The sequence below is a fragment of the Salvelinus sp. IW2-2015 genome, linkage group LG33 (genome assembly GCF_002910315.2).
Source record: "Salvelinus sp. IW2-2015 linkage group LG33, ASM291031v2, whole genome shotgun sequence".
In the NCBI taxonomy this organism is placed as follows: domain Eukaryota; kingdom Metazoa; phylum Chordata; class Actinopteri; order Salmoniformes; family Salmonidae; genus Salvelinus; species Salvelinus sp. IW2-2015.
The window spans coordinates 22044725-22105021 of NC_036872.1; the positions used below are offsets into that span (position 1 = coordinate 22044725).

The 60297-nt window shown below is 43.6% G+C and overlaps 3 protein-coding genes, 1 long non-coding RNA gene and 1 pseudogene across 17 annotated transcripts in view; 3 read left to right on the forward strand and 2 right to left on the reverse strand.

Moving 5' to 3' along the window:
* The window catches only part of morc2 (MORC family CW-type zinc finger 2), a 28326-nt gene extending 22829 nt beyond the window's left edge, over nucleotides 1–5497 (forward strand). For 2 of the 3 annotated variants that reach the window (XM_070437120.1, XM_070437121.1), the window contains 6 exons: nucleotides 2905–2962; nucleotides 3166–3304; nucleotides 3532–3705; nucleotides 3822–3915; nucleotides 4084–4272; nucleotides 4365–5497. In XM_070437120.1, coding sequence (XP_070293221.1) covers nucleotides 2905–2962; nucleotides 3166–3304; nucleotides 3532–3705; nucleotides 3822–3915; nucleotides 4084–4272; nucleotides 4365–4433 — 723 coding nt within the window. In that variant the 3' untranslated portion in view covers nucleotides 4434–5497. The remainder of the gene's footprint in view (nucleotides 1–2904; nucleotides 2963–3165; nucleotides 3305–3531; nucleotides 3706–3821; nucleotides 3916–4083; nucleotides 4273–4364) is intronic. The other variant, XM_070437122.1, reaches the window with a different exon arrangement.
* On the reverse strand, nucleotides 4850–6157 carry LOC139023622 (uncharacterized). 10 transcript variants are annotated; one of them, XR_011474780.1, is made up of 5 exons: nucleotides 6065–6157; nucleotides 5889–5957; nucleotides 5814–5849; nucleotides 5715–5764; nucleotides 5344–5402 (listed from the first exon to the last, which is right to left on the reverse strand). It is a non-coding gene; the product is annotated as an uncharacterized lncRNA (long non-coding RNA). The 10 variants fall into 10 exon arrangements; XR_011474781.1 differs by lacking the exon at nucleotides 5715–5764 and adding an exon at nucleotides 5542–5571 and having other exon boundaries at nucleotides 5345–5424; nucleotides 5798–5849; XR_011474777.1 differs by lacking the exon at nucleotides 5344–5402 and adding an exon at nucleotides 5438–5489.
* A 9947-nt stretch (nucleotides 6158–16104) lies between these two features.
* Nucleotides 16105–29093, forward strand: LOC111957529 (acyl-CoA dehydrogenase family member 11). 3 transcript variants are annotated; one of them, XM_023978378.2, is made up of 15 exons: nucleotides 16105–16185; nucleotides 16805–17096; nucleotides 17201–17424; nucleotides 19191–19290; nucleotides 19468–19585; nucleotides 19699–19841; nucleotides 20038–20187; nucleotides 20267–20361; nucleotides 20508–20607; nucleotides 20742–20882; nucleotides 21099–21191; nucleotides 22463–22570; nucleotides 28085–28253; nucleotides 28502–28568; nucleotides 28830–29093. In XM_023978378.2, the coding sequence occupies exons 2-15, from the start codon at nucleotides 16833–16835 to the stop codon at nucleotides 28942–28944; spliced, it is 1887 nt and encodes a 628-aa protein (XP_023834146.1). In that variant the 5' UTR covers nucleotides 16105–16185; nucleotides 16805–16832; the 3' UTR covers nucleotides 28945–29093. The 3 variants fall into 3 exon arrangements, with proteins under 3 accessions (XP_023834146.1, XP_070293163.1, XP_023834147.1); XM_070437062.1 differs by having other exon boundaries at nucleotides 16164–16216; XM_023978379.2 differs by lacking the exon at nucleotides 16105–16185 and adding an exon at nucleotides 16492–16580.
* A 216-nt stretch (nucleotides 29094–29309) lies between these two features.
* LOC111957530 (mitochondrial sodium/calcium exchanger protein-like) lies at nucleotides 29310–45132 on the forward strand (annotated as a pseudogene).
* A 3381-nt stretch (nucleotides 45133–48513) lies between these two features.
* Nucleotides 48514–60297, reverse strand: part of LOC111958163 (two pore channel protein 1) — a 35518-nt gene continuing 23734 nt past the window's right edge. Inside the window, exons 14-27 of the mRNA XM_070436899.1 lie at nucleotides 58782–58845; nucleotides 58627–58671; nucleotides 58466–58522; nucleotides 55184–55237; nucleotides 54965–55037; nucleotides 54748–54855; nucleotides 54553–54624; nucleotides 54364–54453; nucleotides 53051–53166; nucleotides 52113–52159; nucleotides 51910–51978; nucleotides 50031–50127; nucleotides 49913–49941; nucleotides 48514–48905 (exon numbers count right to left, since the gene is read on the reverse strand). Coding sequence (XP_070293000.1) covers nucleotides 48801–48905; nucleotides 49913–49941; nucleotides 50031–50127; nucleotides 51910–51978; nucleotides 52113–52159; nucleotides 53051–53166; nucleotides 54364–54453; nucleotides 54553–54624; nucleotides 54748–54855; nucleotides 54965–55037; nucleotides 55184–55237; nucleotides 58466–58522; nucleotides 58627–58671; nucleotides 58782–58845 — 1026 coding nt within the window. The 3' untranslated portion in view covers nucleotides 48514–48800. The remainder of the gene's footprint in view (nucleotides 48906–49912; nucleotides 49942–50030; nucleotides 50128–51909; nucleotides 51979–52112; nucleotides 52160–53050; nucleotides 53167–54363; nucleotides 54454–54552; nucleotides 54625–54747; nucleotides 54856–54964; nucleotides 55038–55183; nucleotides 55238–58465; nucleotides 58523–58626; nucleotides 58672–58781; nucleotides 58846–60297) is intronic.

Here is a 60297-nt window from a genome sequence, read left to right on the forward strand (position 1 = left end):
TATCTGGGGACTGTAAATGGGGCGGGCACTGTATGCTCTTTTCAAAGAATGTGGATTCTTCCCAGTCGGATTTTCAAAAAAAATAAAAACAAATAAATAATAGATATAAAAAATAATAATAACAAAAAAAAAAAATAAAAAAAAATAAAATAATTATAATAATAAAAAAATAATTAAAAAAATAAAAATAAAAAAAAAAAAAAAATAAAAAAAAATAAAAAAAAAACAAAAAAAATAAAAAAAATAAAAATAAAATAAATAAAAAAAAAAAAAAAAGAAAAAAACAAAAAAAAAGGATAAAAAAAAAAGTAAATAAAAAAAAAAATTTCGAACAGATAACAGAGTTCGGTGATTCAAATTTTCTAACATTTATAGTTTTTATTGATAAAAAAACACTATTTCTAGAGCCTCTTGTTCCTTGCTTATTAGGGGGGGCGGTGTGGCTGGAGGGAGGGAGAGAAAAGAAAAAGATAAAAGATAATAAATCTGTATCATTTTATTCGTTCGTTTTTTTTTTCTTTTCCTCTTTTTTTTTTTTTTTATTTTTTATTTTTTTTTTTTTTTTTTTCTCTTTTTTTTCTCTTTTCTGTTATTTTTAGATTTTTATTTATCTCTCGTATTTTTTTTTTTCTTTTTTCAGATAAAAAATTTATTACTATGCCTTGAATAAATTTTTCTGTTTTTTTCTCACTGAAAAATTTTTGGTGGTTTCTATTTTTTTGTCATTTCTTATTTATTATTTATTCATGTTTTTCCTATGTTGCCTCTGCTACACCTTCTTTCTTAGTTTTTAAAGCTAAGTTACTGCAAAAAAAAAACATTAAACAAAAAAATATAAAAAATTCACTAACAGGTGAGTTGGCAAACCTCTTATGGCTCAAAATATCAGCTTAGTAAGTTTATAAGCAAGTGGATAAGAGGTGGACCATTTCAAACGGCCTCGTACTCAATGCTTGCCGTACAATATGCAGATTATTCTTATTACCTTTGGATAAGGAAAACCGAAAACCTTCTATGCTTCTAAAACCAGGTGTTTAATTATTTCTCTAAGCTGAAACATCAACTCTTTTACAGCCATTTCTGTAATAAATAGTGACTTATCCAAGAAGCTATGTCGAACTTCTTCAAGATGACTCTTCTAATAAAAGGCCTTGGCACTTATGCGACTGTCAACAAACAGCGTCACACAATCTTCCCCGTGTCATGCGACCGCAGGAGAGAAAAAATGACTGAACTCTCATGAATCAGGGACTGGAAACAATAACCTCTTTGTAAGAAGTGATTAAGTGCGCACTTTTATTAATTTTTTTTCTGCGCGAAGTAGGAAACTGGACTGCCGCATCCCGGGGAAAAAACACTCGTTATCAGAGTGAATTCATTGACCTCTTCCAGCTTCGAATCTTCTTTATAACATTCACAATTTCGGCATCTAAAAAGGTATTGTCTTATGTAATTGTTTTTTTTTTGGTATAACTTAATTTTTTTTAGTATTCATTTAAATCTATTGGAAATTTTATCTGGAAACTTTTAGACGTGTAATGAAATTAATTTTGCTTAATCACTGCCCGGACGCATAATAACCATTCTTCACAAATGTACCATGAGTATTTGTCCAAGACGAGGTAGAGTGAGCTACTTATAATACAGGGCAATGGGCTCAGTGTGCCATGCTAATTCAAACAGGTGAATCTCGTTCTAGGCCAAATGAACACGGTTCATTTTCCTTCTTGAACAAAGGCACCCTTGTTGGTGAGAATTTCTGATGGGAAAATCCAACAAAGATATAGGACCAATTGGATGTGTGCTCTTCTTTGTTCATATTATAATCGTTATTCATTTGTATCTGAACTGTTTCCTATGTATCGCTTTTTATGTATTAGTTGTACACTAAATGAATGGGTCCTATCTGTCTTCTAACTCTACCGTCTTATAAATTGTCCTGATCCTGTTCTCCTAACTACTCTAAAAGGAATGGGCACCTGCTGTCTCCGTAACTCTACCTCCTAAATGGAATCGGGTCCTGTCTGTGTCTCCTAACCTACTTCTATACATGAGAATGGGTCCTATCCTTGCTCTCCTAAACTCTACTCTGAATGGAATGGGTCTATCCTTGTCTCCTAACTCTACTCTTAAATGGAATGGCGTCCTGTCTGTCTCCTAACTACTCTAAATGGAATGGGTTCTGTCTGTCTTCTAACTCTACTCTAAATGGAATGCTCCGCTGTCTCCTAACTCTGACTCGATGGAATGGTCCTGTCTGTCTCCTAACTCTACTCTGAATGAATGGGTTCCTGTCTGTCTCCATAACTCTACTCTAAATGAATGGGTCCTGTCTCCTGTTTCCTAACTCTACTCGACAATAATGCGTCCTGTCTGCTCTCCTCACACTCTCGAATGGAATGCCGGTCCCTCCGTCTGGTCTTCTAAACTCTCTCTAAATGGAATTGCCTCCTGTCTGTCTTCCTAACTCTACACTGAATGGAATGGGTCCCTGAGTCTGGTCTCCTAAACTCTATCTCAATGGAATGGGTCCTGTCTGTCATCTCCTAAACTTCTACTCTAAATGTAATGGGTCCTGTTCTGTCTCCTAACTCTACTCTAAATGGAATGGGTCCTGTCTGTCTCCTAACTCTACTCTAAATGGAATGGGTCCTGTCTGTCTCCTAACTCTACTCTGAATGGAATGGGTCCTGTCTGTCTCCTAACTCTACTCTAAATGGAATGGGTCCTGTCTGTCTCCTAACTCTACTCTGAATGGAATTGGTTGTATTCTGCTCCCCTGCTGCTTTTTTTCTCTCCTGCTCTTTCTTTTCTCACAGTACAATAACACACCACTCTTCCTGGTATTTCCTTACACACACTTACTGTTAGTTAACATTGTGTTTTCTGTGTGTGTGTTTTCAGGTGAGAGACAGCACAGAGAACGAGGACCCAGAAAATGAACTGAAGAATGCTCAGAAAGGTGATTTATTCAATTCTTGATGATAGTTCCAGCCATACATTTTGATTGGCCAAAAATATTTCCGATTAGCAATAGGTCCACACGGGAAAGTGACCGTTTCACAGAATATCACGGACGTAATCTTTCCCCATTGAAAGCAGTTCAGCCATGCCTGAATTCAGTTTCAGGACAATGCTTCATAAAATTTCTGTTGTCTCCTGTAGATAAGGGTCTGTTGGTGGAGGTGCGTGTGAATAAGGAATGGTTCACAGGCAAAGTTGTTGCTGTGGAAACCAGTAAGCAGAGCGTTCGCTGGAAGGTGAAGTTTGACTACGTCCCCAGATCCACCCCCAAGGACCGATGGTAGGCGCACCAAATCACCGTGTCGCTGCTCTGTTCTCTTACGTTTATGTATGTGCTATACCAGTAGCCTATGGTGTGCCAGTTTCTGTGTCATTTCCAAATGTTTATTTGTGTATTGATTTGATGACTTAGTGTTCTCAGGAGTTTTTGGGGTGTTATTATGATGGTTAAAGGCAGTGAGGAGGTGAGGTTGTTGTTGGTATATCATTTATTGTTGTTGTTATTAGGGTTTTCAAAGGCAGTGAGGAGGTGAGGTTGATGCGACCGCCCTCTCCCCTCTCCCAGACCCCTGACACACAGCAAGGGGAGGGGACTGAGAAAGGCCCCCCCCCCATGGAACCTGACACCACCCAACCAGGAACCAGTCGAGAGGTGACTGACAACCTGGTCACCATGATGAGGTAACCATGATCACCCGATGCTCTGTCATTGAGTCATAACTGTTGGATTTTGGCCTCAAATTCCCTTTTTCAAAGGGGATGTCATAGCTATAATTGTTGATGTGTGATCTCTTCAGGACAGTGCTGCGTTATTTCTTCCCTCCTGATTTCCGGATCCCGAAGGAAGATGTCAACAGCATGACTGCAGAGGAGCTAGTGTCCTTCCCAATGGTGAGACTGACCCTGAACTCCTGACCTCTAACCCATGTCTTCTAGAGACCTACCCTGGAGTCTAGCCTGCTGCAGTCATTGTAGACAGTCATATCATTGTAATTCATACCAGAGCAATGTCTGTGTATGTATCTGACCTGTGTGACCTGTGTGCATGTGTTTCTGCAGAAAGAGTATTTCCAGCAGTATGAGCTGGGTCTCCAGTCTTTGTGTAACTCGTACCAGAGCAGAGCTGATGCCAGAGCCAAAGCTGTGGAGGAGAAGAGTAGCAGCGCTGAGACCAAACTCAGGGAGGCAGACGAAAAGCTACAGAAACTACGAACCAACATTGTACAACTGCTGCAGAAAGTACAGGAGGTAAGACACACACCAACATCAACGCTTTGCTACAGAAAAGATACGAGGTAACACACACACTGAATACTAATGTCTCTCCTTCACTTCTGCAGGACATTGACATAAACACAGACGATGAACTGGATGCCTACATAGAAGACCTGCTGACCAAGGGGGACTAGAGAGGAGACACAGAGAGTATGTCTCTCCACCCGGTGCCTGACTCAGACAGCACTGCCCCATCTGATTCTCAGAACTCTGGTCCGTCCGGCCTTCCCAACGTGTACTGTAGCTCTGTAGCTCCTCTACAGACGCCCTTTACCCATAACCCCCTCCATGGGGCCTGCTCGCCCCGCTCTACACAGTCTACTCCGTCTTCTGTTAGATCTGCAGATGGAGGAGAGGCAGCTGTTGCCTGAACTGGTGCTGTTGCTGTTTTGGTCCCTGAGTTTGTTTTTATAAAACTGCAGTATATGTTTTTCTCTTTCTCTTTCTGTTCCTATTTAGTAAGCATTAGCATGTTCTCATAATGGACGTGTATTTTTATTTAGTCCTTTTATATATCAACAATGTATGTTATATACAAGATATGTTAAGCTACTGTAGGTTAAGCCAACCAGTCCTGATTGACTGTAGAACTGAACTGTCATCAATCTGTAGGTGGTAATCAGATTCTGTGCACACACACACACACACGCCAGTCTGAGTAGGGCACCAAGCATCCCCGATCAAAGTTCCTGTGATGTAGATGACAGGCGTTTCTGTGATTTCAGAAGAGGGTCTGATGGTGAACTAAACCATGGAGCAGTGAAGATTCATATGTATTCTCCATATTGATCTGTGATCAGGTGGAGAGAAATTAAATGAATCATAAACCAATAATTGGATAACGTCCTGACCTCTAATCCTGACCCACAACCCCTTTATTACCACCAGTCAGTCAGATGCAAATCCAGTTCCATTGAATCCCATATTTGATGTTAGCTGCCATCACTCTGGTCTAGCTTTTTAAAGCATGTTAAAGCATTAAGTTTCATCCATTATCCCAGTGTTGATAAATCAAATCAGTGTTTCCTAGTGGCTTTCAACCTCCTCTCTCCCCACCCTATCCTCCTCTCTCTTTCCACCCTATCCTCCTCTCTCCCCCCACCCTGGTCCTCTCTCTCTTCCACCCTATCTCCTCTCCCCCACCCTATCCTCCTCTCTCTTCCCACCATATCCTCCTCTCTCTTCCCTGTCTCCTCTCTCTTCCACTCCTATCTTCCACCTATCCCTCCTCTCTCTTCCCACCATATCCTCCTCTCTCTTCCCACCTGTCTCCTCTCTCTCCCCACCCTCCTTCTCTCCCCACCCCTCTCTCTTCCCACCCTCTCTCTCTCACCCTATCCTCCTCTCTCCCACCCTATCCTCCTCTCTCTCCCCACCTCCTCTCTCTTCCCCATAATCCTCCTCTCTCTTCCCACCCTATCTCCTCTCTCTTCCCACCCTATCCTCCTCTCCTTCCCACCCTATCCTCTCTCTCCTAACCTCTCCTCTCTCTCCCCACCTCCCTCTCTCTCCACCCTCCTCTCTCTCCCCACCCTCCTCTCTCTCTCCACCTCCTCTCTCTCTCCCCACCCTCCTCTCTCTCTCTCCACCCTATCCTCCTCTCTCTTTCCACCATCCTCCTCTCTCCTCCACCACCTATCCTCCTCTCTCTTCCCACCCTATCCTCCTTCTCTTCCACCCTGTCCTCTCTCTCCCACCCTGTCCTCCTCTCTCTCCCACCCTATCCTCCTCTTCTCTTCCACCCTGTCCTCCTTCCTCTTCCCACCCTATCTCCTCTCTCTTACCACCCTGTCCTCCTCTCTCTCCCCACCCTGTCCTCCTCTCTCTCCCCACCCTATCCTATTCTGACAGTGTAGTCGTCAGATTTACCAGCCAGCCTATTGAGAGTGTTTGGTTCTCCCAACGCCCTCAAGACTGAAGTACTTACTGGGTTTTATCAGTACGACTATCTATAACGTTTCCTCAGTACAACCGTATTATGTCCCAATTGTTTCCTCTTGCCATTGTGACCCAACGGTTCACTGTTTTCATTTAGTTCTCAAAGTTATTATTCTGAGTTTATAGTTCTTTGTTCATATTATTCAGTGGTCATGTTTCTTCTAATAAGTATTTTTAACATGTCAAGGAAACATCTTATTAAAAGGTGAACGTTATTTTGTCTGGTGTGTCGTCGTTGGGGGGGGAAATGCAGTATTTGTTACCTCTATATGGAGAAATAGTCAATTACACAAAGGCATATTTAGAAATAATGATGTACCACACATGCATGGTTAGTTGGTAAATCTACTACAAATATCACACAGAATTCAACATAATGTACCACACATGCATAGTATGTGTGGTAAGCTATTTCACCCAATAGATATGGGAGTTTATTAACTTGCAGACTTGTTTACGTGTTGCTGTGCGTTTTGTTGCCAACCTTACTTTACTACCTGACAACTTTACGGTTTTTACTTTTTAATTACCGTTTATATTTTTTGTTTTTCCCTCACTCAACTTTCTTTCATTCAACTTTTTCACTCCGGACGCTTTATCTGGACATGGTTCGTCAGGACTTCCAACAGCCGAAGCTAAGTAGTAACATTAACATGATGCCTTCTAATTGCAGTCGCTGTACTCATAATATACAGGAGAACGATCGCCTTACGGCGAGGATAGCTGTGCTGCAAGCCCAGCTTCAGACGCAATCGTTAGGCAAGGGTAATTTCAGTGTAGGAAAGGATGAAACAGCGTCTGTGCCACCAGTAAGTACAGATAGTAACGTTAGTACAAATCCCCTCGCACAGTCCCCGCAGCTGGACAACTTTCTCATGGKTTCTGGAGGGAAATGCTGTAGGAATGCTCAACCGGTGTCGCTCATTCAACCGACAGAAACTTTCAACCGGTTTTCCCCATTAAGCAGCGAGTCGGAGTCTGAGCCTTCTCTGGTCTCTACTCCTCCCGTTACGGGGTCTGAGACGCCGAAGCTTCCCACCATTAGCTCTGACAAATTGAAAACCCTAGTCATTGGCGACTCCATTACCCGCAGTATTAGACTTAAAACGAATCATCCAGCGATCATACATTGTTTACCAGGGGGCAGGGCTACCGACGTTAAGGCTAATCTGAAGATGGTGCTGGCTAAAGCTAAAACTGGCGAGTGTAGAGAGTATAGAGATATTGTTATTCACGTCGGCACCAACGATGTTAGGATGAAACAGTCAGAGGTCACCAAGCGCAACATAGCTTCAGCCTGTAAATCAGCTAGAAAGATGTGTCGGCATCTTTGTCTCTGACCCCCTCCCAGTTAGGGGGAGTGATGAGCTCTACAGCAGAGTCTCACAACTCAATCGCTAGTTGAAAACTGTTTTCTGCCCCTCCCAAAAGATAGAATTAGGAGATAATTGGCCCTCTTTCTGGGACTCACCCACAAACAGGACCAAGCCTGGCTTGTTGAGGAGTGACGGACTCCATCCTAGCTGGAGGGGTGCTCTCATCTTATCTACGAACATAGACAGGGCTCTAACTCCACAATGAAATAGGGTGCAGGCCAGGCAGCAGGCTGTTAGCCAGCCTGCCAGTTTAGTGGAATCTGCCACTAGCACAGTCAGTGTAGTCGGCTCAGCTATCCCCATTGAGACCGTGTCTGTGCCTCGACCTAGGTTGGGCAAAACTAAACATGGCGGTGTTCGAATTAGCAATCTCACTAGAATAAAGACCTCCTCCATTCCTGCCATTACTGAAAGAGATCGTGATACGTTGGCTAGCCAACAGCTAGCCAACGTCTACCGAATAGCAGCACTGTTACACTATTACATTCAACGGAACGACTTGATTAGCGTAGTGTTAGCTAGCTACATAGTTGTCTTTGCTGTCTCGTCATCGCAAGATAATTGTGTAGATTACAGTAATTATCGTAATTTACAGAGGTTAGCTAGCCAGCTATTTGTCGTCCCTCTTAACGTAGGAAACACTGCTAGCTAGCCAGCAGCTAGCCAGCCTAGCCAACGTCTACCGTTACCGAATAGCAGCACTGTAGAGACTATTACATTACAACGGAACGACTTGGTTAGTGTAGTGTTAGCTAGCTACATAGTTGTCTTTGCTGTCAAGATAATTGTGTAGTTTTTGAAGTAATTGTCGAGTTACCTAGCCAGTTACCGAGGCTACCTAGCCAGCTACACTTTCAAACTAAGTCAACAACGCAGCCACTGCTAGCTAGCCTACTTCAGCAGCACTGTATCATTTTTAGTCAATAGATTTCTTGCAACGTAAGTTTAACTTTCTGAACATTCGAGACGTGTAGTCCACTGTCATTCCAATCTCCTTTGCATTAGCGTAGCCTCTTCGGTAGCCTGTCACTATGTGTCTGTCTATCCCTCTTCTCTCCTCTCTGCACAGACCATACAAACGCTTCACACCGCGTGGCCGCTGCCTGGTGGTCAAGCGCGCACGACCCACGTGGAGTTCCAGGTCTCCGGCAGCTCTGGAACTGCCGATCTGCGGCCAACAAGGCAGAGTTCATCTCAGCCTATGCTTCCCTCCAGTCCCTCGACTTCTTGGCACTGACGAAAACATGGATTACCACAGATAACACTGCTACTCCTACTGCTCTCTCCTCGTCTGCCCACGTGTTCTCGCACACCCCGAGAGCTTCTGGTCAGCGGGGTGGTGGCACTGGGAATCCTCATCTCTCCAAGTGGACATTCTCCTTTCTCCCCTGACCCATCTGTCTATCGCCTCCTTTGAATTCCATGCTGTCACAGTTACCAGCCCTTTCAAGCTTAACATCCTTATCATTTATCGCCCCCAGGTTCCCTTGGAGAGTTCATCAATGAGCTTGACGCCTTGATAAGCTCCTTTCCTGAGGATGGCTCACTCTCACAGTTCTGGGTGACTTTAACCTCCCACGTCTACTTTGACTCATTCCTCTCTGCCTCCTTCTTTCCACTCCTCTCCTCTTTTGACCTCACCCTCTCACCTTCCCCCCCTACTCACAAGGCAGGCAATACGCTTGACCTCATCTTTACTAGATGCTGTTCTACACTAATCTCATTGCAACTCCCTCCAAGTCTCTGACACTACCTTGTATCCTTTTCCCTCTCGCTCTCATCCACACTTCCCACACTGCACCTATCGGATGGTATCGCGCCGTCCCAACCTTCGCTCTCTCTCCCGCTACTCTCTCCTCTTCCATCCTATCATCTCTTCCCTCTGCTCAAACCTTCTCCAACCTATCTCCTGATTCTGCCTCCTAACCCTCCTCTCCTCCTTTCTACATCTTTGACTCTCTATGTCCCCTATCCTCCAGGCCGGCTCGGTCCTCCCTCCTGCTCCGTGGCTCGACGACTCATTGCGAGCTACAGAACAGGGCTCCGGGCAGCCGAGCGGAAATGGAGGAAACTCGCCTCCCTGCGGACCTGGCATCCTTTCACTCCCTCCTCTCTACATTCTCCTCTTCTGTCTCTGCTGCTAAGCCACTTTCTACCACTCTAAATTCCAAGCATCTGCCTCTAACCCTAGGAAGCTCTTTGCCACCTTCTCTCCCTCCTGAATCCTCCTCCCTCCCCCCCTCCTCCCTCTCTGCGGAAGACTTTGTCAACCATTTTGAAAAAGAAGGTCGACGACATCCGATCCTCGTTTGCTAAGTCAAACGACACCGCTGGTTCTGCTCACACTGTCCTACCCTGTGCTTTGACCTCTTTCTCCCCTCTCTTCCAGATGAAATCTCGCGTCTTGTGACGGCCGGCCGCCCAACAACCTGCCCGCTTGACTATCCCTCCTCTCTTCTCCAGACCATTTCCGGAGACCTTCTCCCTTACCTCACCTCGCTCATTCAACTCATCCTTGACCGCTGGCTACGTCCCTTCGCCTTCAAGAGAGCGAGAGTTGCACCTTCTGAAAAAACCTACACTCGATCCCTCTGATGTCAACAACTACAGACCAGGTATCCCTTCTTTTTTTTCTCTCCAAACTCTTGAACGTGCCGTCCTTGGCCAGCTCTCCTGCTATCTCTCTCAGAATGACCTTCTTGATCCAAATCAGTCAGGTTTCAAGACTAGTCATTCAACTGAGACTGCTCTTCTCTGTGTCACGGAGGCGCTCCGCACTGCTAAAGCTAACTCTCTCTCTCTTGCTCTCCTCTTCTAGACCTATCGGCTGCCTTTGATACTGTGAACCATCAGATCCTCCTCTCCACCCTCTCCGAGTTGGGCATCTCCGCCGCGGCCCACGCTTGGATTGCGTCCTCCCTGACAGGTCGCTCCTACCAGGTGGCGTGGCGAGAATCTGTCTCCGCACCACGTGCTCTCACCACTGGTGTCCCCAGGGCTCTGTTCTAGGCCCTCTCCTATTCTCGCTATACACCAAGTCACTTGGCTCTGTCATATCCTCAATGGTCTCTCCTATCATTGCTATGCAGACGACACACAATTAATCTTCTCCTTTCCCCCTTCTGATAACCAGGTGGCGAATCGCATCTCTGCATGTCTGGCAGACATATCAGTGTGGATGACGGATCACCACCTCAAGCTGAACCTCGGCAAGACGGAGCTGCTCTTCCTCCCGGGGAAGGACTGCCCGTTCATGATCTTGCCATCACGGTTGACAACTCCATTGTGTCCTCCTCCCAGAGCGCTAAGAACTTGGCGTGATCCTGGACAACACCCTGTCGTTCTCAAACAAACATCAAGGCGGTGACCCGTTCCTGTAGGTTCATGCTCTACAACATTCGCAGAGTACGACCCTGCCTCACACAGGAAGCGGCGCAGGTCCTAATCCAGGCACTTGTCATCTCCCGTCTGGATTACTGCAACTCGCTGTTGGCTGGGCTCCCTGCCTGTGCGATTAAACCCCTAACAACTCTCCAGAACGCCGCAGCCCGTCTGGGTTTCAACCTTCCAAGTTCTCTCACGTCACCCGCTCCTCCGCTCTCTCCACTGGCTTCCAGTTGAAGCTCGCATCCGCTACAAGACCATGGTGCTTGCCTACGGAGCTGTGAGGGGAACGGCACTCCGTACTTCAGGCTCTGATCAGGCCCTACACCCAAACAAGGGCACTGCGTTCATCCACCTCTGGCCTGCTCGCCTCCCTACCTCTGAGGAAGTACAGCTCCCGCTCAGCCCAGTCAAAACTGTTCGCTGCTCTGGCACCCCAATGGTGGAACAAACTCCCCCACGACCAGGTCAGCGGAATCAATCACCACCTTCGGAGACACCTGAAACCCACCTCTTTAAGGAATACCTAGGATAGGATAAAGTAATCCTTCTAACCCCCCCCCCCCTTAAAAGAGTTAGATGCACTATTGTAAAGTGGTTGTTCCACTGGACATCATAGGTGAATGCACCAACTTGTAAGTCGCTCTGGATAAGAGCGTCTGCTAATGACTTAAATGTAATGTAATGTATACCTCACATCTCCAAAATAGGCTATCTAATGTTAGAATCCCTCACTTCAAAGGCAGTTATAGTTCAATGAACTAATCACTGATCATAATCTTGAATGTGATTGGCCTGACTGAACACATGGCTTAAGGCTCGATGAATTTAACTGTGTTCAAATGAGGCCTCACCTCCTGGCTTACACTAGTGACGCCATATCCCGTGCATCCCGAGCAGGGCAACATTTACGATAAGCAAATTTCCAATTTATTAAAAATAAAATACGTTTTTTGTCTTTTTGAGCTTCTAGTCATGAATCTATGCAGCCTACCCAATCCTACATTTTTATAGCTACTGTTAGCATGCCTCCTGGGCCATATCAGCGTTCCTCAACTGAGTTCCCTGAATTCCTATCGGACCTTGTAGTCATAGCAGATAATATTCAAATTTTGGGTGACTTTAATATTCACATGGAAAAGTCCACAGACCCATCCAAAAGGCTTTTCGGAGCCATCATCGACTCAGTGGGTTTTGTTCAACATGTCTCTGGACCTACTCACTGCCACAGTAATACTCTGGACCTAGTTTTGTCCCATGGAATAAATGTTGTGGATTTAATGTTTTTTCCTCATAATCCTGGACTATCGGACCACCATTTTATTACGTTTGCAATCGCAACAAATAATCTGCTCAGACCCCAACCAAGGAGCATCAAAAGTTGTGCTATAAATTCCTCAGACAACCAAGATTCTTTGATGCCCTTCCAGACTCCCTCTGCCTACCCAAAGGACGTCAGAGGACAAAAATCAGTTAACCACCTAACTGAGGAACTCAATTTAACCTTGCGCAATACCCTAGATGCAAGTTGCACTCTAAAAACTAAAAACATTTGTCAATAAGAAAACTAGCTCCCTGGTATACAGAAAATACCGAGCTCTGAAGCAAGCTTCCAGAAAATTGGAACGGAAATGGCGCCACACCAAACTGGAAGTCTTCCGACTAGCTTGGAAAGACAGTACCGTGCAGTATCGAAGAGCCCTCACTGCTGCTCGATCATTCTACTTTTTCCAACTTAAATTGAGGAAAATAAGAAAATCCGAAATTTATTTTTGATACTGTCGCAAAGCTAACTAAAAAGCAGCATTCCCCAAGAGAAGATGGCTTTCACTTCAGCAGTAATAAATTCATGAACTTCTTTGAGGAAAAGATCTTGATCATTAGAAAGCAAATTACGGACTCCTCTTTAAATCTGCATATTCCTCCAAAGCTCAGTTGTCCTGAGTCTGCACAACTCTGCAGGACCTAGGATCAAGAGAGAACACTCAAGTGTTTTAGTAAACTATATCTCTTGACAGAATGATGGAAATAATCATGGCCTCTAAACTTCAAGCTGCATACTGGACCCTATTCAACTAAACTACTGGAAAGAGCTGCTTCCTGTGCTTGGCCCCCCTATGTTGAACATAATAAATGGCTCTCTATCCACCGGATGTGTACAAACTCACTAAAAGTGGCAGTAATAAAGCCTCTCTTGAAAAAGCCAGACCTTGACCCAGAAAAATATAAAACTATCGGCCTATATCGAATCTTCCATTCCTTCAAAAAAAAAGAAAAAGCTGTTGCGCAGCAACTCACTGCCTTCCTGAAGACAAACAATGATATGAAATGCTTCCAGTCTGATTTTTAGACCCCATCATAGCACTGGAGACTGCACTTGTGGAAGGTGTTAATTACCTTTTAATGGTGTCAGACCAAGGCTCTGCATCTGTCTCGTGCCCTAGACCTTAGTGCTTGCTTTTGATACCATTGATCACCACATTCTTTGGAGAGATTGAAACACCCAAATTGGTCTACAACGGGACAAGTTTCTGGCCTGGTTTAGATCTTATCTGTCGGAAAGATCCAGTTTGTCTCTGTGAATGGTTTGTCCTCTGACAAATCAACTGTAAATTTCGGTGTTCCTCAAGGTTCCGTTTTAGGACCACTATGTTTTTCACTATATATTTTACCTCTTGGGGATGTCATTTCGAAAACATAATGTGAACTTTCACTGCTATGCGGATGACACACAGCTGTACATTTCAATGAAACATGGTGAAGCCCACAAATTGCCCTCGCTAGAAGCCTGTGTTTCCAGACATAAGGAAGTGGATGGCTGCAAACTTTCACTTTAAACTCGACAAAACAGAGATGCTTGTTCTAGGTCCAAGAAACAAAGAGATCTTCTGTTGAATCTGACAATTAATCTTGATGGTTGTACAGTCGTCTCAAAATAAAACTGTGAAGGACCTCTGCGTTATTCTGGACCCTGATCTCTCTTTTGACGAACTAATCAAGACTGTTTCAAGGACAGCTTTTTTCCATCTACGTAACATTGCAAAAATCTGAAACTTTCTGTCCAAAAATAATGCAGAAAAATTCATCCATGCTTTTGTTACTTCTAGGTTAGATACTGCAATGCTCTACTTTCCGGCTACCTGGATAAAGCACTAAATAAACTTCAGTTAGTGCTAAATACGGCTGCTAGAATCCTGACTAGAACCAAAACATTTGATCATATTACTCCAGTGCTAGCCTCCCTACACTGGCTTCCTGTTAAGGCAAGGGCTGATTTCAATGTTTTACTGCTAACCTACAAAGCATTACATGGGCTTGCTCCTACCTATCTTTACGATTTGGTCCTGCCGTACATACCTACATGTACGCTCGGTCACAAGACGCAGGCCTCCTAATTGTCCAAGAATTTCTAAGCAAACAGCTGGAGGCAGGGCTTTCTCCTATAGAGCTCCATTTATATGGAACGGTCTGCCTACCCATTGTGAGAGACGCAGACTCGGTCTCAACCTTTAAGTCTTTACTGAAGACTCATCTCTTCAGTAGGTCATATGATTGAGTGTAGTCTGGCCCAGGAGTGTGAAGGTGAACGGAAAGGCTCTGGAGCAACGAACCGCCCTTGCTGTGTCTGCCTGGCCGGTTCCCTCTCTCCACTGGGATTCTCTGCCTCTAACCCTATTACAGGGGCTGAGTCACTGGCTTACTGGTGCTCTTCCATGCCGTCTCTAAGAGGGGTGTGTCCACTTGAGTGGGTCGAGTCACTGACGTGATCTTCCTGTCCGGGTTGGGGCCCCCCCTTGGGTTGTACCGTGGCGGAGATCTTTGTGGGCTATACTCGGCTTGTCTCAGGATGGTAAGTTGGTGGTTGAAGATATCCTCTAGTGGTGTGGGGCTGTGCTTTGGCAAAGTGGGTGGGGTTATATCCTGCCTGTTTGGCCCTGTCCGGGGGTATCATCGGATGGGCCACAGTGTCTCCTGACCCCCTGTCTCAGCCTCCAGTATTTATGCTGCAGTAGTTTATGTGTCGGGGGGCTAGGTTCAGTCTGTTATATCTGGAGTACTTCTCCTGTCTTATCTGGTGTCCTGTGTGAATTTAAGTATGCTCTCTCTAATTCTCTCTTTCTTTCTTTCTCTCTCTCGGAGGACCTGAGCTCTAGAACCATGCCTCAGGACTACTGGCCTGATGACTCCTTGCTGTCCCCAGTCCACCTGGCCGTGCTGCTGCTCCAGTTTCAACTGTTCTGCCTGCGGCTATGGAACCCTGACCTGTTCACCGGACGTGCTACCTGTCCCAGACCTGCTGTGTTCAACTCTCTAGAGACAGCAGGAGCGGTACAGATACTCTTAATGATCGGCTATGAAAAGCCAACTGACATTTACTCCTGAGGTGCTGACTTGTTGCACCTCGACAACTACTGTGATTATTATTATTTGACCATGCTGGTCATTTTTGAACATTTGAAAACATCTTGGCCATGTTCTGTTATAATCTTCACCCGGCACAGCCAGAAGAGGACTGGCCACCCCTCATAGCCTGGTTCCTCTCTAGGTTTCTTCCTAGGTTTTGGCCTTTCTATGGAGTTTTTCTTAGCCACCGTGCTTCTACACCTGCATTGTTTGGGGTTTTAGGCTGGGTTTCTGTACAGCACTTTGAGATATCAGCTGATGTAAGAAGGGCTATATAAATACATTTGATTTGATTTGATAGGGCAGGAGCCTATCTCCTGTTCCTATAGCGTAAGGCAGCTTGATGTACAAGTACACTCCCAGGACACTGGTCTATCACAGGGCCTTACCCCCGAATTTATTTTAAAAAATGTATCTCTTTATCTCTCTTATTTTTCTCATTTTAACAGTCTTTGGTATGACTCGGCCAGGGATTAAGCACACAACTTTCCAATCTCAGGGTGGACACTAACCACAAGGCCACGGAGTTGGTCACACATAGTTATTGGTTTTTGGTTATTTTTTGTATTGCACTGAATATGATGTTTTTCAACTGAGAGTTCTAGATCTTTACTATAGGGTTGTCATTTATTTCATTGTAGAAGCTATGTATATCTTCTGAAAAGCAGCTGTCTAGTCTGATGTTCCAGACTTTTATTTTGAAGGTTGATAGACTTATAACGAGACCAGAGGTTGCTCCTTTATTTTGAAGGAAAGTAGGAGGGGATTCGTTGAAGTCTGAACGGTAAAAACAAAATTGCAGAAGGGATTGTTTAGTAAGGCATATTTATTCGTTTTCCTTCAAGCTTTTCTAACCACATATTTTGTAAACGTTTGACAACCATTGGTAGACTACCGTGCAGCATAGATTGCTCCGTTGCTACAGTGCCTGAACTTTGACACACTTTTGAGTCACAAGCTTTTCACACGTTGGCATTGCATAATGTTTTTTTTTGCGTTTTTTTATTCGAATTACTAAACTAAAAGTTGAAATAGTTTTTGACCACACATGACATGAGAGGTGTTGACTGTTAATTTCATTCATTCGTTTTTGTAGACTATTATTAAAGCTGCAGTCCATAATATTTCCTTCCGCAAATACGTGTGATTTCTTATTAAAGGCCCACTGAATATTTACAGGTATTTATGATCATTTAAATGAATTATTTATATATATATATATATATATATATATATATAAATCAATTGATTCTTGTTAAATATCACTTATAATGTTTAGCTAGCTTTATAGAAGTGACGGCTGGTGTTTGTTATTTTTCAAATCAAGGAGTAGGCCTTTAAATGTAACTAAAGAAATGCAGCTGCTGTTTTGAAGAAATCAGTTTACTTTGTATCATATTCAGGCCAGTGGCTTGACGTCTGAGCTCCTGGATGATGGCTGTGAACCGACAGGTCACTAGACACAGTTACCGGGTGTGTACCGGATTGTATCGGCCGCTGTCACGCAGCACCTCTGTGTGCATGGTTCAGAAGGAACTGGTTCGGCCTCCCCAAGATGTCCCCGGAGCAGAGGGGCAGGCAGAGTTCTCCCGGGCCATGATTGGAGGGTTCTTCCAGGAGAGGCCAATGCTGAAGAACCCCTTCCTGGAGGACGCTCTGCTACAGGGATACCTGAGGAGACACCTGCCCAGTGAGGTGTGTGTGTACTGTGTATGCCATAATGTTTCAGAATGGATTGAAACTATGACGATGATGCTTTATCTGTTAGTCACTGACGATGATGGTGTGTGTGTTCCCAGGCAGTGTATTCCGACCTGCGTGTGTTTGGAGACCGATTGGTGCGTGAGGTGGATGGGTGGGGTCGGGAGTGTGAGGTCACACCCCCTCGGTTGGTGACCTATGACCCCTGGGGTTGCCGTGTTGACCGCATTGTCACTTCCCCTGCCTGGCAACGCATGAAGGACCTATCAGCACAGGAGGGGCTGGTTGCCATCGGATACGAGAGGAGCTACGGGGAGTGGAGGTGTACCTGAACCATACACACTGAATCCTTACCTAAACCCTAATACATATACACTCACTTGACAAACACACACTGAATCCTTACCTAAACCCTAATACATATACACTCACCTGACAAACACACAGCGAACATAAAAACATTTAAGTGACATTAATTTCAGAAACAACTCATTGGCATTTTGTGACTTGACATTATTAGAATTTCATACACCAATAGTATGTGTCAGCTAAGGTTAAATATAAACTCAGCAAAAAAAGAAACGTCCTCTCACTGTCAACTGCGTTTATTTTCAGCAAACTTCACATGTGTAAATATTTGTATGAACATAACAAGATTCAACAACCCGTGAGATATAACTGAACAAGTTCCACAGACATGTGACTAACAGAAATGGAATATTAGGTCCCTGAACAAAGGGGGGGGTGAAAATCCAAAGTACACGTCAGTATCTGGTGTGGCACCAGCTGCATTAAGTACTGCAATGCATCTCCTCCTCATGGACTGCACCAGATTTGCCAGTTCTTGCTGTGAGATGTTACCCACCTCTTCCACCAAGGCACCTGCAAGTTCCCGGACATTTCTGGGGGGAATGGCCCTAGCCCTCACCTTTCGATCCAACAGGTCCACAGACGTGCTCAATGGGATTGAGATCCGGGCTCTTCACTGACCATGGCCAGAACACTGACATTCCTGTCTTGCAGGAAATCACACACAGAACGAGCAGTATGGCTGGTGGCATTGTCATTCTGGAAGGTCATGTCTGGATGAGCCTGCAGGAAGGCTACCACATGAGAGATGAGGATGTCTTCCCTGTAACGCACAGTGTTGAGATTGCCTGCAATGACAACAAGCTCAGTCCGATGATGCTGTGACACACCGCCCCAGACCATGACGGACCCTCCACCTCCAAATCGATCCTGCTCCAGAGTACAGGCCTCGGTGTAACGTTCATTCCTTCGATGATAAACGCAAATCCGACCATCACCCCTGGTGAGACAAAACCGTGACTCGTCAGTGAAGACCACTTTTTGCCAGTCCTGTCTGGTCCAGCAACGGTGGGCGATGTTGTTGCCGGTGATGTCTGGAGAGGACCTGCCTTACAACACGCCTACAAGCCCTCAGTCCAGCCTCTCTCAGCCTATTGCGGACAGTCTGAGCACTGATGGAGGGATTGTGCGTTCCTCGTGTAACTCGGGCAGTTGTTGTTGTCGTCCTGTACCTGTCCCGCAGGTGTGACGTTTGGATGTACCGATCCTGTACAGGTGTTGTTACACGTGGTCTGCCACTGCGAGGACGGTCAGCTGTCCGTCCTGTCTCCCTGTAGCGCTGTGTTAGGCATCTCACAGTATGGACATTGCAATTTATTTCCCTGGCCACATCTGCAGTCCTCATGCCTCCTTGCAGCATGCCTAAGGCACGTTCACACAGATGAGCAGAGACACTGGGKATCTTTCTTTTGGTGTTTTTCAGAGTCAGTAGAAAGGCCTCTTTAGTGTCCTAAGTTTTCATAACTGTGACCTTAATTGCCTACCGTCTGTAATCTGTTAGTGTCTTAAATACCATTCCCCAGGTGCATGTTCATTAATTGTTTATGGTTCATTGAACAAGCATGGGAAACAGTGTTTAAACCCTTTACAATGAAGATCTGTGAAGTTATTTGGATTTTTACGAATTATCTCTGAAAGACAGGGTCCTGAAAAAGGGACGTTTCTTTTTTTGCTGAGTTTAGTACTAATATAAAGTGTGTGTGTGTGTGTGTGTTCCAGTCGTGTGTACCAGATGTGTAAGCTGTATCTGTACTCTCCCTCCTCTGGTCTCTACACCTGTCCTCTGGCTATGACTGATGGAGCTGCCAAGGTTATACAGGTGTGTGTATGTTTGTTTGTGTGTGTCTGTCTGTCTGAATTAACTTTACTGGTTATCACTGCTCATGTTGGAATTGATGATTTGTTGATTTGTGTTCCACACACAAACACAAAGTCACTACAACTTGTGATATTCTGATTCATAAACTTGTCTGCGTGTCTGTGTGTGCATGCCTAGTCTCTGGGTGTGTCTTGGCCAGTAGCGGACGCCTTCAGCCGCCTGACCTCTCGTGACCCTGAGCACTTCTGGACGTCTGGACAGTGGATGACTGAACGCAGGGGCGGATCTGACGTAGGTCAGTGTGTCTGTATTCTCTCTGGTTGGTTACATACAATGTATTAGATGATGATGGGTTCCATGCCTACTGATGATAATGGTATTTGTGTGTGTGAACGTGTGTGTGTCTAGGCAATGGTACAGAGACCGTAGCGTTGCCTCAGAGTGATGGTACATACAGACTGTCAGGTTTCAAGTGGTTCACCTCGGCTACAGATGCAGACATGACTCTCACACTGGCCAGAGTCACAGACGTAGACGGACAGACCACATCGGTACCACTCAATGTTCATCAGCCCTAATTTTTTCAGTTCTTTACTCCTTACTCTTCCGCTCATACTAACACCAGATCCCTGACCCCTCACCTCTTACTTGACCTCCTCACTCCTGATTCTCTGACCCATTAAATCCCCCCCCACGCACATCTGTCTTCCTCCTCCTAACTGGTGTGTGTGTGTATGTCCGTCTCAGGGCAGTAGGGGTCTGTCTATGTTCTATGCTGCAGTGCGTGATGAGCAGGGGATGGTTCAGGGCATCGAGGTCCAAAGACTGAAGGACAAACTGGGAACCAGACAGATGCCCACTGCCGAGCTGCTGCTGGACGGCCTGCCTGCTCACAGGGTCAGATTCTCTATCTCACTCTCACCCTCACTCTCACTCTCACTCTCACAGACACTAACATTCCTCCCTTCTTTCTCAGCTGTCAGAAGAGGGGAGAGGTGTGGCGTGTATAGCCAACATGCTGACTGTGACTCGTATCCATAACAGCGTGTCTGCTGTGGCTGGTATGAGGAGGTAGGACATCTATTCACTACTACCCACTGCCGTACTAACGGTCAAGAGTGTGTATTGATGGTGTGTGTGTGTGTGTGTGTGTGTGTGTGTGTGTGTGTGTGTGTGTGTGTGTGTGTGTGTGTGTGTGTGTGTGTGTGCGCGCGCAGGGTACTCCAGCTTGCTCGTGACTACGCCACACGTCGCTCTACCTTTGGGAAGCTCTTAAGAGACCATCCCCTTCACATGCAGACCCTCGCTAGGATGGAGGTCAGCTGAATATAAAGTTGTAAAATAGAATACCCTACTATAACCCCTAAACCTACCACTTGTCTCCACCTTGTCTTCACACACTTCAGCTCTCTTTTTCTCTTCTTCCTCCCCTCAATACCTTCCTCCTATAGGTGGAGACTCGAGGAGCGTTCCTGCTGGTGATGGACGTCTGTCGTCTGATTGGCCGAGAGGAGACAGGCCACTCCTCCCAGCTGGAGACTCACCTCCTTCGCCTGCTCACACCTGTGGCTAAACTCTACACTGGCAAACAGGTACACACACGCACACAAACACTCTGTTTTTGTCAACAAACAGGTAGCCAATTACATTACATCAGAAATCAGTACATAGACATTGGTTAATACTGGCAGATGGCAGTGGAAAACTGGTGTGTGTATTTAATCATTTTTGTCGTTGTATAAAGGCATTAGAGATGTGTGTGAGGTGATGCAGGGTGTGTGTGTGTGTACCATCCCTGTGTGTCTCAGGCGGTTGCCGTGATTTCCGAGGGGCTGGAGAGTTTTGGGGGGCAGGGCTACATCGAGGACACGGGACTACCTGCAATGCTCAGAGATGCTCAGGTAGGTAGTCACATGATGTACACAGACTTACTTTGTGTTACGTAATGGAGTAAAGTTATGGATGAAGTAGTTTGTTACTTTCAGTCTGTTACTCAACAGCAACAATTGAGTGGCAATAGTTGTAGTGCAACAGTACCCAGGGCCAGACTACTGCATTTGGGGCCCCGACCTCCAGGGTGCAAATGTTCTGCAATTCGACACTTTTTGCTATGGGTCAGATAGAAAAACGATACTGTTTTATAGCTCATCTCATGCCATTGTTCACCTTGTGCCATGAGGCTGAGAGAAAATTGTGCAGTTTGAAGGTGAATTTCCTGCAATTCTACACATGTTTCTATCATACAAAAAACATATTTTTGGTTGGGGGCACCAAGGAAGTCGGGGGCCCCGGGGCCAGGGCTCTAAATTTAAATATTTAATTGGTAGCACTGGTGCTCCCAATTGGTGCTCACCACATAAAATGTAGGAGCCCCAGAAAATACGATTTCAAAACATTTATTGAGATATAGCCTATATTGGGATTATATGAATTCAATTTACTTTTGAAGCACATGTTGTGCCCGATAAACTAATATTTAACACTATAAAGGCATTAGTTAAGCTAAGATGTTGATACGAATACCTGTCATTGAAATTACAAAGTAATGTGTGGAATATTAGGTGTCTACATTGTGTAAAAGCACTGTTTTCCAATTGATATGGAGTACATAGAAAATTGTACACTGTCTCTTTAAAAAAGTCAGGTTTGTGATGATGACATACAAGAGACCTGTCATTCATTCATTGCTATGATCATTGATCCCCTAAAGAAGCTATCCCTTTACCTTTCTTTCTGTGACCCAAAATGTTTGGATATACTGGTAAAGTTACCACGTTGTTAGCTAGCTAACCCTTTGAGATAACCTGACTCAACAAAGTGTAAACAAATGGTTAACTACGCGCAAGTAGTTTTTGAACTGCCCACAACATGGTTTATGAATGTAAAATGCGGTCCTGGCAATTCAGGTACTATGGGTCAGATCTTTTGACCTGATTGGGCTACAAGCAAACCGTTTTCACTGTAGTAATGGTGCAACCATGACGCTATCAAATCTGCACACTTTTTTCTCTAGGGCACTCGTTAACAACGGTACAGCGTATCCTTATAATTTTAATATTTTTCCTAGTCGCACAGTGCTCATTTTAGAGCCCTGCCCAGGTCACATGCCCCTCGCTCCTATTCGGTAATCCAGCCCTGACAGTACCTCTTCTCTCTCTCACTCTATTTCTAGGTGTTGAGTATCTGGGAGGGGACCACTAATGTTCTGTCTCTTGATGTTCTGCGCTGCGTCTCTCGGAGCTCGGGCCTCGTACTGCAGGCCTACTTCACACACACTCAGGTCAGGGTCCCTTAACCCTCTACTGACTAAGCCTTGTCTAAGCCGGGGGTTGGGGGGGTTCTACTAAGCTATATGGAATTGTTTTAAGAAGGTCATACCAAGGATCATTTAGCTATTTGATTTTTAATTTTAAGACCTATTGAAGTATAAAAAAATTATAATTATTATATGATGAACATTTTTATTTGGCCTAACTGCTGTTAGCCCATACAAAAGCATTGAATAACAGATTCACTACATGGAACAACAGATATCAAAAGGAAGTTTGTTCTGAAGTGTCTGTCCTATATCTGAGAGATATAAGAAAGATCTGGAAACATGTATTTAACCCCTTATTTTTGGCACTAAACAGTCTCCATATATACTTCCATTCKTTTTTCCAACTGGTACCGGGGACCTTCAGGCCTGTAGGCATCCTAGAGCAGAACCACCAACATGTTAGTGTGTAGTCCAAACTGTTGGGACGTAACAGACCATTTTGTGAGATTTTCGTGATGTCTCATGGTCTGACAAACACCACTCTAGCTCTGTCACCTTTCACCGCACATGCGGAAGTACGACATCGGTGGAAGCGGTGGATTGAGAAGCATCGAATGCAAAAATATATATTTCTAGCTTAAACTGACAGTTTTTTTTTTATGGGGATTGTTTTATTATTCTAATTACACTGAACAGAAATATAAACACAGCATGTGAAGTGTTGGTCCCATGTTTCATGAGCTGAAATAAAATATCTGAGAAATGTTCCATAGTCACACAAAGCTTATTTCTCGAAAATGTTGTTTACATTCCTGTTAGTGAGCATTTCTCCTTTGCCAAGACAATCCATCCACCTGACAGGTGTGGCATATCAATAAGCTGGTTAAACAGCATTATCATTACACAGGTGCACTTTGTGCTGGGGACAATAAAAGGCCACTCTAAAATGTACAGTTTTGTCACACAACACAATGCCACAGATGTTTTGAGGTAGCGTGCAATTGGCATGCTGACTGCAGGAATGTCCACCAGAGCTGTTGCCAGAGAATTTAATGTTACATTTTACATTTTAGTCATTTAGCAGACGCTCTTATCCAGAGCGACTTACAGTAGAGTGCATACATTTTATTACATTTTTACATACTGACACAAGGATATCCCTACCGGCCAAGAGCAGACGCTCTTATCCAGAGCGACTTACAGTAGAGTGCATACATTTTATTACATTTTTTTTTTACATACTGAGACAAGGATATCCCTACCGGCCAAACCCTCCCTACCGTCCAAACCCTCCCTAACCCGGACGACGCTATGCCAATTGTGCGTCGCCCCACGGATCTCCCGGTTGCGGCCGGCTGCGACAGAGCCTGGGCGCGAACCCAGCCCAGCCTGGGCGCGAACCCAAGGACTCTGGTGGCGCAGCTAGCACTGCGATGCAGTGCCCTAGACCACTGCGCCACCCGGGAGATACATGAGATGTTCATAAGAATTCTCTACCATAAGCTGCCTCCAACGTTGTTTCCAAGAATTTGGCGTCCTATTGGCCTCACAACCGCAGACCACGTGTAACCACGCCAGCCCAGGACCTCCACATCCGGCTTCTTCACTTGCGGGATCGTCTGAGACCAGCCACCCGGACAGCTGATGAAACTGAGTTTGCACAACTAAAGAATTTCTGCACAAACTGTCAGAAACCGTCTGAGGGAAGCTCATCTGCGTGTACGTCGTCCTCAACAGGGTCTTGACCTGACTGCAGTTCGGCGTCATAATCGACTTCAGTGGGCAAATGCTCACCTTCAATGGCCACTGGCACGCTGGAGAAGTGTGCTCTTCACGGATTAATCGTGGTTTCAACTGTAACGGGCAGACGGCGTGTATGGTGTTGTGTTGGCAAGCGGTTTGCTGATGTCAACATTGTGCCCCATGGTGGGATTATGGTATGGGCAGGCATAAACTACGGACAACGATCACAATTGCATTTTATTGATGGTCATTTGAATGCACAGAGATACCGTGACGAGATCCTGAGGCCCATTGTTGTGCCATTTATCCACTACCATCACCTCATGTTTCAGCATGATAATGCACAGCCCCATGTCACAATTCCTGGAAGCTGTAAATGTCCCAGTTATTCCATGGCCTGCATAATCACCAGACATGTCACCCATTGAGTATGTTTGGGATGCTCTGGATCGACGTGTACGACAGCATTTTCCAGCATTTTCTTCCTATTTTCTACATTGTACAGTAATAGTGAAGACATCAAACTATGAAATAACACATATTGAATCATGTAGTAACCAAAAAAGTGTTAAACAAATCAAAATATACACTGCTCAAAAAAAATAAAGGGAACACTAAAATAACACATCCTAGATCTGAATGAWTGAAATATTCTTATTAAATACTTTTTTCTTTACATAGTTGAATGTGCTGACAACAAAATCATACAAAAATTATCAATGGAAATCAAATTTATCAACCCATGGAGGTCTGGATTTGGAGTCACACTCAAAATTAAAGTGGAAAACCACACTACAGGCTGATCCAACTTTGATGTAATGTCCTTAAAACAAGTCAAAATGAGGCTCAGTAGTGTGTGTGGCCTCCACGTGCCTGTATTACCTCCCTACAACGCCTGGGCATGCTCCTGATGAGGTGGCGGTTGGTCTCCTGAGGGATCTCCTCCCAGACCTGGACTAAAGCATCCGCCAACTCCTGGACAGTCTGTGGTGCAACGTGGCGTTGGTGGATGGAGCGAGACATGATGTCCCAGATGTGCTCAATTGGATTCAGGTCTGGGGAACGGGCGGGCCAGTCCATAGCATCAATGCCTTCCTCTTGCAGGAACTGCTGACACACTCCAGCCACATGAGGTCTAGCATTGTCTTGCATTAGGAGGAACCCAGGGCCAACCGCACCAGCATATGGTCTCACAAGGGGTCTGAGGATCTCATCTCGGTACCTAATGGCAGTCAGGCTACCTCTGGCGAGCACATGGAGGGCTGTGCGGCCCCTCAAAGAAATGCCACCCCACACCATGACTGACCCACCGCCAAACCGGTCATGCTGGAGGATGTTGCAGGCAGCAGAACGTTCTCCACGGCGTCTCCAGACTCTGTCACGTCTGTCACGTGCTCAGTGTGAACCTGCTTTCATCTGTGAAGAGCACAGGGCGCCAGTGGCGAATTTGCCAATCTTGGTGTTCTCTGGCAAATGCCAAACGTCCTGCACGGTGTTGGGCTGTAAGCACAACCCCCACCTGTGGACGTCGGGCCCTCATACCACCCTCATGGAGTCTGTTTCTGACCGTTCGAGCAGACACATGCACATTTGTGGCCTGCTGGAGGTCATTTTGCAGGGCTCTGGCAGTGCTCCTCCTGCTCCTCCTTGCACAAAGGCGGAGGTAGCGGTCCTGCTGCTGGGTTGTTGCCCTCCTACGGCCTCCTCCACGTCTCCTGATGTACTGGCCTGTCTCCTGGTAGCGCCTCCATGCTCTGGACACTACGCTGACAGACACAGCAAACCTTCTTGCCACAGCTTGCATTGATGTGCCATCCTGAATGAGCTGCACTACCTGAGCCACTTGTGTGGGTTGTAGACTCCGTCTCATGCTACCACTAGAGTGAAAGCACCGCCAGCATTCAAAAGTGATCAAAACATCAGCCAGGAAGCATAGGAACTGAGAAGTGGTCTGTGGTCACCACCTGCAGAACCACTCCTTTATTGGGGGTGTCTTGCTAATTGCCTATAATTTCCACCTGTTGTCTATTCCATTTGCACAACAGCATGTGAAATTTTTTGTCAATCAGTGTTGCTTCCTAAGTGGACAGTTTGATTTCACAGAAGTGTGATTGACTTGGAGTTACATTGTGTTGTTTAAGTGTTCCCTTTATTTTTTTGAGCAGTGTATTTTATTTTTGAGATTCTTCAAATAGCCACCCTTTGCCTTTGACAGCTTTGCACACTCTTGGCATTCTCTCAACCAGCTTCTCCTGGAATGCTTTTCTAACCCTCTTGAAGGATTTCCCACATATGCTGAGCACTTGTTGGCTGCTTTTCCTTCACTCTGCGGTCCAACTCATCCCAAACCATCTCAATTGGGTTGAGGACGGGTGATTGTGGAGGCCAGGTCATCTGATCAAATAGCCCTTACACAGCTTGGAGGTTTGTTGGGTCATTGTCCAGTTGAAAAACAAATGATAGTCCCACTAAGCACAAACCAGATGGGATGGCGTATCGCTGCAGAATGCTGTGGTAGACATGCTGGTTAATTGTGCATTGAATTTTAAATAAATCACAGACAGTGTAACCATCAAAGCACCCCCACACCACCACCTCCTCCATGCTTCATGGTGGGAACCACACATGCGGAGATCATCCGTTCATCCTCTGCGTCTCACAAAGACACGGCGGTTGGAACCAAAAATCTCAAATTTGGACTCATCAGACCAAAGGACAGATTTCAACTGCTCTAATGTCCATTGCTTGTGTTTCTTGGCCCAATAAAGTATCTTCTTCTTATTGGTGTCCTTTAGAAGTGTTTTATTTGCAGCAATTGAGCATGAAGGCCCGAATCACGCAGTCTCCTCTAAACAGTTGATGTTGAGATGTCTGTTACTTGAACTCTGAAGCATTTATTTGGGCTGCAATTTCTGAGGCTGGTAACTCTAATGAACTTATCCTCTGCAGCAGAGGTAACTTCCTTTCCTGTGGCGGTCCTCATGAGAGCCAGTTTCATCATCGTGCTTGATGGTTTTTGCGACTGCACTTGAAGAAACTTTCAAAGTTCTTGACATTTTCCCTATTGACTGACCTTCATGTCTTAAAGTAATGATGGACTGTCGTTTCTCTTTGCTTATTTGAGCTGTTCTTGCCATAATATGGACTTGGTATTTTACCAAATAGGGCTATCTTCTGTATACCACCCCTACCTTGTCACAACACAACTGATTGGCTCAAACGCATTAAGAAGGAAAGAAATTCCACAAATTAACTTTTAACAAGGCACACCTGTTAATTGAAATGCATTCCAGGTGACTACCTCATGAAGCTGGTTGAAAAAATGCCAAGAGCTGCCAAAGCTGTCATCAAGGCAAAGGGTGGCTACTTTGAATAATCACAAATATAAGATATATTTTGATTTGTTTAACACTTTTTTGGTTACTACATGATTCCATATGTGTTATTTCATAGTTTTGATGTCTTCACTATTATTCTATGTAGGAAATAGTAAAAACAAAGAAAAACTCTTGAATGAGTAGGTGTATCCAAACCTTTGACTGGTACTGTATATATTTTTTACTGAGCTTAGTTTTTGTTGATAGACTTAGACAGTTAAGATCCCATTTGGGATATTTAGTTAGTTTCCGCAGCGTTTATCTAGCATCATCCTCCTTGCACCAACATTGAATGGCAGGCATGAAATACTGTTACTATTAAAAAATGAAAAAGACCCTACAACATCTGTTGATTGCTATACAAATTCCGACTTTCTCCCTCTATCTGCGTCTCTCCCTCTTACTCATCCCCCAGTCCCTGCTGGCAGCAGCCTCCCTCCCCTCCCTGTCTGTGGCTGTGAGATCAGTAGACAGCGCTCTCTCTGGTCTGAGAGAGTTCCTGCAGGCCGCTGCTCTCAAACCACCTGGCTTTATGGAGCTGGCAGCACGAGACCTGGCATACAGTTTGGCACGCATTTATATGGGTACTACACACTTTCTATTTGATATTTTTTACTCTACATCATTGGGAAGGGCCCGTAAGCAAGCATTTCACGGTAAAGTTTACACCTGTTGTTTTCGGTACATGTGACAAATACAATTCGATTTTTAACTGAGCATTGGCATAACAGGTAGCACTTACTGTATAGCCCGTCACCTTTCTCAGTTAACCATTGCCAGAGTTGGCTTGCCCTGAGGATGTATTGTGACCACATCTGTGTGTGTGTTTCAGGGGCTCTGCTCATTGACCACGCCTCATGGGAGGGAGCCTCTCACTCTGATGCCTATGCTGCTCTGCGGTAAACACACATCCGTCCCCACCACTAGTCCATAGTCCAGAGCTCTCCAACCCTGTTCCAGTAAAGCTACCCTCTAGGTTTTCACTCCAGCTAATTATTAGAATCGGGTGTGCTAGATTAGGGTTGGAGCGAAAACCTAGAGGGTAGCTTTACTGTTCCTGGTAGTTCTCCAGGAACAGGGTTGGAGAGCCCTGCCCTAGTCCTTACTAATTGTAGGCTAATAGTTCTAGCATTAAATGTGTGTATCTGTGTGTGTTACAGGTGGTGTGAGCAGGACTTGTGTCCAGTGGTAAGTAAGGCGGCCATAGGATGCTACAACATGAAGACTCTGCCCCTGGATGCTGCGCTGGTCTATGAAGAGTCAACCAGTGACTGAGGGGGTGTGGGGTTGGCTGGGGGCAGGCAATATTCGTGTTCTCAAGGCGATGTAGTCTATGTAAMAAGGGGTACTTCGTGATTAGCCTATTATGTATGACTGCATGCTATTTCCTGACCTGTGTTAAAATAAAGACTTTCTGGTGGAGAGCACTCACTCACATTTCTGTTTGATCTGAAACTGCAGCTGTCAGTGGGTCGCACACACACGAAGGCGTCTGCCTGGTCCTCACTACAATTGTCGGATGGGTGTAAGTGTGGACGTCACGTATTTTAAGGAAGTAACACTGATGACGCAGGCTTGGGGAGTCCGCGAGTCAGATGATGTTGTACATAATGTTCACGGACTTTACGAACACTCAAACAGAAATGGTGTCAACAACTACAAGAAGAAGAGCTTTGCGCGTATATTTGTAACGACTACATAACAAAGAGGTGGCTGTAACAAAGGGTTGGTCAAGCTGTTAATTCTTGCTGATCAGGCAGCCTTCAACTTTTCATTGCAACATTTAGTTTACAGCAATTAGTGACACTTTAATTTCTTCCCCAGTATTCTATTCTTAGGTTTGATCTGAACCGAACCCACCCAGTCTCGGAATGGACGCAATCCTTGAACGGAATAAATTATGAAATCTCTGGTTGTTTTTATCTCCATGTTGCTGCTGTTGTGTTTTCAATGTATTTATGGCTTGGGCTCCGGAGAGTCTGGTACCGGGGTAGTTCCGTCTCCACCCCGATCCCCTGACGGTGCTGACCTGCGCTCGTCCGTGGGTACTATGGTGGGCACACACTTCGCGATGTTCCATCAGGGAAACACAGACAAGGTTAGTGAGATACATTTGGTCATGTAGTGTATGTGGACACCTGCTCGTCGAAAATATCATTCCAAAATCATCAGCATTAATATGGAGTTTCTCCCTCCATTACTGCTATAACAGCCTCCACTTTTCTGGGAGGGCTTTCCACTAGATGTTGGAACATTGCTGCAGGGACTTGCTTCCATTCAACCACAAGAGCATGCTGAAACAGGAAATGGCCACAAAGTTGGAAGCACAATTGTCTGGAATGTCATTGCATGCTGTAGCATTAAGATTTCCCTTCACTAGAACTAAGGGGCCTAGCCTGAACCATGAAAAATAGCCCCAGATCATTCTTCCTCCACCAAACTTTACAGTTGGCACTATGCATTGGGGCAGGTAGCGTTCTCCCAGCATCTGCCAAACCCAGATTTGTCTGTTGGACTGCCAGATGGTGGAGCGCGTTTCATCACTCCAGAGAACACGCTTCCACAGCTGCAGAGTCCAATGTCGGCGAGCTTTACACCACTCCAGCTTACGTTTGACATTGCGCATGGTGATCTTAGGCTTGTGTGGGCTGCTTGGCCATGGAAACCCATTTCACGAAGCTCCCGACAAATAGTTCTTGTGCTGACGTTGCTTCCAGAGGCAGTTTGGAACTTGGTAGTGAGTGTTGCAACCAAGGACCGACGATTTTTACGGACTATGCACTTCAGCGGTCCCGTTCTGTGAGCTTGTGTGTCCTACCACTTCACAGCTGAGTCGTTGTTTCTCCTAGACGTTTCCACTTCACAATAACAGCACTTACAGTTGACCAGTGCAGCTCTAGCAGGGCAGAAATTTGATTTACTGGCTTGTTGGAAAGGTGTCATCGTATGACGGTAACACGTTGAAAGTTACTGAGCTCTTCGGTAAGGCCATTCTACAGCCAATATTTGTCTATGGAGATTGCATGGATGTGTGCTCAATTTTACAGACCTGTCAGCAACGGGTATGGCTGAAATAGCCATATCTACACATTTTATGGGTGTCCACATATTTTTGTATATATAGTTTATCTAATTAGATTTCAACCATAAGTCTGACTTTGTAACTCAATTTTCCCCGACAAGTGCCCCTTGAAATGTGTCTCTACTTCTGACAAAATCATGTTGATTTGATTATATTTGGTGATGTGCGGCTAACTGGGCAACTCTTCAAGTAGCGCGGAACGCTCTACTCCATTATCTTATATACAGGCAGAGTATTGATAACTGGTCGCGCGATTAACAACAATCAATCACCAGCAATCGATACTTGTAAAAAGGTCAATTCTGAAAACGCTTACCTGTACCTATGTTTGTCCTGTACAACTGCGGTCCTTCCGAGGGGTGCTGTAATTCATACTTTTAATAAAAACGTATCGAATACAACCACCGACTTTGTCCTTGTTTGTGTTGCTCAACTTGAGACATAGCGGCCTTGATATACTACGTAAACGGAGAATAAATGGGCACAAACTAATTTGGGTTGAGCAACGAAAGAAGAACATTTGTGGTTGTAGTCGATACAAGTTTTTTTTTAAAGTATGAATTTCCGCAGTTCTACTGGACAAACGTTGGTACAGGTAAGCGTTTTCAGAATTATTGACTGATGGTGATTCAATGTTGTTGCTAGCAAATCTCGCAACCAGTTATCAATACTAAATTCTGCCTTGATATAAGAGAAACTGAGTTCAGCTTTACTCAGCTACTCTTCCAATTAGCATAAGGCATGTACATGCGCTTTTTTTATTTGATCTCACTTGACCGTGATTGGTGTATATGTAACAGTATAACTTCAAACCGTCCCCTCGCCCCAACACGGGCGCGAACCAGGGACTCTCTGCACACATCAACAACGGTCGCCCACGAAGCATCGTTACCCATCGCTCCACGGCCCTTGCAGAGCAAGGGGCAACACTACTAATAGGTTTCAGAGCAAGTGACGTAACTGATTGAAACGCTACTAGCGCGTACCCACTAACTAGCTAGCCATTTCACATCCGTTACACTCACCCCCCTTTCAACCTTCTCCTTTTCCGCAGCAACCAGTGATCCGGGTCACGGCACCAATGTAACAGTATAACTTTAAACCGTCCCCTCGCCCCAACACGGGCGCGAACCAGGGACTCTCTGCACACATCAACAACGGTCGCCCACGAAGCATCGTTACCCATCGCTCCACAAAGGCCACGGCCCTTGCAGAGCAAGGGGCAACACTACTAATAGGTTTCAGAGCAAGTGACGTAACTGATTGAAACGCTACTAGCGCGTACCCACTAACTAGCTAGCCATTTCACATCCGTTACATATATGAGCAAAAAAAACGTCCCTTTTTAAAATGGAAATTTTGGGTGCATCTCAATAATCTAGAATAGCTCTCTTTCRTTTATCTGCACAAAGTAAATCCACCTATGTTGTTTTCACCAGCCCAATAGAGTACCACAGTATGACTCATACCCATAAAACCTAGCAGTCAAATAAGGAAATGGATCTGACATCCCAAGGGGTTCGTGCTGATTGTACTGAGATTGTGACAGCGGTTAAATGGCGTCCCTTGTGAAAGCAAGAACAAGATGTATGTCAGGAGAAGTGCAATATTATCATAAGGAGACGTATATTTGGAATATGGAGGGAAAAAGAGAGGCAGAGGAGGTCTAAGAGAGAGGGAGGAAGACGGTGAGCTTGTCGGTTAAAAATGGCAGAAAAAAGGGAGATGGTTTGTTAAAGAAGAGTGGCAGAAAGTGTAAGCAGAGTGAGCTGAAGACAGGAGGAGAAATGGAAGTGAATGAGGGCGAAGTATTGGAGGTGGTAGGTGTGGTGAAGTTCTCGGAGCCCGAGGCTTGCACCGAGGGTCAGGATAAAGATGAGTCTGTGACAGTAGGATTGAAGTTTTTGGGTTTTGAGTTGCGTACTGTGGAATTGGTGAGGGTAACCAGAAGTGGTCTTGTGATAATTGTTTGTGTTTCTGCTGGTCAGAGGGAGAAGGCGCTCCGCGTTAAACGAATGGGGGCAAGAAATGTGAATTGTTTCGCTCTCAAGAAAAGGGCGCCATTGATGTTGAGCCTTTGCCCGACAAAGGGATGTTAGGATATATAAGTTGTTCTGTACGAGCTTTTGTGCCGAATACATTACGTTGTTACAGGTGTCAAGCTTATGGGCATGTGGCAGCAGTGTGTAGGAGGTAGGTTTCTAGGTGTGAGAAGTGTGCAGAAGGACATGAGACAAAGGAATGTGTAGCATTGGGGAAAGTAGTGGTATGTGTTAATTGTAGTGGTGCCCATGGGGCTGGGGATCAGATATGTCTGGTGCGAGAGAGGCAGGTTGAGGTTTCCAGGGTCAGAGTAGTGCAGAAGTTGTCAACTGCTGAGGCAGTGAAGAAATTAGAGGAAGATTGGTCAAAGGGGAGGGATCCTGAGAGGAGTGTTGTGAGTAGTAGATCTGTACCAGTACAGAGGGATAGGCCAACAAGTGATATATGTTTCAGTAAGATTGGATTTTTAGCATTTATAGCAATGGTTATCAACTGTACTGCAGGGATGGAACGTAAGTCTCAAAAAATTGTGGTTGTGGTGGCAGCTGCAGAGAGGTATTTGGGTGTGCGAGACTTGACATCAGAAGAGTTCCAGGGTCTTGCACACCCAAATACCTCTCTGCAGCTGCCACCACAACCACAATGTCCCACCCTTTCAGGTTGTTGGCCTGAGGTAGGACTTATATATTTAAATAGGGGAGTAGGGTGGTGTTATTTTTATATATTTGTTTTATGAGTATAGTGTTAGATTGTAGGCTATTTGTTTGTTTATTTATTTATTTTGTTCAAGCAAAGTATAAAAATAACACCACCCTACTCCACTATTTAAATATATTATGTCCTTCTCACACCTAAAGTCTAGTAGGTGGCGGTAATGCAACATATTGGATGCCAACCGCCGTTAAACCTCATCAAAGAAGAATTAAATGGTTCTAATCGTTATTTCCACCATAAATTTTTCCTATAGGGGATTTTAGAAACACTTAAAATTAGGGAATTGTTTCTAAAATTCCCTATAGGAAAATGGTTTTATGGGTATTATGACACCTTCACTGTCAGGCTGTATAGAGGGGTTGGTTGTTTAGCAACAAAACGACATGTGCGCAACTAGGGGCAAAACAGACAGGGTTGGCTTAGATTGTTGACAACATGTAAACATCTCCAATGTTTATTGAAAACATAAATAAAGTTGCACAATGAGCACTTGTTGTCTCTCAAATAAATCATTACAGTTGTTGGTTAGCTAGCTAGTGAATTTTTGTCATTATTGCAAGCTACTGTATCTGGCCATCCAGAATCACAACAACACTAGGCCTTCTGTCCCCTTAAAGCGCTGCTTTGTTTTCATTAGGTTCTCAGCTAACCCGTCTGTGTTGAGCTCAGTGTGAGAGATGATGGTCGCCAGTATCCAGATTTAACCATTGTTTCTTTGTAAGCTTATCCCCCCTCCAGTGTGATGAAGGGTATTTGAAGGGTGATGAAGGGCATTTGTCTTTCAGTGTGCCATAGTGATGAACCTGAGTGCTGTTGATCGCTGTGCGTTTGTGAAGACCACCCAAGACTGCAGTATGGAAGAGAGCTTCATCAACTACCTCAAGATGACCTTCTGTCTACTACCACCCGACCTCACACCCCTCACCATCACACTCTGTGTAAGTGTGTGTGTGTGTGTCTTGTCATTAGCAGGTGCTCTTACTACCCAGAATGACTTACATTGAAATAAGGAAGCTGAAGCAACCTCTATAGAAGCTAGTAACGGATACTTCCCTCTGTTCTGAGTAGAACTTCCTCTAATAAAGCTGGATTTACATCAGCTTTAACTGAGCCATGCAGTAAAACACAGAGTCATGAAATCAGGCTGAGAGGGAAAAATGACATATTTACCTGCTTTGTTGATTATATCTGTATGAATATTGATAGTTAACAACTATGTGCTTGGCAATAGTAAGAGATCTCATTGGTAAGAGATTTTCATAACTACCAATGCTGTGCTTCTGCAAGAGGATGGTTCCCCTCTAGCTCCCCGAAGACCCTCTGAGTGTATAGTCAAGGACATGGGGCAACTCAAGATAGAGAGCCTGAGGAACAGAACAAACTTGCTATTGTTTCTAATCAACTTTGCTTCTGACAAACTAAGCCAAATGGAGGGGGGGTGAACATCACCTGGTACACATATAACCACAAGATGAACACAAGGTAGCTTGTGATGCCCCGATCTGCCAGGCAGGGGTGGAACCAGCCATGACTAAGTATTTTTAGGTCTGCTATATTAGGTCTGCTATAAGACCTCTGTATTTTTTGTATGGTTCAGCTCTCAGCCTTCCACTTCAGAGTGTATGGTTGAGCTCTCAGCCTTCCACTTCAGAGTGTATGGTTGAGCTCTCAGCCTTCCACTTCAGAGTGTATGGGTGAGCTCCAGCCTTACACTTCAGAGTGTATGGTTGAGCTCTCAAGCCTTCCACTTCAGAGTGTATGGTTGAGCTCTCAGCCTTCCACTTCAGAGTGTATGGTTGAGCTCTCAGCCTTCCACTTCAGAGTGTATGGTCGACCAGCTTCATTATTGCAATTCTTATTAAATAAAGATGATTGTTTGAAGAAATGACAAAGTCTCTCTCACTTGGTTAAACATTTTCACGACAAGTGTTTAACTGAGGATTTCTCCTCAGGGTGTCCACCCAGTCTGGGTTACCCCAGAGGCCCAGGCTGTAGGCCTAGTAGTAGAGGCTACACTAGTTATTTGTGGAGAAGAAGAGATGCGACACCTGCCCATTTGATATAAAAGTTTTTTAATATTTTGAACATTGACGTTTTGGCCATGTCAGAACTAATCTTTCATCTCTATCCCTCTTCTGTCTCTACAGATTATTTGGTTGTTGTTCTTGTTCATAGTTCTGGGACTGACTGCATCGAAGTTGTAAGTTTCACTTACATGTTCTGTTTATAATGTCTTTACTGCCTGTAAGTTAAGTTTACAGACTCTGTATAAGACTGAGAAACATGAGTTTCCTAACAGTCTCTGTCTCTCGCTGTACACTGGCTGTAAAGAGAGAGGTGTTTGTGGTTGTGTTCCGTTGACTGCAGAGTTACAACAGCGTTATCTTCAGCAGGTCAAGTTGACATGGTCACGTCCCACTGGGCCCACACTGTTGAATCAATGTTGTTTCCATGTCATTTCAATGAAATTACGTTGAATTGTCTGTGCCCAGTGGGGCACAGTGCCCAGTGGGATGGGCCTAGTCACTTGACCACCTGAGATGAGTGTGTCATGGTTAAGGTTTCCTCTCAGGGAGATGAGACTTACTTTAATGTTTGTGATTTGGTCATGTGACTGATCACATGTATCACAGACACAGCAAATGTCCTCCAGACTGTGGTTACATACTGTTTGTGTTTGAGGCTGGGGGGTTCTAGGTTACCTATTGATTGACCTAAGGCGCATCTATGTTTTTTCTATCTTCAGCTTCTGTCCCAACCTCTCAGCCATCTCTCACCTCTCGACTCACACACAACGTGGCTGTATCCCTCTACAGCCACACACACACAACACACACACACACACCTGTATCGCATTCAACATATTTTCATGAATTTTTCTTTAAATCTGCTTAAATTATTCATCTCGTCAGACACACACACACACAACACACAACACACACACACACAACACCACACACACACACCACACACACACCACACACACACACACACAACACACACACACACCACACCCACCACACACACACACAAATACACACTCACAAACAAACTCTACTCTAGCATCAGAAAGTGTTTTCCCTAACAGTGTGTGTCAGGGTGTTACGTTCCTGGCACTAGGTAACGGAGCCCCAGATGTCTTCAGTGCCACAGTGGCCTTCTCCCGTCCACACACTGCTGGCCTGGCTATAGGAGCACTGTTTGGTACGTACACATACAACGCCTTGCTATAGAAGCACTGTTCAGTCAGAGTAGACCTGGTCCGTTAATCCCTCTTTCCCTCCGTCCATAGGAGCGGGTTATCTTCGTAACCACTGTGGTTGCCGGGGCTGTGTCATTGGTCAAACCCTTCACTGTGGCGTCCCGCCCTTCCTGCGTGATGTCATCTTCTACATGGCTGCTGTCTTCTGGACCGTCGTCATACTCTACAGAGGAACTATATCACTGGGAGAGACACTGGGTAACACCACACACACACACACACACACACACACACACACACACACACACACACACACACACACACACACACACACACACACACACACACACACACACACACACACAACACACACACACACACACACACACACACACACACACACACACACACACACAGTTGGGTTAGACTTCTTGCGTTAGAGTTGAATAAGAGTTGTGTCATGGTTGTATTAGTCAACATTACCCTGGGAGCTACACAACACCAAACCTCTCTCTATTTCAGGTTCATCTATCAGTCATGCCTCTGTGTCCCTCAAGCTTGAACCCAGTCAAAATATTACAGACCTAGACACAGTATTCAGTATACTTCAGAAGTTAGGGCTGTTTACACCGGGGTGAATGGGGTGAAATAAGAATAAGGTGTGTGTTTCTCTCTGTAGGGTACCTGGGGCTGTATGTGGTGTATGTGATAACAGTCATCACGAGTGCCTACATCTACAGTCATCAGAAACACTCAGCGACCAGAAGTTCCATCCAGAGCTCAACACATGTACCAGGTAACACACCCACACACACAACAAACTCTGCATTGTTGGGAACGGCCCGTAAGTAAGCATTTCACAGTTAGTCTACACCTGTAGTCTACGAAAAATGTGACAAATAACATTTGATTTAATTTGACACACACACACACACAGTGAGTGTCACCTGGTGGACATGTTTAACTATTCTGGTCCCCACAAGAATAGTAAACAAACAAATATTTGACCAATTGGAGACATTTTGTTAGTCCCCACGAGGTCAAATGCTATTTCTAGGGGGTTTAGGGTTAAGGTTAGAATTAGTGTTAGGGTTGGAATTACATTAAGGGTTAGGAGCTAGAGTTAGGGTAAGAGTACAGGTTAGGGAAAAACAGGCTTTTGAATGGGACTGAATTGTGTGTCCCCACAAGGTTAGCTGTACAAGACTGTGTGTGTGTGTCTGACAGTCATATCTGCCTGCAGAGTTCCAGTCGTCTGAGTCCGATGATGAGGCAATTCTTATATCTAATAGCAGCATCCAGGAGGACTACGGTAACAACCACAATCACTGTGTACATTCTACTAAGTTATTCCGCTGGGGTGTGCTACGAGAATCAATCCAGTCAAGTGTTTGTGTTTGTGCATGTATAGACAGTGAGTACTGTCCCCTGCTGCCCTACTGTGAATCAACCAGTACGATCCTGTTGAGTTCTCTCAACCCAGTGGACAGCAGGATCTGGAGGAGGAAGTCCTGGCGCTGGAGGGCCATCAAAATACTAAAGGTGTGCATGTATGACATGTGTGTTTTTCTATTTGCAGATCTGAATTTTTGTCTTTGCACTTTTCTATTTGCAGAACTGTAATAATTAGGGGTAAGTGTTATGACAGGGGTTGTAAACAGAGCCAGACCTTGTGTTTTTGTTTGGACAGGAGGAGCATCATTGTGTGCTTGAATGTGTGGTTACTGAGCTGCAGTTTCTCCCCTGTCCACCAGATGCCACTGGAGGTGCTGCTGCTGCTGACTGTTCCAGTGGTGGATCCTGATAAAGAAGACAGGAACTGGAGAAGACCATTAAACTGCCTCCACCTCATCACCGCACCACTGGTGTGTGTGCTCACCTTCCGTTCTGGAGAGTGTAAGTCTACATGCATGTGTATTAGTGAAGCGCAGGTTGACTCATTATCTGCTGCCCGCCTGGGTTTAATTCCTTAAAAAATCCACAAATGTATAATTCTTGTGCTATTTATATCTATAGGTCACATTTAGCCTAAAATAGTGAAAGAAAAACCAATCTGGTATTAGTGCATAAGTGTACACCTCGATCACACCGACAGCATCATTGCATTTTGGTACACCAGAAGTACATTCATTTCCAATGGAACACTGCATTTGCCTTGCAGCATTGCGTTGCAGAGGCAGTTGCAGTGCGTTGTGCACACGTTGAACGTATGCATCAAACTGTATGTGTAGATGGCTTGACAGAAATGGTAGCAGAAGGTGAATGTTGAAATTTTGTTGCACACATAGCCAGATGATGATGTTTAACATTTTGCTCAATGACGCTGTCGGTGTGATCAAGGCGTTAGGGCCTAACTGTACGCATGCCAAATAGCCTACATACCAATCAGCTTTTGCGAACAGGCAGAGAAAGTTCATGTCAATCCACTGAGGAGTTTAATCAAGAGAAAAGCTGTAAAATGGAGAGTTGACAATAAAGAGAAAGGAGTGCCAGAAAAGTCATGTTTGGGAAAGATTTGGTGAAGTGTTAAAAGAGGATGACAGCATTGCCAGCTGTGTTATGTGTGATGATTGTGAGGCCCTATACAAATTCGACAGTCACAAGACGGGGACTTCAAATAGGCCTATGGCACGCCAAGGGAACTGTACTGCCTACTGTTCAGATGGGTTAAATGGAAACTGAAATCTGGACACTGACTGTAGGTCTATAACCTCTCACATAGCCTTAATATTAAAATAGTTAAGCATTTCTTGCAGTAAAATTATACATCAAATGTAGGAAAAATGTGGATATGGGAACAGGAGTGGAGAAATATGATTTCTTTCTTTCAGCATCTTGAGAAAATGTGAATGTGCAGTTAGACACAGTCTGTAGAGCACAGGAGGTTGGTGGCACCTTAATTGGGGAGGACGGGCTCGTGGTATAGGCTGCAGTGAAATTAGTGGAATGGTATAAAATACATCAAACACATGGTTTCCAGTTGTTTGATGCCATTCCATTTGCTCTGTTCCAGKCATTATGAGCCGCCCTCCCCTCAGCAGCCTCCACTGCTGTAGAGGTGATATCTTGATCAGTATCATAAAAGCTAGTATTTAAACCACATAAAATGTGCATCCAAGCCGAACTGAAATCTTATCAGAAACATGTTGGGTCGTTTACACAGCTTTCTATTTCCTTACAACTGGTCAAACTGATTTCATTTGGAAATTTTGCAGAGAAAATGTTTATTTATTTTCTCCCAGGTCCCTATACTTCTTTGCTCCACGAAAGAATCAGAGATGACCGAGAACGTTACCAATGTCAACTAGATTGAAACATTCATTCTATTGATTTCTGACATTTCTGCCTGTAGCCTACAGCGCATTTTCTATATTAGAGGGTTGGGTGTGGGCTTCAGATTTTCACTTTATTACATACAGTCTGGCGGTTGCGGAACAGGTGAACAAACAGCTGACCTGCGCGCCACTATTGTGTATGGGTGTGTGGTCAAAGAACCTCAATCTCTATTCTGTAAAATGTGACATCCTCTCCAGAAGTGTGCTAACCCACTGGACTGGTGTCACTTTCTCTCTCTAGACGGGATGTATCGGATCGAGGATCAGTTTCCTGTCTGGGCGTTGACGTTGCTCTTTGGCCTCTTCCTCTCCGCCATAGTCTTCCTCACCACCACCAACAACCACCCCCCGCCATACCACTCAGTAAGAACACAGACACATTCCTTCTTTCCATAACTGTTGTTGTCTCTGTTAGGTGTTGTGGTGAGTGTGTATGATGTGTGTGTGGGTTTTCTCCATAGCTGTTCTCTCTGCTGGGCTTTGTGGTGAGTGCGATATGGATCAGTGCTGCGGCCTTGGAGGTGGTCAGTATCCTGCACATGCTCGGTGTGGTCTTTAGTCTGTCCAACAATTTACTGGGTCTCACACTGCTGGCCTGGGGAAACAGCATAGGGGGTGAGACACATACACACAAACTGAGGTTATCTGCACTCCCCTACTAATCATTCAACAGAAGACAGACTGACTGCTTGCTTGCTATAGTGTTCAATCTGTTTATTTCCAGATAGTTTTTCTGACGTCACCATCGCTCGCCAGGGCTACCCTCAGATGGCAATATCAGCCTGCTTTGGGGGAATCATCTTTAGTATCCTTTTGTGTGTCTTCTGGACATGTTTGTGCAGGCATAATGCGAGTGTGTGTGTGTGTTTATGACTGTGAAAAGCATAATGGGAGTGTGTGTGTACCTCTGCTATGTGTATGCATCATGTTTCTGCCTTGACCGTGTTCCTCTCAGACATGCTGATTGGAGTGGGCATTGGCTGTCTGATGCAGATGTTTAACAACGAGCCAGTGGTGACGGTACGTCTGCTCTTAGCTTCAGTACCCTTTCATATACACTGCTCAAAAAAATAAAGGGAACACTAAAAGAACACATCCTAGATCTGAATGAATGAAATATTCTTATTAAATACTTTTTTCTTTACATAGTTGAATGTGCTGACAACAAAATCACACAAAAATTATCAATGGAAATCAAATTTATCAACCCATGGAGGTCTGGATTTGGAGTCACACTCAAAATTAAAGTGGAAAACCACACTACAGGCTGATCCAACTTTGGTTAATGTCCTTAAAACGTCAAAATGAGGCTCAGTAGTGTGTGTGGCCTCCACGTGCCTGTATGACCTCCCTACAACGCCTGGGCATGCTCCTGATGAGGTGGCGGATGGTCTCCTGAGGGATCTCTCCCAGACCTGGACTAAAGCATCCGCCAACTCCTGGACAGTCTGTGGTGCAACGTGGTTGGTGGATGGCGAGACATGATGTCCAGATGTGCTCAATTGGATTCAGGTCTGGGGAACGGGCGGGCCAGTCCATAGCATCAATGCCTTCCTCTTGCAGGACCTGCTGACACACTCCAGCCACATGAGGTCTAGCATTGTCTTGCATTAGGAGGAACCCAGGGCCAACCGCACCAGCATAGGTCTCACAAGGGGTCTGAGGATCTCATCTCGGTACCTAATGGCAGTCAGGCTACCTCTGGCGAGCACATGGAGGGCTGTGCGGCCCTCAAAGAAATGCCACCCCACACCATGACTGACCCACCGCAAACCGGTCATGCTGGAGGATGTTGCAGGCAGCAGACACGTTCTCCACGGCGTCTCCAGACTCTGTCACGTCTGTCACGTGCTCAGTGTGAACCTGCTTTCATCTGTGAAGAGCACAGGCGCCAGTGGCGAATTTGCCAATCTTGGTGTTCTCTGGCAAATGCCAAACGTCCTGCACGGTGTTGGGCTGTAAGACAACCCCACCTGTGGACGTCGGGCCCTCATACCACCCTCATGGAGTCTGTTTCTGACCGTTTGAGCAGACACATGCACATTTGTGGCCTGCTGGAGGTCATTTTGCAGGGCTCTGGCAGTGCTCCTCCTGCTCCTCCTTGCACAAAGCGGAGGTAGCGGTCCTGCTGCTGGGTTGTTGCCCTCCACGGCCTCCTCCAGTCTCCTGATGTACTGGCCTGTCTCCTGGTAGCGCCTCCATGCTCTGGACACTACGCTGACAGACACAAGCAAACCTTCTTGCCACAGCTCGCATTGATGTGCCATCCTGGATAAGCTGCACTACCTGAGCCACTTGTGTGGGTTGTAGACTCCGTCTCATGCTACCACTAGAGTGAAAGCACCGCCAGCATTCAAAAGTGACCAAAACATCAGCCAGGAAGCATAGGAACTGAGAAGTGGTCTGTGGTCACCACCTGCAGAACCACTCTTTATTGGGGGTGTCTTGCTAATTGCCTATAATTTCCACCTTTTGTCTATTCCATTTGCACAACAGCATGTGAAATTTATTGTCAATCAGTGTTGCTTCTAAGTGGATAGTTTGATTTCACAGAAGTGTGATTGACTTGGAGTTACATTGTGTTGTTTAAGTGTTCCCTTAATTTTTTTGAGCAGTGTATATATATATATACACACACACACGTTGAAGTCGGAAGTTACATACACCTTAGCCAAATACATTTAAACTCAGTTTTTCACAATTCCTAACATTTAATTTAGTAACAATTCCCTGTCTTAGGTCAGTTAGGATCACACTTTATTTTAAGAATGTGAAATGTCAGAATAATACAGAGAATGATTTATTTTCATCTTTTATTTCTTTCATCACATTCCCAGTGTGTCAGAAGTTTACATACACTCAATTAGTATTTGATAACATTGTCTTTAAATTGTTTAACTTGGGTCAAACATTTCAGGTAGTCTTTCACAAGCTTCCAAACATGTTGGGTGAATTTTGCGCCACTTCTCCCTGACAGAGCTGGTGTAACTGAGTCAGGTTTGTAGGCCTCCTTACATGCACACCGCTTTTTCAGTTCTGCCACAAATGTTCTATAGGATTGAGGTCAGGGCTTTGTGTGGCCATTCCAAAACTTGACTTTGTTGTCCTTAGCCACTTCCTGACGATGTCTATTTGGTGAAGTGCACCAGTCCTCCTGCAGCAAAGCACCCCACAACATGATGCTGCACCCCGTGCTTCACGGTTGGGATGGTGTTCTTCGGTTGCAAGCTTCACCCTTTTCTTCCAAACATAACGATGGTCATTATGGCCAAACAGGTCTATTTTTGTTTCATAGACCAGAGGACATTTCTCCAAAAGTACAATTTTTGTCCCCATGTGCAGTTGCAAACCGAAGTCTGGCTTTTTTATTGGCGGTTTTGGAGAAGTGGCTTCTTCCTTGCTGAGTGGCCTTTCAGGTTGTCGTTATGGACTCGTTTTACTGTGGATATAGATACTTTTGTACCTGTTTCCTCCAGCATCATCACAAGGTCCTTTGCTGTTGTTCTGGGATTGATTTGCACTTTTCGCACCAAAGTACGTTCATCTCTAGGAGACAGAACGCATCTCCTTCCTGAGCGATATGACGGTTGCGTGGTCCCATGGTGTTTATAATTGCGTACTATTGTTTGTACAGATGAACATGGTACCCCAGGTGTTGGACCAGACTTGTGGAGGTCTACCATTTTTTTTTCTGAGGTCTTGGGTGACTTCTTTTGATTTTCCCATGGTCAAACAAAGAGGCACTGAGTTTGAAGGTGGCCTTGAAATACATCAACAGGTACACACCAATTGACTCAAATTATGTCAATTAGACTATCAGAATCTTCTAAAGCCATGCCATAATTTTTCTGGAATTTAAACAGCTTGGAAAAGGCCGTCAACTTAGTGTATGTAAACTTCTGACCCACTGGATTGTGATACAGTGAATTATAAGTGAAGTAATCTGTCTGTAAACAATTGTTGATAAAATTACTTGTGTCTAACCGACTTTGCCAAAACTATAGTTTGTTAAGAAGAAATTTGGAGTGGTTAAAAACGAGTTTTAATGACTCCAACCTAAGTGTATGTAAACTTCAGACTTCAACTGTATATATATATGAGTTGAGTTTGTAATTGGGTGTCATAAACATTGTAGAGAGGTAGTGACCAGAGAAATGTCTTTGTCTGAAGTGCATAGGTAGGAGAGTTATCAGAAATAAATGAAAATGTTTATCAATGAAGATAGCAGCCATCCCGATATTGAACTCTGTGCGACACCTTTTTTCAGTTTCCACATGATTGGACTGGTATTACCCTATTTCCCCCCCCCTCTCCTCCAACCCCACCAGTTTGTACAAGCAGGTTTGTTGACCTGGGTTCTAGCAGGTTTCTGGGTCTTCTCTGGTCCTCTCCTTCATCCTAGTTCTCTCTGCGCTGTTTTCCACATGGGCCGGTCCCATGGATCTTCTCCCTGCCTTCTACACGGTCTTCCTCCTGGTTGCGCTGCTCACTGAATTTGGCTTTATCCACACCTGAAGCCAGTAAGGGATGGTTTGGACCAGTCTGGTGGAGCCACCTGCGATTACTGACAAGATGGTCCGAGACCTGAATGACTTAAAGCCAGTAACACAGGGCCTTAATTGAGTTGGAGAAAATCACCCTGTGGCTTTACTTTAGTCTGTTTGCACTGACTGTATTTTTATATTTAGATCACTATTAGCTGTTACTTGAGAACAGCTACTCTTCCTGGGGTCCACACAAAACAATTATACACACATACAGAAATGACTGTAGGGACAATTGTTTTTACAGACAACATACCGTGAATCTTATGTGAAAGCAGTATAACACTGTTTTAAAAGTTACCCATATACCAACAAGGAGAAGAAATACAAGAAAAAAGCTGCAGTAGCACTAGGGAATTCTCTCATTTAAATCAATGTGAATGCAGTGTCTCCTATCTTAGCGAGACACACTGCTGTATGTAATGGTTGATGTGAGTAAATTGTCAAATGTGCTCTATGCATTTATGGCTTAGAAATACCTATATAGTTCCAACTTCTGAAACATGAAACAGCAGGGCGCAGCTGTTAAAATGATTTGAAGATGGCCCTAAACAAGCTACTTTACATAGTAGCTTCAAACAATGTTTAAGAAATAGTTTTCTTTACTATGACCGATGTATGATAGATATAGAGGTAGTACATTACTGCCCCTGATAGATATTTGCACCTTTGGTAAAGGATACTCTTATGAGAACTTTGTCTGGGCTGTGTGTATATGTGTTAAAGGAACTGAGATCCAGGTATATCACAAATCCCTAATGAACTCAGTAAAAAAAAAAAATCTTAATTGAAAAGATCGTATGCAGGGTTCAGTCTGGTTTTAGATCGGAGCACAGCACCACAACTGGCAAAGGACATAAATACACTTAAACAGAGCAGCACAATGTTGATTTATCAAAGGCATTTGATTCAGTTGACCATGAATTGTTGCGAGCTAGGCTCAGTAACAGGGCAGTAAACAGTTCCTAAACCAATATGTATATGCTGACAATCACAAGTCTAGTGTTCTTAAGATTAATAGAGGTGTGCCCCAGGGTTCCATTTTAGCTCCTGTGTTGTTCTCAATGTGTATTCATGATTTGGGAAATGGGATGCAACCAGCAAAGCTGCATCTATATGAGAAGATACTGTCATATATTCATGTGCTCCCTCTGGTTCAGGCTGTTGAAGAGCTCAAGACTGCTTCAGTCACTATAGGCCTCCCTTTATGGTTTCAAACTGGTATTGAATGTACAAAAAACTAAATTCATGACCTTTACCAGAGCTAGCACTCAGCCAGAGAAGGTTAGCATGGTCACATCTGGTGGCTTATTCTTATGAATTTTATGATTGACTAAATGATGTATACATTTAGCATAGAACTATAACTACAGAATTCTACCTGTCATGTATTATTGTATGAAATTTATTAGAATCAACATCTATAAATCTGATGTGTGTAGTTTGTCAGAATTAAAGAGCAGGACTTTTTGTTCCAAGTTAGTATGTAAGCAGGATGCAAGTGTGAGACAATGTTATGAGATAAGAGGAGCTATCGACAGACAAGCTCTACTACGTGTTCCTTACAGGACATTCTGTCCTCACCCAGGGAGGGGAGAGACCTTGGGCTTGTAGTAGATTGTATAACAGGTGGCAGACAATGTATGAGAAGAAGACTTGTGAACTATATTGTCATTGTTTCTGAAAGGAGGGACATTTATGACGAAATGTGAGGTATATAGACCAATGTACAGGAAATGATAGGCGGAACGTTCCCGTGAATAAACATTTGACTATTGTAGACTGGGCCTCTCTGTTTTTATTTCTATCAGTATCCTACAAATCCTGATATAGCAGACCGAGTAATTTAATTGGTTAATGAACATGAGAACATAATTCTCCTAACAACTTATCCATTGAAGTGTCATCCTACAAATACCTAGGTATATGGTTGGATGACAAGTCCTTTAAAGTTCATATGGATAATCTTGTGAGGAAGCCTAAATTGAAATTGTGGTTTTATTTTTGTAATAAGGCTTGCTTCCCGCTTATGGCAAGAAAGAAGATTGTTCAGGCCACTTTTCTCTGTAATTGGTTGTATATGCATGCATCCTTACGCTTTATTACAAATGCTAAGTCACTCACCCACCATTGCACCTTGTACCAAGTGGTGGGTTGGACCTCACTTTATATGTGCAGAAAGCTGTATGTGTTCATCTACAAAGCCTTTTAACTCTGTAGTCTGGTCTCCTTCACCACCAGCAGTTACCATACCGGGTCTGCTAGGTGATTGCTACTTACAGGGGCATGGAATAGTCTACAACCAATGCTTCATCTAGATATGTTAGTGCCACTGACTGAATAAAACAAATAAATAAGGGAGACTGTTACAGAGGAGTGTAGATGCTTTTTTTTCATGTTGAATTGTATTCAATTGATGTATGTTTAATTCTAATATATTGATTGTTTGTAGCTGCCTTCTTGTCCAGGTCTCCGTTGAAAAAGAGACTCTGGGTCTCAATGGGCTTTTCCTGGTACAATAAAGATTAAAGAAAATAAATAAAGGCTCATGTCTAGGTTCTGAAATGTTGATTATTATGTATGGTCTCTGTTAAAGATATAAATAAAAACATCCTTCATGTAACAACCATAGACCATAGGTGTCTATAGCCATATCTCAGGGCTAGTCTGAGCCCCAAGTCTCCCGAGTGGCGCAGCGGTCTAAGACACTGCATCTAAGTGCTTGAGGCGTCACTACAAACACCTTGGTTCAAATTCAGGCTGTATCGCAACCGGCCGTGATTGGGAGTCCCATAGGACGGCGCACAATTTGCCCAGCATCGTCCGGGTTTGGCCGGTGTAGGCCGTCATTGTAAATAAGAATTTGTTCTRAACTGACTTGCCTAGTTAAATAAAGGTTACCATAAAAATAAAAAAATAATCTAAGGTAGCTATGCAAATGCACTTGACAAAGTGAAACATTTATTTAAATTATTCCTAATTTAACACACTGACAGAATAACAAGTTATAAAAGTAAAGTACTGTCTTAGGTTTGTTGAAACACTGGTTAGGAGATATAGCTGTAGGTTACTGGACAGGTGCAGGGGTTTGAGGGGTGTGTGTAGTGGCTTTTGAGGGGGCTGAGATTATTACTGGCAGACAGGGCGGGCGTGTCTTGATGCCAGGACAGTCCGATGCCCACTGACCTCAGAATGAACACAGGAGGGGGAGTGGCTACAAAATAGGCTGTAGAGTGTGTATCTACATGCAGCAGTGTCCATCTCATAGAGATGGAGGACGCAACATTGTATCTGTCCCATTACGGKGTCAGAGCATTGGCAGCACCATTGAGCCATTCTCCATTTTGAAGTAGTCAAGTTTCTTATTTTACTACTTCTACAAACTTAAAGGGAGCATAATGCCACCTGGAGTGTTTGAACAGGTATAAAGCCAAGGTTAGCGATTTACTGACACATGCAGTTATGGAATGTCTGGGTACGAGTATAATTAATTGGCTGATCCTTCCTGATGACCTGGATAGAATGATTTGATCCTTCCTTAAGCCATAGAAAGTCCCACCCAGTTGACTACTTCAAAATGGTTAAAGTCCTCAATGGCACTGCCCAGGCTACACCAGGCTTTTGYGCACTAGAGTCCTCTATGTATCTATGGTGTGTGTCCTTTCCCTGTTCAGATGTGTCCTCTCCGTGCAGTAAAAAAAAGAAGAGTACTGTGAAATCCCAAGTCCATCCTAGTGTCTCGTTGTATTCAGGTCCTGAACATCAGCTCTCTGTCTCACAGCTAGAGTGCCTAACCCTTAAAAACCCTGACCTCTAACCCATCCATCGATGCTCTGCTTCTCCTATCCATGCATCAGCAGACGAAGTCCTGTAAGGGTTGGGGTTAGATAAAGCTCTTAAACCTGTTTGAACACTGCGATCCAGTCAGAGAGAAAACATGATTTATATCAACACAAATCACTGCTGGGATCCAGGCTGTAGTCCAATGACATCATCACATCCTGACTGTCCAGTAGGATGCCAGAGTACAATCCCTCAGGATGGGTGGAGGGAGGGAGTGTTGAGTGGGTCTCCGTATTGTCATTGTGGAAAACATTTAGTTCAGAGTGCTCTGTGGCATGATGACTGAAGTCAAAGAGGTGTGTTTGAAAGAGAGAAACAGTGAGTGAATATTAGTTGGTGCTAAGTAGTCCTTGTGAGTTGAGCTGGGGTTAGGATTCATGTTCATGGCAGGGAGGAGGGATGTCCAGCTCTCTCTCCACTAGGCTTCTGTCTGACTGGGGTAAATTCTCTCTGGAGTACTCAGCATACCACTCCTACACACACACACACACACACACACACACACACACACACACACACACACACACACACACACACACACACACACACACACACACACACACACCATCCATTTAAAAAACAAAGTGTCACAGCTGACATGTCAGAATATAGTCATATGTATAATCCCATTGGTTAGACAGTGAGGAAGATCAACATCCTGTCTTCAGCTAGATCAAGTCATCTCAAGTCTCATTTAAAGTGACATCTAAGATGGAGCAGTCGGCATGGGTTCTCGTTCGATCTGTCATGCAATGTGACTCACCTAGAATTTCTCCATCCTCGTAACAATCCTCATAGCTGAGAGTTCTATCTCTTCGTCTCCGACTTCTCTCGATCTCAATCATAGCATTCATGTGCTGAGCTTTCTATCATCTACACATTTGTCTTTATTATTTTTGTTTATATAAGTTGCGACCGTGTTCTTTTGCGTGCGTCCTGGTGTCAGTTGTGAGTGTTAGGTCTGTGTTTCGCACCCCACTGCGGGTCCATGGCCAGCAGTACTCCCTGTAGAGAAGTTAATGTTGATGTGAGTGCCTCAGAGGAACTCGGTTTCTTGAGGGATAAAGCTCGCGAGAAGTTAAGCCAACGCCTCGTACACGAGGCTCACCTCTGCTCCTCAATACACTCGTATACACGTTTGCTCATCTACAAACATCCATACAAAACAAAACCATCCTCAACCCAACTTTTAAAAAACACAAAAATTTTACTTATCCGTTGAAAAAATAATCCATTCGTAGCAGAGGCACACAAACACAGCAGTGCTTCCCAACTCAGCATTTTCCCCCCCCAACCTCCATACCAATCTCATCTACAATCACATTCTTAACTATCTATATACATCTATCTTTTCTATTATATCCACATAACCGTTCTCATCTATTCAACATCTATCATCTCGAGAACACGTATACCGTTTCTCATCTTACTATTACACCAATCTCAAACACTATACCGTTCTCATCTACAACACACAAACACACATCTCAAACACTATACCGTTCTCATCTACAACACACCATCTTTACACACACATTTCAAGCACTACACCGTTCTCATCTTACTTTGACCGTTCAATCGCGCACACACAGACTTACCCTCAGGGTCTAACAGTGGTTCTTTGTTCTTCCGGCTGTAGTTCATACGGAACACAAACGCATCCAGGATGAAGGCAACGATGATGGTCATCACCACCTAGAGAGAGGACAGAGGGAAATTAATACACACGCTTGCACACGCATAAACTACCGTTCAAAACTTTGGGGTCACATAGAAATGTCCTTGTTTTTGAAAGAAAAGCAAATTTTTTGTCCATTAAAATAACATCAAATTGATCAGAAAACCGTGTAGACATTGTTAATGTTGTAAATGACTATTGTAGCTGGAAACGGCAGATTTTTAATGGAATATCTACATAGGCCCATTATCAGCAACCATCACTCATGTACTTAGTAGTTTTCAGCTGTGCTAACATAATTGCAAAAGGGTTTTCTAATGATCAATTAGCCTTTTAAAATGACACGTTGTGTTAGCTAATCCAAGTTCATTTTAAAAGGCTAATTGATCATTAGAAAACCCTTTTGCAATTATGTTAGCACAGCTGAAAACTACTGTTCTGATTAAAGAATCAATAAAACTGGTCTTCTTTAGACTAGTTGAGTATCTGGAGCATCAGCATTTGTGGGTTTGATTACAGGCTCAAAATGGACAGAAACAAAGCACTTTCTTCTGAAACTCGGCAGTCATTTCTGAGAACAAGAATAGAAGGCTATTCCATGCGAGAAATTGCCAAGAAACTGAACATCTCGTACAACGCTGTGTACTACTCCCTTCACAGAACAGCGCAAACTGGCTCTAACCAGAATAGAAAGAGGAGTGGGAGGCCCCGTTGCACAACTGAGCAAGAGGACAAGTACATTTGTGTCTAGTTTGAGAAACAGACGCCTCTCATGTCCTCAACTGGCAGTTTCATTAAAAAGTACAGACAAAACACCAGCCTCAATGTCAACAGTGAAGTGGCGACTCTGGGATGTTGGCCTTCTAGGCAGAGTTGCAAAGAAAAAGCCATATCTCAGACTGGCCAATAAAAATAAAAGATTAAGATGTGCAAAAGAACACAGACACTGGACAGAGGAATCTCTGTCTGGAAGGCCAGCATCCCGGAGTTGCCTCTTCACTGTTGACGTTGAGACTGGTGTCTTGTGGGTACAATTTAATGAAGCTGCCAGTTGAGGACTTGTGAGGCGTCTGTTTCTCAAACTAGACACTAATGTACTTGTCCTCTTGCTCAGTTGTGCACCGGGGCCTCCCACTCCTCTTTCTATTCTGGTATAGAGCCAGTTGCGCTGTTTTGTGAGGGGTAGTACCCCCCCCACCCAGGCGTTGGTTTAAACCGGAAGGGGACTTTCCAGATTTTTTTTTGTCTTTTTTGGGCCCCCCCCAAAAAATTTTTATCTCGCATGGAATAGCCTTCATTTCTCAGAACAAGAATAGATTGACGAGTTTCAGAGAAACCTCTTGTTCCTTCCTTTTGAGCTTGTAATCGAACCAACAAATGCTGATGCTCCAATTACTCAACTAGTCAAAGAGACCAGTTTTATTGCTTCTTTAAATCAAACAATAGTTTTCACTGTGCGCTAACATAATTGCAAAAGGGTTTTCTAATTGATCAATTAGCCTTTTAAAATGATTAACTTGGATTAGCTAACACAATGTGCCATTGGAACACAGGAGTGATGGTTGCTGATAATGGTCCTCTGTAAGCCTATGTAGATATTCCATTAAAAATCAGCCGTTTCCAGCTACAATAGTCATTTACAACATTAACAATGTCTACACTGTATTTCTGATCAATTAGATGTTATTTTAAAAATTGACAATTTTTGGGGCTTATCTTTCACAAACAAGGACATTTCTAAGTGACCCCAAACTCTTGAACGGTAATGTACGTGCACACACAGACAAAACCGGTCTTACCATGGTGACGATGTAGAAGGTCATGAAGTAGAGGCGGCTCCAGTGAGTGGTCATGGATGTCACTCCTTCCTGTGGGGTAGGGGACAGCAGCTGTCAATCAACCTCAGCAACCAATCACAACAATGGACAAGCTTGACAGTCAGGCAGCAGCAGAGGTTTAATCAGATAGGCAGTATTTATTGTGAGGATGAACAGAGTATTACCATGGTGATGTACCAGTTGTTTACCACAGTCAGCTCAAACAGAGTCACTGCAGAGAGGAGAGGGAGAGAGATCCTAAATTCCAAATCAATCCCTAGCACTTTATTACACTGAACAAAAATATAAAACACAATAGGTAAAGTGTTGGTCCCATGTATCATGAACTGAATTTTTTATTTTTTAATTCCAAACGCACAAAAAGCTTCATTAGCTCAGATTTTGTGCACACAGTTGTTTACATTCCTGTTAGTGAGCATTTCTCCTTTGCCAATATAATCCATCCACCTGACAGGTGTGGCATATCAAGAAGCTGATTAAACAGCATGATCATTACACAGGTGCACCTTGTGCTGGGGACAATAAAAGGACTCTCTAAAATGTGCAGTTCGTCACACAACACAATGCCACGGATGTCTCAAGTTTTGAGGGAGCGTGCAATTGGCAAGCTGACTGCAGGAAAGTTCACCAGAGTTGTTGCCAGAGAAATTAGTGTTAATTTCTCTACAAACTTCGTATTAGAGAATTTGGCAGTATGTCCAACCGGCCTCCCATCCGCAGACCACATGTAACCACTCCAGCCCAGGACCTCTACATCCGGCTTCTTCCCCTGCGGGATCGTCTTGACGGGAGTGGGGGGATCTGAGGAGTATCTCTGTCTGTAATAAAGCCCCTTTGTGGGGAAAAAAACATTCTGATTGGCTGGGCCTGGCTGCCAAGTGGGTGGGCCTAAGCCCTTCAAGGCCCACCTATGGCTGCACCCCTACCCAGTCATGTGAAATCCATAGATTAGGGCCTAATGAATTTATTTCAATTGGGTTTCCATATATGAACTGTAACGCAGTAAAATCTTTGAAATTGTTGCATGTTGTGTTTATATTTTTGTTCAGTATATATAACAGGGAACTGCCTAGTATCGACTACTGTGTGTGCATGTGTTTACCAAAGCTGCTAAGGATATTGTTGAAGTTGTTGAGATAGTAGTAGCCCTCGTCCAGCACCGTCCGGTTGCCTATGGTTACATTGATCTGCCTGTAGGAATCTGCTACTGTACTGGTACTGATAGGGGGGTATGAGAGAGTGAAATAGAGTAGAGAGAGAGAGAGAAAAATAGAGTAGAGAGAGAGAGAAATAGAGTAGAGAGAGAGAAATAGAGTAGAGAGAGAGAGAGAGAGAAAAATAATAGAGTAGAGAGAGAAATAGAAGTAGAGAGAAAAATAGATGAGGAGTAGGAAGAGAGAAATAAGAGAGAGTAGAGAGAGAGAAATAGAGTTAGAGAGAAATAGAGCTAGAGAGAGAAGTAGAGTAGAGAGAGAGGAAATAGAGTAGAGAGAGAAATAGAGTAGAGAGAGAGAGAAATTAGAGAGAGAGAAGGTAGAGGAGAGGAGAGAAATAGAGTAGAGAGAGAGAGAGAGAAATAGAGTAGAGAGAGAGAAATAGAGCAGAAAAGAGAAGAAATAAGAGGAGAGAAGAGAAATAGAAGTAGAGAAATAGAGGAGAGAGAAATAGAATAGAGAAATAGAGTAGAGAGAGAGAAATAGAGTAGAGAGAGAAGAGAGTAGAGAGGAGATAGAGAGAGAGAGAAATAGAGTAGAGAGAGTAGAGTAGAGAGAGAAATAGAGTAGAGAGAGAAATAGAGTAGAGAGAGAAGTAGAGATAGAGAGAGAAATAGAAGTAGAGAAGAAATAGGAGTAAGTAGAACGAGAAGTTAGAGAGAGAGAAATAGAGTGAGAGAGAGAAGTAGAGTAGAGAGAGAAGTAGAGTAGAGAGAGAGAGAAAAATAGAGTAGAGAAAGAGAGAGAGAGAGAAAAATAGAGAGAGAGAAATAGAGTAGAGAAATAGAGTAGAGAAAGAGAGAGAAGTAGAGAAAGAGAGAGAAGTAGAGAAAGAGAGAGGTAGAGAAAGAGTGAGAGGTAGAGAAAGAGAGAGAAATAGAGTAGAGAGAGAGAGAGCGAGAGAGAGAGAAGTAGAGAGAGAGAGAAGTAGAGAGAGAGAGAGCAATAGATTAGAGTTAGAGAGAAATAGAGTAGAGAGAAATAGAGTAGAGAGAGAGAGAGAGTAGAGAGAGAAATAGATTAGAGAGAGTTAGAAAGAGAAATAACATAACTGAAACCCATGTGAACCAAGAGAGCCATCTTGTAGTCATATTACTAGAGCTCCAATATCCTTTGTAGAATTGATAGTCTATGGTAGGCTCTGCTTGGAACAGCGTGTCAGGGTAGACTGACAGGTCGGTGTGTGGAGTGTGTGACTCACTTGCAGCAGTTAGGGTAAACTACATCAGCGAAGAACTCCATCCCCACGATGGCAAAGGAGTAGTAGAAGATGATCAGTGTCAGCCCCAGACTGAGAACACACAAAGGTTCTTATTAAAAGGCTCATACCTGCCTTGTATGTAAATATAGTGGGTTATGGTTCAGAGGTCAGGAAGTAAAGGCGTTACACCTTGCCATCCTTGGGAAGAGTTCAAACATGGTGTCCAACACGTTGCGATACCTCTGCTTTATCTTAAACAACCTGAGAGAGAAAACACACACACTTACACGTGATGATCAATACAATATTTATCAAATCTACATATAACATGTACCTAACAAAATACCCCTGAAAACATATATGTGTGTTGTCATAGTAACCCACCTGAGTAGCTGCAGCGGTCTGAGCACCACAATGAAGTAGAAGGGCTCCATGTCAAAGGCCAGAGCAATCAAGCCCAGAAAGGCAAACACCGTCACAGAGAAGTCAAACCTGGTGAGGCGAACACAGAGACACTGATGGCTACTAGGCTACTAGATAATAACAGTGGACATGCTAATGGTTGAGGGTAAGGTGTTAGGGTTTAATGGTCAGTACTCACAGGTTCCAGCCAGAGCTGAAGTAGGCCAACGGCCCCAAGCCTGTTATCTTCAACAACACCTCCACCCCATAGACTAGAGATTGAGAAAGAGAGAGAGGGGGGAGTACAAATGTGTGTTCTCACTAGTGACAAAGAGGAGGTGGCTCTGTGTGTGTGTGTGTGTGTGTGTGTGTGTGTGTGTGTGTGTGTGTGTGTGTGTGTGTTGAGAGTGTTCATTACTCGTGAGGAAGACGATGTAGCTCCAGGGAACCATTCTGGACCAGGAGAATCCACCTGCAGGGGAGGGCCAGGACAGAGATCAAACAATTTTACAGATTAGTCTAGCCTGAACTAAAAAGCATTCTCAAAAAGAATCTGCATTAAATGTACTTTATAGTTGGGAATAGGTTTAGTTACTATTCAACATGTAGGTCTCTACTAAGACTCTTACTATCAAACATGTAGGTCTCTACTAAGACTCTTACTATTCAACATGTAGTCTCTACAAGCTTACTATTCACATGTAGGTCTCTACTCAGAACTCTAGTATTCAACTGTAGGTCTCTTACAATAAGACTCTTACATTCAACATGTAGTCACTACAGCCTGACTATTCAAACATAGTTCTCTACTAAGACTCTTACTATTCAACATGTAGGTCTCTACTAAGACTCTTACTCTTCAACATGTTAGTCTCTACTAAGACTCTTACTATTCCAAAATGTAGTCTCTACTAAGACCTTACTATTCAACATGTAGGTTCTCTACTAAGGACTCTTACTATTCAACATGTATGTCTCTTACTAAGAACTCTTACTATTCAACATGTAGGTCTCTACTAAGACTCTTACTATTCACATGTAGGCTCTCGACTACTATAAGGAGCCTCTACTATTTCAACATTAGTCTCTACTAGACTCTTACTATTCAAATGTAGGTCCCTACTAAGACTCTTACTATTCAACATGTAGGTCTCTACTAGACTCGTTAACTTATCAACAGTTAGTCTTACAACTACAGACTCTTACTATTCAACATGTTACGTGGTCTCTACTAAGACTCCTCGTACTATCTTCTAATGTCAATGTCTCTCTACTCAAGACACTCTTACTATTCAACATGTAGGTCTCTACTAAGACTCTTACTAAACCATGATAGGTCCTACTAAGACTCTTACATTCAACATGTAGGTCTCTACTAAGACCTTACTATTCAACATGTAGGCTCTACTAAAAAGACTCTTACTATTCAACAATGTAGGTCCTTCTCTAAGACTCTTACTATTCAACATTCGTAGGTCTTACTTAACTCTTACTATTCAACATTGAGTCTTACTTTAAGACTCTTACTATTCAACATGTGAGGTCTCTTACTAAGAGCTCCTTACTATTCACATGTAGTCTTACTTACTCTTCTTCAACATGTACGGTCTCTTACTAATCTTTACTATTCAACATGTAGGTCTCTACTTAAGACTCTTAACTATACATGTAGCTCTCTTACTAAGACTCTTACTATTCAACATGTAGGTCTCTCTAGACTCTTACTTTCACATGTAGTCTCTACTAATACTCTACTAGTTACAACATGTAGGTCTCTACTAAGACTCTTACTATTCAACATGTAGTCTCTACTAAGACTCTGTACTATCAACATGTAGGTCCTCTACTAAGACTCTTTACTATTCAACATGTAGGTCTCTACATTAAGGCTCTTACTAGTTCAACATTAGGTCTCTACTAGACTCTTACTATTTCAACATGTAGGTCTCTACTAAGACTCTTACTATTCACATGTAGGTCTCTACTAAGACTCTACTATTCAACATGTAGGTCTCTACTAAGACTCTTATGATTCAACATGTAGGTCTCTACTAAGACTCTTACTATTCAACATGTAGTCACTACTAGGACTCTACTATTCACATGTAGGTCTCTACTAAGACTCTTACTATTCAACATGTAGGTCTCTACTAAGACTCTTACTATTCAACATGTAGGTCTCTACTAAGACCTCTTACTATTCAACATGTAGGTCTCTACTAAGACTCTTACTATTCAACATGTAGGTCTCTACTAAGACTCTTACTTATTCAACATGTAGGTCTTCTACTAAGACTCTTACTATTCAACATGTAGGTCTCTACTAAGACTCTTACTATTCAACATGTAGGTCTCTACTAAGACTCTTACTATTCAACATGTAGGTCTCTACTAAGACTCTTACTATTCAACAGTAGGTCTCTACTAAGACTCTTACTATTCAACATGTAGGCTCTACTAAGACTCTTACTATTCAACATGTAGGTCTCTACTAAGACTCTTACTATTCAACATGTAGTCTCTACTAAGACTCTTAGATTCAACATGTAGGTCTCTACTAAGACTTACTATTCAACATGTAGGTCTCTACTAAGACTCTTACTATCAACATGTAGTCTCTACTAAGACCTCTTACTATTCAACATGTTAGGTCTCTTACTAAGACTCTTACTATTCAACATGTAGTCTCTACTAAGACTCTTACTATTCAACATGTAGGTCTCTACTAAGACTCTTACTATTCAACATGTAGTCTCTACTAATAACTTCTTACTATTCAACATGTAGGTCTCTACTAAGACTCTTACTATTCAACATGTAGGTCTTACTAAGACTTCTTACTATTCAACATGTAGTGTCTCTACTAAGACTCTTACTATTCAACATGTAGGTTCTCTACTAAGACTCTTACTATTCAACATGTAGGCATCTACTAAGACTCTTACTATTCAACATGTAGGTCTCTACTAAGGCTCTTACATTCAACATGTAGGTTCTCTACTAAGGCTCTTACTTAATCACATGTAGGCTCTACTAAGCTCTTACTAATCAACATGTAGGTCTCTACTAAGACTCTTACTATTCAACATGTAGGTCTCTACTAAGGACTCTTACTATTCAACATGTAGGTCTCTACTAAGACTCTACTATTCAACATGTAGGTCTCTACTAAGACTCTTACTATTCAACATGTAGGTCTCTACTAAGCCTTCTTACTTTCAACATGTAGGTTCTACTAAGACTCTTACTATTCAACATGTAGGTCTCTCTACTAAGAGCTTCTACTGATTCAACATGTAGGTCTCTACTTAAGACTCTTACTATCAACATGTAGTCTCTACTAAGGTCTTTACTATTCAACATGTAAGGTCTCTACTAAGACTCTTACTATCAACATGTAGGTCTCTGACTAAGCTTACTATTCAACATGTAGGTCCTACTAAGACTTCTTACTATTCAACATGTAGGTCTCTACTAAGACTCTTACTATTTCAACATGTAGGTCTCTACTAAGAACTCTTACTTGATTCAACATGTAGGTCTCTACTAAGACTCTTACTATTCAACATGTAGGTCCTCTACTAAGACTCTTACTATTCAACATGTAGGTCTCTTACTAAGACTCTTTTACTAGTTCAACATGTAGGTCTCTACTAAGACTCTTACTATTCAACATGTAGGTCTCTACTAAGACTCTTACTATTCAACATGTAGGTCTCTACTAAGATCCACACTCCGTTAACGGCCACCACCACATCTAGAGAGAGAGAGGAGAGTTAGGCTGTCCTAGAGTAAGATTTGTTCAAGGATGACAACACAGATAATAGTACTATAAACTACTAATAATGGATGTCAACTTACACATGGTATACTGGAAGGCTTTAGACTTGACCAGCAGATTGATGCCTGTTAGAAACATAAACAGAAGGAGGTCAGTCAGTCTGAGTCACCCCAGATAAGAGGAACATAGCATTAGATGGATGGATGGAAGATAGAAGGGAAAAAGTAAGAATCACCTTTGAAGATAAGAAAAGTAGTGTGTGGAAGATCATCAAACCAGTGTTCCCCGCTCCGCCGTGCCTACAGAGTACAATCACACACACAGACGCCACAGAGAGGTGTGTATACAGGTACAGGTATCCACACAGAGAAATGGGATAATTGTGTGTGTGTTATGACTCTCTCCTGGGTGAGGATCAAAGGTTCCAGAGCAGCTTGGCAAATGGCTGACAGATAGCCAGGGGGGGAGAGGTGCCGGTTTTGAAACCTTAACACCCGGTCATAAATTGTATGCCGCAAAAGGGTCTTTCCTGCCCTGCAGTATTGGGAAAAGAATGTGCTTTGTGTAAAGAGACTTTGGCCGCCAAAACCTTTTTGTCCAGAAAGTGAAAATGGGAACAATATTTATAAGATAGGAATGTTAAGAATGGTTAGTGGGGATCTAAAGAATAATCATGTCATAATGTTTATTATTTTGCGATGTCATTAAGGATGGTATAACAAAATAACTGTAACTCGGAAAGGGTAAGCATTGTATTTGTGAAGTTTACATCTAAATGTTGTATAAAATATATGATTAAGTATGAGAGTATTTTGGTTAACTTCTTATGGCTGGGGGGCAGTATTGAGTAGCTTGGATGAATAAGGTGCCCAGAGTAAACTGCCTGCTACTCAGGCCCATAAGCTAAGGTATGCATATTATTAGTATATTTGGATAGAAAACACTCAGAAGTTTCTAAAACTGTTTGAATGATGTCTGTGAGTATAACAGAGCTCATATGGCAAGCAAAAACCTGAGAAAAAATCAAACCAGGAAGTGGGAAATCTGAGGTTTGTAGGTTTTAAAGTCTTTGCCTATCCAATGTACAGTGTKATTTGCACTTCCTAAGGCTTCCACTAGATGTCAACAGTCTTTAGAACCTCGTTTCAGGCTTCTACTGTGAAGGGGGAGAGAATAAGAGCTGTTTGAGTCAGGTGTCTGGCAGAATGCCATGAGCTCAGTCAGGCGTGCGCCCGTGAGAGTTAGCTGCGTTCCTTTTCCTTTCTAAAGACAAAGGAATTGTCCGGTTGGAATATTATTGAAGATTTATGATAAAACCTCCTAAAGATTGATTCTATACATCGTTTGACATGTTTCTACGAACTGTAATATAACTTTTTGGACTTTGTCTGGACTAAGTACCTGCGCCTCATGAATTTGTGAACTAAACGCGCGAACAAAAAGGAGGTATTTGGACATAAATTATGGACTTTATCGAACAAAACAAACATATTGTGGAACTGGGAGTGCATTCCGATGATGATCATCAAAGGTACAGTGGGGCAAAAAAGTATTTAGTCAGCCACCAATTGTGCAAGTTCTCCCACTTAAAAAGATGAGAGAGGCCTGTAATTTTCATCATAGGTACACTTCAACTATGACAGACGAAATGAGAAAAAAAAATCCAGAAAATCACATTGTAGGATTTTTTATGAATTTATTTGCAAATTATGGTGGAAAATAAGTATTTGGTCAATAACAAAAGTTTCTCA

Coding starts and splice junctions, on each gene's coding strand:
- LOC111957529 (XM_023978378.2), top strand. CDS start 16,833: ATGATGGCTGTGAACCGACAGGTCACTAGACACAGTTACCGGGTGTGT. Junction 20,362..20,507: donor GCTGTGGCTGGTATGAGGAG/GTAGGACATCTA, acceptor GTGCGCGCGCAG/GGTACTCCAGCTTGCTCGTG. Junction 20,608..20,741: donor AGACCCTCGCTAGGATGGAG/GTCAGCTGAATA, acceptor TTCCTCCTATAG/GTGGAGACTCGAGGAGCGTT.